The sequence below is a fragment of the Danio rerio genome, chromosome 8 (assembly GCF_052040795.2).
Source record: "Danio rerio strain M-AB ecotype USA chromosome 8, GRCz13ab, whole genome shotgun sequence".
Lineage (NCBI taxonomy): Eukaryota > Metazoa > Chordata > Actinopteri > Cypriniformes > Danionidae > Danio > Danio rerio.
The window spans coordinates 29870060-29942148 of NC_141028.1; the positions used below are offsets into that span (position 1 = coordinate 29870060).

The following is a 72089-nucleotide window of genomic DNA, read 5'->3' on the forward strand; positions in this document are numbered from 1 at the left end:
TTGTGTTGATTTGGTCAAATATAGAGTATTAGTAATTTAAACAGTCCAGTTATCAAATCGGTATTGATTCAGAGTTCAGTTATTAGAACAAAAAAATAATTCATAGCTCCGGTTTAAGTTCTGCTTAATATAATCAGTTTGACTTTTCATTAAGTCAAAGTAACTTTTTAAAAATTATAAGCTAAACCAACTTGTTTTATTTAGTGATTTTTCACTGTTAGGTTTTACAGTGTAGAGCTATGTAGAGTGATTACAAATTTTACATCTCCACTAGAGTTAAGTTGAATTGGTCTGATGGAAGCATTTTAGCTTAGCATAGATCATTTAATCTGATAAAACCATTAGCATCTTGCTCTAAAATGACCTAAGCATTTCAGTAATTTTCCTATTTAAAGCTTAAAGCTTGCCTCTTCTGTGATTACCTCATGTACTGAAAATAGTCCCATTAGCCACAAGATTGACGGAAGTAAGCCAAGTTTCAGGTGCTGTGTAAAATATTTGCGCCTGCTGCAGCTGTTGTATGCTGCAAAGTTTCTTGATTATTATGCTGGAATGAGAGGATTGAAAGTTTTAATTTTTCTGTTGGTCTTAGTACATGATCAAACTGTAAAAGACTCAAGCATTAAATAAGAAAATTATCAACTCTGGTCATTTCTGAGAGAGATGCGAGTAGTTTAACTTTAATCCGAATCAGTGATCTATATGCTAACCCAGAGATTGGTTGAATGGATTGTAAAAAGGTTAAATCCAACACTATCTCACAGCAAGTCGTTATTTTTGATTTAGTGGCTAATTTGTATGAATTGGTACAATATCATTTGTACAGTTTTGTACAATTTGCTCATCCCCCAATAAAGATTGGGTTTGGTGCCACGCCTCCTTGGTAAAATTGTACATTTTCATATGCTGAACTAAATTAACCACTGACATGGCAAAATGTAAAACAGTTACATTTCCCTTTAGAGATCAAGATGAGTAAATCCTAGGGGAGTGTAAAATGAGCCTTTATTTATTTATTTTTTATTATTATTAAAGTAGAGCTTTCTTTTAACACAAATAATATACATGTTTTATAGAAATAAATGGCTCAATTCAAATCTTAATGTTAAGCATAACAAAATTCGGGGGCGACATCATGATTCAGTAATTAGCACTGTCGCTTCACAGCAAGAAGGTCACTGTTGTCCCAGCTGTTGTTTTTTTCTGCTGTGCCAACACCTACTGAATAAAGGAACTAAATCAAATCGAAGGAAACTAAATCAAAATTCTCTTGAAAAAAAAAATATTCATATATATATATATATATATATATATTTATATATATATATATATATATATATATATATATATATATATATATATATATATATATATATATATATAATTTTGAAATTAACATTTCCATTTTGAATATGAACAACACAGGTGACTCCTGTATGGAACATGACTTTATAATTGTAGCAAATTATGATAAGTATATTCAATGATACAATATAACTGCATAAGAAAATGTCAAGAACAAGTTTTAAACTTATAAACAAAATTTTATTAGCTTAGGGGAAAATACAGTTGGTCTTAAATTCATTTAAGGTCATTAACTTGCTGTAAAAATAATCTAGGGAAAAATGCAACTAGTTTAACAAATGTATTTTTATACAACTAGATAAAACTTTAAAAACTGGTCTGATCAAGTCCCTGGTAAGAATATAAAAATTAAAAAATAATAAGCCTGCCAGTAGTAAAAATCTAAACTGCTACTTAAAGAGGTTTCAATTCAGTAGGAAAAATGGTGAGGTATTGAAATGCAGAAATAAATGACAGTACAGCAGCTGAAATCTATGTAGGAAAAGGACAGATACATGCATCACATTCACTCATACAAACTAACGTCCTTGATTCTTGCATAAGCAAGGTAAGACTATGCTGCTGGATTCAACTGAGCCAATACCTTCATGCCAGGAAGATGTTTACACAAACATAAATTTTGAACCTCAAAAGACTGTTAAAAAAGGACACAGGTAAGACAAGAAAAAGTTCCAAGGTATCCATTAAATTATGACATTTGTGCTTAATCATGGTTGTGAATCATGTAAACTGGTATTATAGGTTCTACCTAATATTTAGGGTTAATATTATATTTTAAATATAAGGCTGTCCAGTATAAACATATATAATACATGTGATACAACCAGATGTTGTTATTAAATGCATTCTCAGAGCATAAAATGTCAACTTGATTCTGAATATCGTTTACATTCATTAAAACAAGCATTTTCAATCTTCATTTACAGAGAAGGTTTTCAGGTTGTTTAATGCTTCCCGACCACCAGGTGGCAGCTTTCTGAGCAGACTGACACTAGATGATGTGGACGGTGCAATACAGTAGAACGCAGAGATTTTCCATGACAGCTTCATTTCAGTTCCTCAGAAAATATCTCCAGTAGTTTGTTTCGACGTGGACTCAAAAGACATGTACAGCAATCGAACATCTTATATGACTGCTCCACAAAAAAGGTAACCATGAGTTTAATATAGAACACACTTTCACCAGACTGATTGAGAAGTTACTCATTAGTAGGTTGGTCAAAGCTGATAAGCATTCCATCTCATAAAAGTAAAGTTTTTACTTTACATATTTAAATTTCTATGTGTGCAGGTCATCAGGAACTGACATCAATATAATTGTAGGATAAATAAAAATATTGTTTTATAATAAAAACAGTAACAAAAAATAAAGTAGTATTTTACACAATTGGGATGAGATGGACTCAGACTAGAGTTTGTTCAGGGATATCAAAACATTTCAAAAAGCTATCAGCTCTAGGTGTACTTTTCCCGACCAGTCCAGTATGGATAAGGCAGGGATGGTCCAGTCTTGTTCCTGGAGAACCACCTTCTAAAAATGTTTACCCATACATGGATATTTCTTGGAATCCTGTGGACTTTGATTAGCTCGTCTTGTTATGTTTAATTACTGTTGGAACTAAACTCTGCATTCGAGAGTAGTGTTGGAAACCCGTTGGGTGGGTTAGGGTTGGGGGTAAATGGTTCGCAAATCCAGTTCTGAAGGATCCCCAAATGTACACATTATGGATTTCTGACACAACCATTTCAATTCCTGAAGTCTTAACAAGCTGCTGAGTTGAATCAGGTGTAAGGCATAAAAATATGCAGAGTTGGAGGTGCTCCAGGTCTTGGATTGGGAACCACTGCCAAGCCTAATCCTAGAGATCTACCTTCCTGCAGAGTTCAGTTCCAACCCTGTCCAACACAACCTGCCTTTCATCTTCAACTAATCCTTATCACCTTGGTCCAGGTGTATTTGTTTAAACTGAAAAGCAAATTCTGAAGCAAGTAACCAAGTTTGCCAGCAACAACATTGGCTATCTCTACTAGACCAGTAGGGGGGGCACTCTGGTGCTGAAGGGGCACTGTCCTCCTTCATACAGACATGAAAAAGATAACCAATACTGTTTATTTTGGCACATCTGCTGAAATATTTTAATTCCAATTAGTAGCCTTTTGGTAATTAATGAAGAAAATTATGCCACCATGTCATACCCAAATTCCTTTATAAACACTTTACTAATTGATTACAGTTGAACAGAATTCACACATATTGGCATGTGGCTTAGGGAAATGTAGATAAGGTTATTTGAAAAATAACAGGGAAGTGTGTTTGATTAGGTATGGTGCTAAACCTTGAACAAACAGTGGCATTCCTGGATTTGAGCTGCACACTCCAGGCATAAGACTAATGGTTCTCCATCGTAAAGCATCACAGCACTTCATAACCTGGGTGTCTTTTTGTTAATCATTTTCAAAGACCTGGGGCCTCATTTATGAACTGTGTGTATGCTTAGATTTAATCTCTATTAAATCTTTAATCTGTAATGTCATTTATAAAAACTGGAAAAGTACTTATTGAACCACCATGTCCCGGTCTGAGCAGGTGCATGCACTTTTCCTTGTGGCAACATCATACTCATTCATTCATTTTCTTTTCGGCTTAGTCCCTTTATTAATCAGGGGTCGCCATAGCGGAATGAACCACCAATTTATCCTGCATATGTTTCATGCAGTAAATGCCCTTCCAGCCGCAACCCAACACTGGGAAACCAACACCATATTACTTAAGCTATACTGGATATCTAATAAAAAGGTGTGTATGTGCACCAAATTCAAACTGAAACAACAAAGATGCAGTGTGGGAGATCAATTGTGCAGTGTTGTCAGATTTGTTTAGAAGATTAAGCTGAACTTTTAATAGCCTAATGTTGAGAGTGATTTACTTGGATGTTGTAGGTTTTACAGTTTATTCCATGTCAGGGTTTTTTCTATTTTATTTTATAAGCGAATTGGCAACGTCTTGATTTAACGATGCGTAAAATCCACAATAAATAATCAAAATTTGTCATTAGTCATTAGGATAAACTTTATAAAGATAAAGTCATTATTTAACTTCATGTCAATCTAAGACTTTGGTTAGTCTTTAAAACCGTTACTTAAACGTTTTAATGAAACCTGAAAGGTTTCACTTCCACCACTGTGTGTTTGTAGTTAGGTCTCCAAAGGTTTAAATGGGATTTTGAATAAGTGCCCCCCAATGACCTTTTTGGATCTCCTAAGTTTTGATTCTAAGTTTGGACCTTCAAGTTTGGACTGATAGAAACCAATTTAATTTGTGTCCCAAAGATTATTCAGGGTAAGGATAGGAAAACAAATTTTAGGTTTTGCGGCAGCTATACCTTTAAAGATAAGAACCAGCAGCTATGACACTAGACCAGGGCTTTCCAAACTCAGTCCTGGAGGGCTGGTGTCCTGCTGAATTAAGCTCCAACTTGCTTCGGCACACCTGCCAGGAAGTTTCTAGTATATCTATCAAGAGTTTGATTCGCTGGTTCAGGTGTGTTTGATTTGGGTTGGAGCTAAACGTTTTTTCAGGACTTCTTTAGCATCTTCCTGACCACTGGTGAGACCACAGCTCCCAGTGAGTTAGGAGACTGATTGACCCCTTGTTTTTTGGGTAAGGATAGTAAAACACATTTTCAGTTTTGGGGCAGCTATCCCTTTAAAGACAATAACCAGCAACTATGACACTAGAACATCACAGTAAAATAATAAAAGAATAAGATAACCTTGAGTTTGACCCACATACTAAACCCAGAGTGCTTTACATGCCATTAGAGGGAATGGAGTGAAGAACGCTAAGAATTGGCCGTGGACTCTAGGGTGGTTAACTAGATGAAGATACTACCAAGTCAAGCTCTTTAGCATCTTCCTGACTACTGGTCAGACCACAGCTCCCAGTGAGCTCAGGGAAGTGGCTGGCCCTGCTAGAAGGAACCGGTGAGTTAGGAGACTGGTTGACCCCTTGTTTTTTGGCAGGAACCGGTGGGGAATGAAATTTTTCTGCTCTAGGAATGATTGGCGAGCGGATCCCTGGTGAAAGAATCCCTGGACTCTTCCCTGTTGGTGAAGAGGCAGCAGCCAGGTTGCGGTAATCAGTGCCAAAGGGTGAACTGTTGGACTGAGGGAGTTTACTTGAGACTGGGTTTGTGAACCGTGAAAGCACCTGAGTGACAGTGTTGCGGGCAATCTGCTTTGCAGTAGAATTGTCTGGAGGGGGTGGAGTGCAGGCAGTTGGTGAGAGGTCTCGAGGCGAGTGGACAACAGTTCCTCCGTGTTGCTGCTCTGCCTCAGCTTGCTGTTGAAACTTGTGGCGTGCTGCTTGGAATCGCTGGTTAATGCTAGCCTGGTAAGAAGAAGGATAGGTCGGACTAGAGCAACCTAGAGAGGCCAAACGCTTGGTCAGTACAGGAGAAGAGCAAGGAGATGAGCTAAGGGAGGAAGAGGCAGGACTGCTGGGGGAGAGACACTGAAAGCCTCCGCTTCCACCAGGGAGTACTACCCCATTGTCTGCCAATCCCTCTTCCTTACACCTTTCTTCTGCAGGAAATTCTGGTTCTCGGGGAGTGTGGTGACCATTTTGTTTATGTTGTGGAGATGCTTTAGGTGTAGCGATTTTGCCATCAGCTTCTACTTGACTAACAGGAGGTGTGATACCTGAAGTTGCTTTATGTGGGATTTTTAGCTTCTCTTCATTGTCCAACCCAGCCTTTTCTCTTTCTTTCATTTCATCCAACTCTTTCTTTAGACTATTGAACTGCTCCAAAAGCTCCTGGTATCGTTTTTCCTCCTTCAGTAGTTTCCCTCTCATTTGCTCACGCTCTGTATCAAATTCAGCCAGCTTTCGCTCAGTTCTCGCCTCTATCTGCTGAGCCCGAGTGCGTTCGCTCTCTAGCTCCCCCTTTAGGCTTTCCATAGCTCTGCTTTCTTGTTCCAGCTGGCGGCTGAGCTCTGCCACACGCTGGCTCTCCTCCTCAGCGCGGGCTGTAGCCTTCTGACATTCTTTAGCTAGGGTTGAGGATAACTGCTGTTGCTCTGCTAAATCTTCCACAGCTTGACTCGACAGGACTGACCGCTCACGTTCCAGTCGCTCAAGCTGAGCCCTCTCAGACTCCAACTGGTGAGAAAAGCAAGAGATGTCCAAATTCAAGCAAGCAAGTAGAGTCAGATGGAAAAACATTACGCTTTATGAGAACATTGAAGATGAGTATACAACTGTTCTTGAGTGCATAAAGAGAGAGGGAGAATAAAGTGTGTGTGTAACCAAGGACCGGACAGGAAAGACCTTTTACATAATACTGCGGTCTGTACTTTGACCTTACCATTACCTTATCCTTGCCCTATAAAAACACAAGCAAACAATGGAATGCCTTAAATCACGCACACACACACACACTGAATCTCTCATGCACCACAGTTCATAAAAACAATGGAGGCTTTCCTTTGTAAAAGAGGGAACTGCCCCAACACTGTTACACAACAATCACACAAAATCCTGAGGCACAGTACACTATTGTTTTTTTGTTTGTAGTTTAAGATGCATTTATAGTGGTACAGTGTGTGTGTGTGTGTGTGTGTGTACAGTGTTCATATGTGATGTAGCAATGTTGCCAGGTTACCTGCTGCAATAGTCTGTCTCGTTCCCTTTCTAGCATGTCAGTTATGTCATCACCAGCAGCGGCGTCTTGAGCACGTCTTCGTTTCTCTTCTTCTAAGTCAGCTATTACCTGCAGCCATACACAAACACATTCAAACTTCAGGACAAGAAAGACAACTAATTATGATTTAATTGTCCCAATCAATAATAATTGATGTAATTAAAGGCATGAATAATATATTGAGTTAATCTTTTGGTTTAGTCATTTGTTAAAATGACAATGATCTCTTTACAAAAGGACACATTTTAATTGTGGCAGTATTGACTTGCATTCCGTAACCTGTATGACTTACTTTTTTCCATGAAACATACAATAATATATTATGATTTCTGCACAATACAAAGTTGTGACTTCAACAATGCATTTTACTTGCCTTTATGAAACGTATATAAAAAATGAGTTTCATCAAATTGGTTTGTGAATCAAACCCTGTAATTCAAACATCTGCACCCTTTCAAAATATGACTCACCCAATTCACTGAAAGAATAGTTGTGTTGAATTTAGGATTAATCTTCAATACAATAAGTTTCTTTTTATTTCACTATCAAACTGAATGGACCAATCCCATAAGCAAACAGGTCTTAAATACTTCTTCAAAGTTTTTTTCTCGAGTCTTTCCTACGGTAACATGCGATGCATAGTAGGAAACTGCTTTACTTACAAATGTTTTGTGATGTTCAAAACCTGTGCACTAATTCAATTCGCAACTTTAGATGGAAGTTGAGTTATAGTAAAAAAAAGATATATATACATATATACAGGGCTTTACATTAACTTTTTTAATCACCGGCCACTGTGGCTAGTAGTTTTCCAATGTTACTAGCCACTCTGCATTTTCACTAGCCATAATTTTGTTGTTGGGAAAATATATTTTATATGCATAAATTTGACTTTGACAAGCTAAAATTACTTGATTTAAATGATTTCCATGCCTCCTCATTCATTTCACTTTTTATGTGTCGAGTATGCGCTTGTTTAATGCGCATGAGCAAATGGGTTGTGGCTTCATGGTGTTATATTGCAATTATTTGTGTATTTTATGACTTTTCAGAGCTCAAAGGTAAGGATTTACCAAATTTATCTCTATAACCACACTAAACAATAATTATTTCTTAGCCACAAGTTTTAAATGTGTCAAAACAAGCTAAATATAGCTGTATACTATACTTTTTATTTAACAAAACATTTCTAAAAAAAGAAAGAAAAGCAATTGACTTTTAAAAAATAACTAATGTCATGTATCAAAAATATGCACATTTTCTGTCCTTGCTAAAGATCTCTGGGGTCACCAGTTAACTGCACATAAATGGAGAGTTTATCTCCCATTAAAGCAATATTGTAAAAAAAAAAAAAAAAAAAAAAGATCAATAAACCATTTTTACAAAAATAAAAGCAAATAAAACATAAGCAAATGAAAGCAGGTAAAAAAACATACCGTGTGTGATAATGAAAGGATGATCAAATGCTCACGGTTAACTTTAGGCCAATTAATAATCTGTTTATAGTGAAAGCAACCGGTGCTGCTTACAAAAAGACACATTTTGAGCTCTTGAAAGCAGCAGGACTGTGAGTACATGTTCATCACTTTTTGTCTGGTCTATTTGAAAAAGAACCGATCATAGTTGCTTTTCCAGACCCTGTTTGAGACACGGTTGCCTCACGAAAGGAAACGGGAGCGTGCACGCGTTTTAAGCAGTCGCTCGCATTACATCAGCTGTTAGCGCAAGTGATCATCATCCTCTCATTCAGTATTCACTTGCTTTTTTTTCTGCTCGCGTGATCACAATTATCCTACTTCTCGATTCTAAGTTTACATTTGCAAGCATATGAGTCATCCTTATATTGTCGAACCCTGCTTTTAAGAAAACTACAATTTAAAAATTATTTTCAACCAGCCAAAGTGGCTAGTGGGAGCGACTGTCTAACCCGCCAAAGCTAAAATCTACCCACATATATATATATATATATATATATATATATATATATATATATATATATATATATATATATACATACACATACACACACACACTGGTCACCTTATTAGGTACACCTCTCCAACTGCTTGTTAACACAAATTTCTCTGCTGCAACTGTAAATGTATTTAAGCATGTAGACATGTTCAAGACATGGCACAACACATCTAACCTTGAGGCGGATGAGCTACAGCAGCAGAAGACCAGTATGTATGAGTTTGTATATGGTATGCATGACCAAATATTAACTCTAAAAAGTATTATAAAAGCACAGCATTATAAAATGTAAAATCTCAAATAAAAAATCACCTCATTCTAGTAGAAACACATTTATTTAGCAGAGTATGAAAGGAAGTGATTGACATAAGTTGTTTATAGCTACTGGATTAGTAAATCTGCGTAGAGTGCTTGCTTCTCACCCGTCTGTGTCTCCTCTCTGCAGCAGCGAGCTGTTTTAACAGTTTCTCCTTCATGTTGGTGCAGTGGGCCATTACCAGCTTCAACACACCCAGCGGATTCAGACACACAGGACTCTGCCTTCCATCATCCTGAGCCTGCGACAGCTCGCTGTCCCTCAGCAGTGCTACAAACGGGTCGCTGAGGTCATACTGTCCATATCGCTCCTGTACAAATGTGTTTCTCTGTTGTGCCTGAAAGAAAAGTAGAATAAATGTCAATATTTGACCTCACTATGACGTTGGTTTAAGATGTTGGATTTTGGTCACTTTCCAACACAACCTAAAATCAACCACATATCAACGTCATTTGACATCAATATTGGACATCAAAATATCGACATCATCATTGGACGTCAAAATATTGTTGTCCTTGGACGCTGGCTAGACATTGAATTTTGGTCACCTGACAACCTAAATCTATTCTAATATCAATGTCTTATAACATTGTGTGCCTGCTGCGATACCTTTAAGATTTGTCAGTGCCATTATTTCAATTTAGGTTTATTTTTATAGCGCTTTTCACTATAATTACTGTTTCGAAGCAGCGCTACAAACGGTGCACATTATTGCATTACAATCAAATTAAGATAAGTTAAGGTTATTAGTTACCATAAATGTATTAGTTACTAAGAACTTTACTAATTAATTTGTAACCAATAGCTTTTAACAGTTCAAGTTATTATATATATTTAAACATAGTTAACCTGCAGTTATATATTATATAGTATATTTTTGTTTGTTTTTGCTTGTTTGTTTGGCAATCGATGATTTACTCCTCTGTGGCAACCCCTGACAAACACCATTACAAGAGGATGATAGAAAATACAGGTTTAAACTACCAAGACATTTTTTATCAGTCACAACATTCATGAGAAAGTGCAGACATGGCAAGTTACTGCATGACAGACTGTGACTTAGAAGTAATGACGTCAGGCTTATAACTTTTTTCTGAAGATATATTTACAGTGAAATGTACTGTGCACTCCATCATTTTAAAATATCTTTTAAAAGGGCAGGACATGCAGTAAGTCAGGAGAAGTGTCATATTTTGCCACAGAAGGCAAATAGGGTCATATTTCCACAAGAAATCTGAAATTTGAAGCTGGTTTGTGGCATAACAAGAACAGGTGATTTCTGGCTGCAAATTGGCTAACTTTACAGCTAATAAAAACATGTTTACAGCCTGGTACAAAAGATGGCTTTGGTGCATATAACTAATATTAGCCATCATGACAACTGAGGGGGGAGAATTTTTTTACAACTCATCCGTTTCGGTTTTATTAAGTTTTATTAAGTCTGCATAATTAAGGGTGTGGCCACTTGAGAGACAGTCAAGTCTCGCTGTTCTGTCACCTCAACTTATTCCAGCTGATTAGCTGCTGAACTCGCCATATACATCGTATTTTTGATTTGTTTAATGTTTATTTACAGTCAGTTGCCGTTTGGAATTATTTCCTGCAATTATCAGATACTACACCATGCTGTGTGCACTTAATTGTGTTCACAAACCGTTCAAGTTGCCTCCATTTCCCAGGTAAGTGAAATCATATACTTATATACTATATCTAAATGTATTTGTTTTATTTAAGATAATTTATGGAATGACGTCAGGCTTATAACTTTTTTCTGAAGATATATTTACAGTGAAATGTACTGCACATTCCATCATTTTAAAATATCTTTTAAAAGGGCAGGACATGCAATAAGTCAGGAGAAGTGTCATATTTTGCCACAGAAGGCAAATAGGGTCATATTTCCACAAAAAATCTAAAATTTGAAGCTGTTTTGTGGCATAACAAGAACAGCAAACTACCTTGCTGCTACCAGTACTGCAAATGTTATTCATGTTAAATTATTATAGTTGGTTTAGATGATTAAGGTTTTAGGCCCAAGCATTTTTTGTTTTTAATAGATGTCTAATAGACATCTAAACATAGCTGTCTTGGCTAAAACAAGGCTAAATTTGGGCAGGCAGTGAAAAATTAATAGATGTCTAAGAATAAGCCAAAACTACACTAGTCATCAAATAAACAGTAAAGAGCGACTACGTATATAATGTCTGTATAATCTGTCTATTTTGGTCTGTTCTTAAATGTCTATTAGATTGTCACTGACAGCCCAAGTTTAACCTTATTTTAGCCAAGCTTTCTACGCTTAGATGTCGACTAAACACAACATTGTTTGCTGGGTACTGTTTTAAAAATAATCAATTTGGCACCAGTATTGTACAAAAACCAAAATCATACCCAACCCTATTTGATCCTGAGGTAGTTGAAAAAGAATTAAAGAAAACACCCAAAAAGTATCGCAGAGGATTATATTTTGAAGAAAGCTAGAAACTTGTTACCATTGACATCCATAGTATTTGTTTTTTTTACTATGGGAGTCAATGGATACATGTCATAAATGTTAATAACCACTTGAGGGTTAGTAAATATTGGGTACATTTTCATTTGTGGGTGAACTATTCTTTATTATCAATGAAAACAGTAGCATGTCTTGACCGACCACTTATGTAGAAATCAAATGAATGTTAATAAGTGGAAATGGGTAACAGATTTTTAAACACACATTGACGCAAATACAGCTGGCCTCTATCAGATTCATTTTCTCAATCTAATAGCAGCCCTGACCCCTCCTCTGCAGGCAGGTGTTAAACCTCCCCTGGGCCGTAGCGATGGAGAGAGGGGGCTCATGCCACAAAAGGCCCAGCTGTGGGGGGTGTTGTTCGCTACTCATTGTGCATGTTTGTGCTTGTGTGAGGGCTGGAATTGGGGGCAGTGTGACTAATTTAGAAGGGATGGGGTGGTCTCACTAAATAGATCAGCAGATGGGAGGCGCACACGCACACACTAACACATACTAAACGAAGGACTGGAATAGACATGTGGTTTATGTTCTGGGCGATAGACATGCTGTATCCTGCAGTATTTCTTATTCCTCTCAGTCTCTTCATGCTGTTCTTGAGGTCACTACATTCTTCTGTCTTTGAATCGTACTTCATTTGTGTGTGTGTGTGTGTGTGTGTGTGTGTGTTTGTGTGTGAAATTTGTTGATTGGATGAACAATTGGATTGGATTTAGATATGATTGGACTGAATGTTTGGAGCCAGCACGGTAGCACAGTAGGTAGCACAATTGCCTCACAGCAAGAAGGTCACTGGTTTGAGCCCCGGCTGGGTCAGTTGACATTTCTGTGTAGAGTTTGCATGTTCTCCCCATGTTGCGGCTGGAAGAGCATCCAATACGTAAAACAAATGCTGGATAAGTTGGCTGTTCATTCCGCTGTGGCAACCCCTGGTTAATAAATGGACTAAGCCAAAAATAAAATGAATGGAAAAGTTGTCATATATCACTACAGACAAGAATATTTAACTTTAATATTATTTTTATTTAATATATTTAATATTAAGTTATTAGGAATTGAACACATTTTTTTTAAGTGGTCGGAAACTTGTAAATAACTCATGAAAGTTGCATTAAAACCAAACCATTGTTTTTCTTGTGAAATTCCCAGTAAGTTTGTGTCAAATGACCCTCTTCCTATTGAAAAAACTAAAGTTGGATCCAAGATGGCCGTCTTCAAAAGGGCCACTATGGTCACCACCCATCTTGAAAAGTTTGCCCCCTCACATATACTAATGTGCCATAAACAGGACCTTAATATCGCCAACCATTCCCATTTTATTAGGGTGTATCCTTATAAATGGCCCAACCTATATTACTTTAACACAAAAAATATAATATGCGATATAGTTCTAATACATTATCCTTCCCTGAACAATAGTCAAAAATAATCTTCTCATCAGCTAACATGTAAATGATGAATGCATAACTGGAATTTTTCTGAGCACGCCTTTGTGTCCTCCTTAACACAAACACAACACAAAAATAGATTTTTTATCTTTTAGATCAGTTTTTAACCAAGCAGACTTCGAGAGTCTCCACCTTTTGAAGGTTATTATTGTCTAATCATTAGATCTGGAACTCAAAGTGTTTCAGTAACAGAGAATGACAGAAGGTGTGGATGTATTGGGTGTGAGCACAATCAGCACAATCCTGATTTTGTAACCACGATAAAACATCCACAATGTATAGTACATATAATGAAGCCTTGTGAGTGTACGTTTGTCTCAGAGCACCAGGCTGAATAGTTTATTTTTTCAACATTAGCCTTAAGTAGCACTGCATACAGTCCTACTTAACATCATTACAGTAAATTACAGTCAATTTCCAGCCCTAGAGGCCTCAATCTGTGGCCTCTGAATGACCTGCTCTGGAGATGAGAGAGACACAAAGAAGAAAACTGATCAGACAGCGGAAAGGCAAACGTTATTACTATTGCCAGTGTTAGGTGTAAAGTATTAAAAAGTAATGCATTACAGTAACTAATTACTTTTTACAGTAACACTGTAGTTTAAGGCATTACTGATACATTTTCTGTAATATTTTACTGTATAAATGTAATTAATTATTATGGGTGTTGTAGTCTCCATATCGCACAGGACTCAGGCAGAAATGATTTTTCATCATGGATGGTGAGCTGATTTATTTCTTAGAATAGATTAGATTCTGCTCTTCTTCAGTGGCTATGTGGCTGTTAATCAAGACAACGACAAGGTTTGTTTGAGCTCCGGTCAACCATGGCTCATTATTATATGTATATATTGTAACGGTGTAATGTCTTGGCTGTGTATTTAAAAATGGCAGTTCAATTGTTGTCATTCTCCTGTCTTGTCGCACATGCTAGTGATGCTTCTCTGTAAACCATTGGCTTTCAGCTGCGCACCTAGCTCCGCCATTTGGTACCCTTTTGTCGTTCTTGGTACACGTTGCAAAGGGTACCCAGAAAGTGGTACTGCATGGTACAGTTCGCTTTTTGTTTCCTTTTGACAGTGGAGACAATCTGCTGGGTCTTAAAAAATCTTAAAATTTCCTAAATTTAAAAAAAACTAATTTTAGGCCTTTAAAAGTCTGAAATTTTGAGGTGTAGGTCTTGCATCTTTTTGTAACAGGTCTTAAGTTTCCTTTGTTCATGTATGATTACCCAATTTGGCCAACACTCATCCAATAAATACTGTACATAATAAAACTTTTAACTTATTTATTTAAGAATGCACTTTTCAGCTCTATTTATCATAATGGTTTAATTGTTTTCCTTACAGTATTATTTGTTTAAAAAGTTCTCCATGTGTTTACTACTGAGGAAGCTGACCTGGACAGACTTTTGTGCATACATTTAGTTTATTTTCGTTTTTAAAACCTTTATAACATTTTTTGTTCATTTTAAAGAAAGGATATGTTGAAAAAAAGTTTGTGTACAACTAGAGCTTGCTTGTTTTGACACAATATTTAAAATATTTTGCTCAATTAACTAAAATATATATTTTTTGAATGATTAAATTATCATTATAGTATTATTAAATATATATATAAAGTTTTATAGGGCAAATAAAAATCTTTAATGGTCTTCATAATCATAATAGTCTTGAAAACGTCTTTAAAAGTTCTTACATTTAACTTGCTGGAACCTGCAGAAACCCTGATTAAAGCATACTGACCTGTACCGTTCTGTACCACTCTGTGAAAACGGGCCATAAGGTTCTTGGAGAGTGTACCTATGAAAAGTGAGTGTAAGTGAACCATGCTAAAGTCTGAAAAATTGGCTTGACAGTTTTTCTCGTATAAATATGATTTTATCCTATGTGTGTGTCAAATGTAAAGAATAAACAACAACTTTGAATTATTAGAACATAATGTACACTGGATTGTACTATTCTCTTATAATTCAGTGGATCTGAATCGATTATTCAGAGAGCTACAGTCGGTTACCACACCTAAAGACATGTTTTTTGTCCTCAAACCACTGCTGTGTCTAGGACTAGTTTATTACGTAAACAATACAAAGTCTTGTTTTGATTTGACCTGCCTTAAACTACTTCAGCAGTGCGTTTGCCTCAAAATAATGGCACACCTTAGCTAATTATCAGCAAATCAGAATCAAGCAAGTTGTAATGAATGTGCATGACAGAACAGGACGTGGTTTGTGCTGTTGCTGTTTTTAATCAAGCTCTTGCTGATCTGAGGCTCTCTGTCGGAGACATAGAAGAATCAGGAGACTTCCTGGAAGGAAGTTCACACAGAAGGAATCCTCCATCCCTCTAATCAACACACAGACACACACTGCAGGAGCTCAGAAGTGTGAGGAACCGCATTGCTTTTCTCTGTGATTGTGTGTAGAAACGAGTCCGCTTTATAAAGTAAAACAGCTCTCTATTAGGACAGAACAAACTGGCTTGTTCAGTTAGTGATTTAACATGGAATTCCCTATTCATCAAATTCCCCGTTCAGAGACCTGTGAACAGGCCTGATTTTTTCTTTATAAGGCCTAGATGATGAAACAGCGAGTGAGTCATATTAACGGACTCATTCCCGTTTTAACCGCCAGCCCTCAGGATATTGGTTCCTCCATTACATCACAATGAGCCATGGGAAAATAACTCAAAAAGGAGGAGCATAAAGTGAGCTGCTGTTTCTGGAGCTCATCTGGAGGCTTCCTGAACATCTAATGTAACTGACACTGTTCTCCCAGCATGCACTGCCTCACCACTTCCAGGATATACAGGAGTTTCTGAAGGCATTAAAATAAAAGACGCACACAAACACACACACACACACACACACACACACAAACACACACACACACACACGCACACAGACTACTTATGATCAAAGACTCAGAAGCTCCCTCTGTGAATAAAGGCTTTACTGGTCAGGAAGAAGTCAAATGAAGCTGTAAAGACACTATTACATACACACACACACACACACACACACACACAAGACACAAACTCACACACTTACTTAGCATCCTGCCTGGGGCTGAGCAGTAAAAGAAAAAGAAGTGTAAGCCTAAAAGAAAGAGACTGAGTCACAAATACACAAACACACTGAGGCTTTGTTCAGACAGGAAGCAAAAATCTGATTTAAAAAATGTGCCTCAAATCCATTCTATAAGTAGCCTGAGCACCAAAACAAGAAGAAATCTGCTGTTTATGAACACATTTCAAACCCCACCCATGTGTTGTTTGAAATCTGACAATCAGGTATTTCCATGAGGCGTTCAGTTAGAGCTGGGCAATATTATCACGATATCATGTTTCATATCATTCGGTATCAAAAATTATTGAATATTTTTTAACAATACAATTAAGAATATTCCGATTTCTTTTTTATTTAACCACTTTATTTTAATTTACCAACCTTACTAGGGCAAATAGTTTCAATAGTCAAAAACAAAAATATTTCAAATATCTTTTCTCTTTATAATGAAATAAACATAAGAGACTCTTAAACTTGATAAGTGAAGTTTATTTATTAACTAATTTCAAGAGGATCATGTGCTTATGATTGCTTGCAGTCCACCTCGCATCATTCAATTTATGATTCGCCAATCAAACAATTCAAAGTTCGATATAACAGCCATCTTCGTTATCAAGATTGCTCCGCTCTGCATCAGCTGCTACTGCTACAAAAGTACTACTTCAAAAACAACAACTACATCTCCAACTATAACTCCAGCAACAACGTCAATGGCAACATTAAAACCTTCCACTTCAAAGTGCCTCACAACTCATCGTCACGGCAGTTGAACACTGCTACAGGAGCACACATAGCATTTGCAACATCAGCTGCTAATACACCACTTCACTTGTAGCGATTACTCTTACCTAAACATTTCACACTCTGCAGAGGTTTCATCTTTACTCCTGCAAACCCTCTCCTGGTACCATCTTTATAACTTTTTCCGGTTATGGCTTTGATCTTTATTGCTTTTTGGGGGGGTTCTTCAATACGCAGCTGCTGTACCAAGCTTATTAAGGCATCTTAGGGAGTTCTCGAGATCTACCTGAGCTCAAACTCCCCTCTCGCCTTGCAAACGGGAAGGGAGCCCCAGGCTCAAGGATCTTTTAAACTCAGGGTTCTCTTTCATGACAGCATGGCAAACAAGCTTTATAATCAATCATCAGCTAAGTGTGAACTCTTGAAATTAAATGTTACAGAGTGTGTGCATTGGTAAATGAAAATCAACATCTGTAAGGTGTGAATACTAATGATACAGTAAACCTCAAACTCTGAAAACAAAACAAATTAGGACAGTCAAATCTAAGCTTTTAAGGTAAAGGAACTAAACATTATCATTCAAATATATATTGCAACATGAAAATAGTGAAGTTGAATGACTACATTAAAAAAAATCATTCATATGAAGAGTTAGCGACTGGGATGCGGGAAAAAAGAAAGCAAAAAGCCAGTCTGGTGACATCCTTACATCCTTTTTTATTTACAATCTTCAACTGCTGCAATACGGCACCCATTTTCGCATGTGTTCGCATACAAAGTGTAAAGCAGATTAGTTAGTGAATCGTGCTGTGCTTAGGGCATTCGGAAAAGTTCAGATGTTTTTCAATAAGGTGCACCTGGAAAATGCACGCACATCGCTCCCATATGCGCGTCATGTTCTTGGCATTCCAAGGCGCATGCTAAGCAGCCATATTTTAATAAAACTATAGCCTTCATACCAAACTTTTTTTATTGTTATTGACAATGGTGTTCGGTCAATATACATACCGATACGGATTAGTAGTTTATTAATAGTTTCAGTAGTTTATGCATCAATAAGTGTTCGACTTTAAGATCTGTTTTCACTGGAAGTAAATTCACACTACCCTTCAAGAAATGTATACTTTTACAGATAAAAAATGACAGAGTTTAAACTGTGACAAAATGTTTTTTTAAAGGATTATTAATTGTATTTTAAATACATTTCTTTTGAATCATGGCTTCCATTAAAAAAAGACCAAAATCTTCAAATAGTAGTCTATGCAAAAACTAATTAAATGCAAACTTCAAACTACTTATTTAAAATGAGCTGAAACAACTAAATTCTTGATTTTTTTTTTTTTTTTTTTTTGTGGCAGCTTAATTGTTTTTTGTTCAATCCACTTGAATTTGTAACAAAACAAAAACTAATAAGTCAACTTAATTCATGTTGTCCCAATACAAATCAGCATTTGGAAATTATACAACTGTATTATTTAAGTGATGCAGAAAACACAAAAATAATAGCAAAATAAAATCTTTAAAAAATATTATAATGTATTATAACTTAAAAATTATTACTCAGAATATCATTAAGCAAATTTTAAACCGATGAATCAAAATCAGAGCTAATGTTTGAGAATATTAAAACAGTCACACATAAAAAACTATGTAAATATGAAATGTCAGTCATCCTGACAACAACCTTGAAAATCAACTCAGATTTGAGTGCTAGAGTAAACGAATCCTATTTCACATCTATGTAACAGATACAGCAACATTCAAATAAAAGTAAAAACTATGCAATGTGAATGGACACCCACACACACATCACTCGGGGTAACTTTTTTCTCCCTGTTGTTTTTCTATGTGGCACAAACTAATCCAGTCCAGTGAAAAGAGTCAGCAGTTGATCAGCAGGTCACAGTGAGACACCGGAGCAGCTTTAAAGGCTGAGCCCCTCGTCTCATGTTTCCATCTTTCTCACACACGCCCCTCAACTTCTGCTCTCTGTTATTAACACCATTTAACTCTTTAACTACAGTGTCAGACTGAATAATTACAGGCCTAATAAAACACACATACTATACTATATATATATATATCTCCAGAGGGAACGACTGTTGGCTTCTGTTGTGTGTCAGGACGCCAAAATGAACTACATTTGTTCTAGTTTTGAAGAGGAAAGACTCAATTGAGCGAAGCTGATTTAATTTGTGTGCTTATCAAAGCATAAAATGAAATGGAAGACAGAGAATTAACTGAGAAATCACAGAGAAAGCTTTAAGGCAGGGCTCTATGCCAACATTTTTTCTTCACGGGCACTTGGATTAAGTAGATTTTAATCATTTAAGGTCAATGTGTCATAATAAAACAGATGGCTTGAACAAGCAGCTGCTGAAAGGAAATGAATGAATTGAAAGTGATTTAAAAAAGTGATTTTGATATGTATTTTGAGGTTTTTGAGATGCATTTAGAGCAGAGGTGCAAAAACTTTTTCTTATGAACTTGATAAATATAGTTGGATACAGTATTTTTTAATACAGTCAAAACAAAACAATCTCATTTATAACAGAATGACACTAGTTTTTGACCTGACTTGCTCACCAGTGTCTGCATAGTCCTCTATCTGTTGAATGACAGTATTTATATTTTAAAGAAAATCTGATTTATTCACAGGATTATTTAATTCGAGTTTGCTTTTTTTTTTTTTTTTTTTTAAAAATTCAAGCTGCAAGCAGCAATGAAAGGGACCTCGTACTAACAAAAACATGTTTGAAAACTGAAGTGATGATCTCTGTGTTAAAAGCATTTGCCCAAACCCTTTCCATCATTCTTACTATACTATAAATTGGGATGGCAGGTCAAATCAAAGGTTACAGAGGGCCAACTTTGGCCTGTGAGACCTACTTTGGGCATCTCTGATTTAGAGACTTAAATTAAATTATATCTTCTAAAAAAAGCACATAATAGGCCCCTTTATCAATTTATTAGGTAATGAAAAACTCACCGTCTTGTATATGTGATCATGTTGTTATTGAGTATTTAATTTAGATTTATTACAGAAAAAATATTTACAAGATACATTTGAAGTCAGAATTATTAGCCCCCTTTGAATTGGTTTTCTTTTTTAAATCTTTCCTAAATTATGTTAAACAGAGCAAGGAAATTTTCACAGTATGTCTGATAATATTTTTTCTTCTGGAGAAAGTCTTATTTGTTTTATTTTGGCTAGAATAAAAGCAGTTAATAATTGTTTAAACACCCTTTTTTTCATCACACATTTTTTATATCACATTTTTTTCTCGACTGTCTACAGAATGAACCATCGTTATACAATAACTTGCCTAATTACACTAACCTGCCTAGTTAACCTAATAACCTAGTTAAGCCTTTAAATGTCCCTTTAAGCTGTACAGAAGTGTCTTGAAAAAATATCTAGTCAAATATTATTTACTGTCATCATGGCAAAGATAAAATAATTTTCAGTCAGTTATTAGAAATGAGTTATTAAAACTATTATGATTAGAAATGTGTTTAAAAAAAAATCTTCTCTCCGTTAAACAGAAATTGGGGAAAAAATAAACAGGGGGGCTAATAATTCTGACTTCAACGTATGTTAACATACATGGTAAAATTCATCTTCATTGATATATTTTATTTTTGATGATTATTTTTTAAATGTAAAAAAAAACAACAACAAATATTTGAATAACTCACAATACAAATTATTACATATTAATAACAGTTCAGACCTATGTAGCCCTACTAAGATGAAGACTGGTCATGAATATTGATTATATTAACAGAAAGGAAGGTGGTTTCTGTACTGGGTTGCAGCTGGAGAGCATCCGCTGTGCAAAACATATGCTGGAATAATTGGCGGTTCATTCCGCTGTGGTGACCCCTGATAAATAAAGAGCTAAGCCGAAGGAAAATGAATAAAATGAAAATGTAGGTGCACTAATCCTGATAAATTAAACATACTGTTATTATGAGGAAGCCTTGCTCATTCGTTCTGATGAAGCAAGGAAAAATAATAATGACATATATAATCATTTAATAATCATTTAATTAAGATTAATGGTCTGCTTTGATCCAAGGTGTGTGTGCTTGTGTGTTTGTGTGATTTACAGGAATAGTATGCCTGTCATTGTTCTCCTCTCTGACTCTTTCCTGAGAACCTCCTCTCACACACTTCCTGTGGTTCCTGACCACCAGTACATACCAAACACACTGATCACATACTGCCCGTTATATAACTCAGGTCAATACAGGGCAGAGAACAACTACGCTAAACAAAATGTACCATGGTTTTACTACTAAATAAACAAACAAAAAAAGGTGTGAACAAAAAAAGGGAGTTAAACCATGTTACGTTATTGAACACTGTACACTGAACACTGTTACACATCGTAATAAATTTGCCAAAAAAAAAACTATAGCATGGTTACTATACCTTAACCATAACAACCACTGGTTATTTATTTATTTGTTTATTTATTTATTTATTTTTTGTAAATGACAAGTAAGCTATCGTAGGTTGTTTTTCCAACCAAGTAAAAATGGTCATTTTTCAATGTAAAAATCTGATGTTGACAAGCCCAATGCAGCAATATTAGTTCAACTATTAACATACAGTAAGTCTCTAGGCTTGTTTCAAGCAACTAAACAATAAAAAGCTAAATCATACTAGCATTGTGCTAAAATGTTAGCAATACCTAGCAAAATGTAAAAATGAGAGTTTTGGACAAAAAGGCATTTATCAAGAAAACAAAACAAAGATCAGTATATCCTTGATAAAAAATTAACAAAAGTTTTATTGTAACAAATACAGGTGTGGTAACCATGTTTTGGACAAATTGATTTGTCATTCTTGTAACCACAGTTTTGCTACAACCCTCATGGTTAAACTGTGGTTATTGTAGCAAAACCTTGGTTACTTGGTGGTTACCACAGTTTAACTACAAAAAAGAATGATTTTTTGAGAAATAAGTCAATGCACATTATTCATTTTATTGATTGATTATATAGTTTGTACAATATAAAAATAATGTAAATGGAAATTCATGAAGTTAGCTGTACAAATGTATGTGTGCAGTGGAAAGCTAAATTATGTGAAATTATGTGAGTCCTTCTGTGAAATTTGAATTCTTTGTCAAAATCTCCCAACTGCTGTTTAACATAAAGATTTTTTCAAACATTTTCTTTAACATGATGGTTTTAATATAGAATTTTCAATAGATTTTTTTTTTCTTTAACTAAATTATATGCTATTTTACTGGTTATTTTGCTTTACAGGCTTACAGTAACTAGGTTAACTAATAAGTTATTAAGTCTTTGGACAGCTGTGGTTTGTTCTTTAGCCAATTGAAGAAAAGAATTTCTTAAGTTGGCAAATAATTGTAACAATTTATTTATAATGATTTAATTTCTGTCTATTTATCATACAGTGAAAGTCAGAATTATTAGCCTCCCCTTGAATTTCTTTCTCTTTTTTTAATATTTCCCAAATGATGTTTAACAGAGCAAGGAAATTTTCACAGCATGTCTGATAATATTTTTTTTTTCTGGAGAAAGTCTTATTTGTTTTATTTTCGACTAGATTAAAAGTAGTTTTTACCTTTTAAATAACATTTTAAGGACAAAATTATTAGCCCCTTTAAGCAATTTTTTTTCGATAATCTACAGAAAAACCATCTTTATACAATAACTTGCCTAATTACCCTAACCTACCTAGTTAACCTAATTACCCTAGTTAATCCTTTAAATGTAACTTTAAGCTGTATAGAAGTGTGTCGAAAAATATCTAGTCAAATATTATTTACTGTCATCATGGCAAACATAATGGTGGGAGGGTGAATAATTCAGAGGGGCTAATAATTCTGACTTCAACATTTTATATATATATATATATATATATATATATATATATATATATATATATATATGTGTGTGTGTGTGTGTGTGTGTGTATATATATATATATATATATATATATATATATATATATATATATATATATATATATATATATATATATATATATATATATATATATTGGCAGAAATAAAATCAATAACTTATTATATATGCATAGTTCTGTCTGGTTGTCAGATATGATTGGCTGATAGCCGTGCGATATTTTGCAATAACAGCACTTGTAAAGCCTCTTCACCCTTCTGTATTACTCTGCCCACTTAGACAGCAGATCAATAAACTCTCTACAGTTTGACAAGTGTTGGACAACATAATGTACTTTTGAGGCTTTTTTTAGACAAGAATGTAGTTGTTTAGATTGCATCTCTGCAGTTTATTTATCGGGATAGTGCCTATTTTAAATATTTATCATTTCAGAGATTCAGCACGTTGGCGGTCATCAGCCTGTTATGGAGTAGAGCGAAGAAATTGATAGTTGATGCTCCGCCACAAGATGGGGACAGAGACCACATAATAAGACCTTAGAGAGAAAAACTCAGCATGAACTTCAAACTACAGGTGATCAAATCATTATAAAACAATTAAGTGACATTTTAAGTCAGTGTTTCTCTGGTATGTTGTATTGCTAGTGTTTGCTCTGCTTTGGCTTTTTCAGGGTTAATTATTGTGATAAACCGATTGCAAGAGAGAAATACTGAGTAATCTCTGCAGCCCTAAAATCTTAAAATGTGAGTAAAATCACCTGTTTTGTCAACATTTTAGACATTACGCTAGAGAATCATTCAAACACAAACTCTAAAGGGATATTGGTGAATTAGCAAAGGTTTCTGCTGTTCTGACATCAAATGCAGATGTGAATGAATGGCGGAAAAAAAGTAGCTCCTCATAGAAAAGGGTTTTTAGACTCTCTGTGTTGGATGTCTTTTGATATACACGATTATGTCATCAAACTGTTGTATAAACGCAATATCACATGAGTAACAGTGCGATATTGCTGTATATCGTCACTGGTGGGAAACTACGACACTGCCTGTGGCCTTGGAAAATGTTCAAAAATGGAAAATAACTTGGAAAATGTTCGAAAAAGAATTTAAATTTCAAATAAGGGTTGTCACGATACTGAAATTCGATACCAATAGGTACTGAGATTTTAAAAACATATTTCCTGGGAAAATTTAAGCGTTGTCAGCTTATATACTAACCAGCTGATTGATGCTGTGTCTTTGAAACGCTCCAGTGTCCCTGTGACTGTGGTTATACTCAGTAAACAGCGGTGAGTTCAGTGAACCAATGACCTTTCACGGCCAATCACGGTAATTTTTGTTGAGCACATGAACACAATGGCAAATCTGCACTTTTTAGGAACATGCTCCACAGCGCTTAAATGTTTGCGGGAAATGGATGTTTTTAAAATTCCAGTATCGATTGGTATCGAATTCCAGTATCGTGACAACCCTATCTCATGTACTTCAACTGTATGTGTAAACACTCTTACCCTGAGTGTGTGTATGACCACATCCTGCGCTTCCAGTTCTCCTTCCAGAATGCTGAGCAGCATCAGAAGTTCAGCTTTACTGAGAGTCTCCACATTCATCCTGCTGCCCTAAAACACACACACAGAAAAATTCAATATCAGGATCCTGAAGCAAAACCACTGATTTACAAGAGCCACAGGCCTGACAACGCACACACATACACACACAATGCTTAAGCAGGTCATGTATAACATAACTGTACCCAGACCAATGAAACAGGATCATACCACACACAGATCAATTTCACTGGCCTAGAAATGCAATAAAATTCCACACGTTGCATCAGTGATTTTCCCTTGATCTGACATGACATTTACGCGAGTCTGGCATTCGTGAGGATTAAAACACACACAGCAGTGTTCAGCGTCTCTGCATTATGGTCTGGCTCTCCTTCAGACCACATAAACACAGGAAGCTATTAGCATATCAGCACAGAGGTCTCTAGTGAACCAGTTCAACTTCCCTTCTGTAATGGATTCCCTCAGTCTATTAACACACATAAGCACACACACAAGCAGTTGTGAATAATATCTCTGTTTACTGCAAGCGACATGGAGGGATTTGCATGCAGCTGCAGTGTAATGGATGGTTATTAAGGTTTGGCTTGTTGTGTCTGAGTTTATATTTTCATTCATGATGGCGCAAAGGGACAGGAAGAAACCTGCCAAACATCTTAACACAATCTCTAAATATATAAAACGCTGCTAATTATGTTCATTCTCTATAATTATTCTCTAACCAACAGCTGAACAGCAGCATTTTCATCATCATCATATAGCCAGTTCATACAAAGTCATTGCTGCCTGCTTGATTCTGATTGGTCAACACAATCTCACGGCAATTCGTAACTTTTTCATTTAGTGGCTAATTCGTATGAATTCGTACGATCTAATTCGTACAATTTAGTACGATTTGCTTATCCCCCAATGACGGTTGGGGTTAGGGGTGGGGTCAGGTGCCACGCCTCCTTTTTAAAATCGTACCATTTTGTACGACTGAACTCGTACGAATTCGTACGAATTAGCCACTAAACTGGCAAAACGTAAAATACTTACGTTTTCTCGTGAGATCAGGCTGGATTGGTTGCAGGAGTGATTACTTTTCATAACGCCCCTGCAAAGAAGTAGTTCCAGCTTTGACAACTGCATATAATTTTGCCACATTCCTATCTTATTTGGGTGCAAAAGTACTCAGGAATAAAAACAAGAAAAGATAATTTAATGTGGTACTATAATTGATGATAAATGAATAATTGAGAATTATTGCACATCGGAGGTATAAAATTGACTGTGTCACCAACGTTTGATTACAAGTAATAAGTATATAATAAAATTATATATACATACAGTTCTGTCTGTTTCTCGAATCTGATTGGCTGATAGCCCCGTGATATTGTGCAATAACTGCACTCGTACAGCCTCTTCACCCTTGTGTATTACTCCACCCACATAGTGACAGCAGATCAATAAACTCTCTACAGTTTGACGAATTTTGCTGCTGTTGGACAACATAATGTACTTTCAGGATTTTTTTAGTCGAGATTGTAGATGTTTAGATTGCAGCTCTGCAGTTTACTTATTGGGATAGTGACTATTTTAAATATTTGTAACTTCAGAGATTTAGCACGTCGGTGGCCATCAGACGTCATCAGTCATTAGCTATGTTTCCATCCAAAAATGTGAATTAACTTTATGCGCAAAACTGGATTATCACATAAAAGGTGTTCGGATAATGCAGTGTTTCAATCCGAGTCAAAGAGAACAAAATCGTCACTTCCTGGTTAACTGGCACCAAAAATCAACAGTAAAACTGAATTTGCTGCAGTAAGCTGCATGAATCTTTTCTTTATTTATTAAATGACATGGAGTGAACGTGCGATTGCATTTGAAGGTGTGAGACGCAGACGCTCTTGACTATTCTGGAGGTAATTAATAATATAATAACACTAATACTGAAGCAATGAAGTTGTTATAAAAGGGCCAAAACAACATTTGCGATGTTTTACAATGTGCTCAGCAGCTGTTTTGTCCATTCACACAAGTTTTTATTATCACATGATCTCTTAATACAAAATCACTTTTTTTAAGCACATACAAGGTTACGCGGTATTCTGAAATGTTTTCAACTCAGTGCACCTGGAAAATCTGGAAAAAGTAACGTGCATGATGCTTGCGTTGCGTCGTGAAAATAACCTCAAGCATATTGGCCATAGGCTTATTCCTTCAAGATGAGCGCTCAACAGCCACATTTTAATAAAGCTATAGTGCTTCATACCAAACTTTTTTCAGCATTATTGACAATGGTGTTGGGTCAACAAATATCGATACGGTTTTATCGGGCCAGCTCATTATTTCTCAAGTTTTCTCATTATTTTGTACACATGTATGAAAAGAAGATAGTGTCACTTGACAGTGATTGTACTTCACTAATAAGACAAAAATACAAAAGTAGCAAACACGTTGCTTTTAACTTTCATTAATCTGTAATACGGCATGTATATCGTCTCAGAAGGTACCTTTATTCTAATTTTTTATTTGTTTTTTGAAGGTAAATAAAGGTGTAGGTTATACAGTGTGTTGTTAAACGCAGAGCTTTATTAAAAAAATACCCTGCAAGTTCTGAAAGAGATCAAGCCTTATGCAGGTACTGTATAAGTAACTCCAAAGTAATGTAACGCATTACTTACTATAAAAAGTATTTAAGTAACACAACTAGTTACTTGTTTGGGGAGTACCTCAACATTGTAATGCAATATCTTCATAAGTTACTTTCCACAACACTGTCACACTTAGGCATGGGCCGGTATGAGTTTCTGAGGGTGTGATAACCTTGGATAAAAATATCAGTTTCACAGTATTGTGATTACTGCTCTAAAATAAGTTCTTTTTTTATTTGTAACAACATTTTTCCCCTTATTGAAGACAATATATGTTATTTTAAGAAACATTTAAAATATTTTGTAACTGTAAACATGTATTATTAAAATACAGTATTTTTAATTTGCTGCAAATCGAAACACAGTAAAACAAATGAGCGCGAAACATGACCAATCAAAACTAGAGATTTTTAAATTTTTTTTGTCTGGAGATAAAAACACAAAAACAAGCAGCTGGTAGCTACAAGGTGTGTGCAAATGTTTCTTATGTTTCTAAAATGCTTTATATTCTTGGTTTAATTATTAAAATAATTAGTTACTTTTATTATTAAATGTAAATAAAACTAAACTTGTGTCTGTGCATCACTTAATGACGTGTGGTTAAAAGGCTAAAAAACAAAAATTAAAAACAAAACTTGCATATACTGTAGGATTGATATGACAGAACATTTTGGCGGTTTTAATACCTTGACTTTTCCAAACCGCTGTAAACCTTGAAACCGGATATCATCCCATGCCTAGTCACACTGTGTCTTTATTAGCAGTAATCTTCAAAAACGCAATGTCCATGGCATTAAAAAAATACATTTGTTGTACACCGAGTGCCATTTCAGTACGTGGAGTAAGTAAGATTTTAAAATGTTTTTCAAAGTCACTTATATTCATATAATTGGTAAAAAAAAATACAGTATTTTTTGATAGAGTAAAAAGTATTACAATTAAATACAGCTGAAACAACAACATACATTATTTTATTATTATATTTGTTGTTGTATTGAAAATAAACTTTCTTTTTCAAATTTATGCAATATTCCTTCTTATTCCTTCAGCTTAGTCCCTGTATCAGGGGTCACTAAAGCGGAATGAACCACCAACTATCCTGGCATTATGCAGCGGATGCCCTTCCAGCTGCAACCCAGTGGTGGAAAACCTTCATACACTCATTCACACACATACACCACAGCCAATTTAGTTAATTCAAATCACTTATACCACAGGTCTTTGGTCTGTGGGGGAAACTGGGGCACCCAGAGGAAACCCACACAAACACGGGGAAAACATGCACACTCTACACAGAAATGCCAACTGGCCCAGCCGGGACTCAAACTCAAACTCCTTGCTGCGAAGCGACAGAGCCAACCACTGCGCCATCGTGCCACCCCATTTCAAAAAATTTTTTTTTCATAAATTAACTATAATATGTTATCATTTTCAATGAAAAATACATATTATCTTTGAGTGAAAACTCTAATGAGCAGTAAGATCAGCATTTAATTTAAATACAAATCATTTTTATTATTTTTTTTTTATTTTAATTAATACATCTTTGCTTAAATATTACTTTAAAAAAAAAAAAAAAAAAAAAAACATACTGATCCCAAACTTCCAAATGGGACTCTCTAAAAAATACTTTAACATGGACAGATTTCTTCACAACCTGTCATAACTCACCAATATATGTTCGAATAAAGATCTAAATGTGGCTTTCGTACATGGTTTCTCCCTAAAATGAGCTCACTTCCTGTCATGGCTTAATCTGGCCTCACATCAATGTTACTAGGATGACTGCAACAAGTATGTTTTCCCCCCTTCTATTGAATAGAAAGTCAGCTCGACCAGACTTAATATAATCTCAGGGCAATGAGGTCACCCAGACATTACTAACACATTACAGCGGATGAGGGCCATTTGTAGAGCCAGAATGTGTGTGTGCTAAATCAGGAATGTACTTTTATGACTCTTGCAGTATTGCCAGTGGAGTCTGTGTGTGTTTTCGTCTGCTTACACACTGATTGGACACAGCTATATTCGCATTAAACTACAGTCACTGGTGTGACTTGATCTCACGCCATTAAATCTTGCCATTTATGGCTGTAAAATACATGATTTGTTTCCTTCTCATAAAACAAATATCATCTTGTCTCATGAGTGTCTCGTCACGCCCGTATTAGTTACAGAAACTTAGTTGTTTGCTTAAGAGTTACACGTTTATTTTCATGACATCATTGACTGATGCTTCTCTCTGGTATTAGTGGTGTGGCGACAAGTTATCAACAAACAACCATAAATAACTGTAATTAAAAAGGCTGTAAACACACAAAATCACATCATCTTTTCCATTTAATCTACTGAGTTTTGGCATTTCGGTTAACTCTTTATTTAATAAATCTAAATAGGAAACAGACTGCATCATTATTCCCGATCCTCATCCTGCTGGGTCCGCTAAAAACACTATCTGTGCTCATCACAAGTGCATCCTGCCTTCATTTCCTCTCAAGAGAACCTGTATAAACCACTCACTTACATTGTTTGCTTGAGAGTTTGACAAACACAGGTATGACAAGAGAGGAATAAAACACAGAGATTAAAAGGCTTCCGACAACAAAACCAAACAGATCTGGAAAGTATTTTGAGTAAAATATGCTGCTGTCAGCATTTAAATAAGGAAATGTTTTAATGGAGTGGTTTCAAATGCAACTTCCTTCCCTGTTTAAAAAAAAAGTTTTTATTATTATTATTATAAAGTGCCTTTTTATGGTCATCTTAGGTTAGGTTGAGAATGCAACCTCTTGCGTCCAAAATGAAACACGTACCACCAGACTGTTATATTTTATGTTCATCATAGCTAATCAGTTATTTTAAAATATTTAGTTGAGATTAAGGAATTAAGTCTGAACTGCTAGCAAGCATAATGCTTGCAGATATAAGAAATAACGGCACAATTCTAAGAATAAGAATTGTGAGATATATACTTGGAATTGAGAGAAACAATGTCTAATTTAAGAAAGTCTATAAACTCTCAATTGCAAGAAATAAAGTCACTATTAAAAAAAGAACATCAAAAAGAGGAAATAGAAGAAAACGTGTTTGAAAATATATGATGTTTGACCGGAATTGTGAAAAATAAATAAATAAGTAAATAAAAAAAAAATATATATATATATATATATAAATTTTTTTCCCCCAATTTCTGTTTAACGGAGAGAAGATTTTTTTTAACACATTTAAAAAAAAAAAAATTTTGATAACTTATCTCTAATTACTGATTTATTTTATCGCTGTCATAATGACAGAAAATAATATTTTAGCTGTTTTTAAAGACACTTCTATACAGCTTAAAGTGACATTTAAAGGCTTGACTTGGTTAAGCAGGTTAACTACGCAGGTTAGGGTAATTAGGCAAGTTATTGTATAACAATGATTTGTTCTGCAGACTATTGAAACAAATATAGCTAAAAAGGACTAATAATTTTGACCTTAAAAGTGTTTTATTTTAGCTTAAATAAAACAAATAAGACTTTATCCAGAAGAATGTTATAACAAATACAAAATTTCCTTGCTCTGTTAAACATCATTTGGGAAATATAAAAAAAAAATTAAAGGGGTTTTAATAACTTTGACTTCAACTGTATATTGTGATACTAACACAATTTCTTTAGAAGAGTTGAATAACTATTTGGAAAGAATTTATCATTTTAGATTAATTGGGTTGATTGATTCTGTAGGGGAGTGCATACAATATAATAATCTACAAGCATACATAATTTCAATAAAGAAAAGTGTTTTATTGTTTTCTGAGGAGTCTAACTGTATTCAGGTATACAGTAATTGAAAAATCAAATGTAATAAAAATAATACTGCATAGTCTTCATTCTATAAACGATTTAACACAATTCATCATTATTAATTTTTCAAAGTTACAAATTGTTCAATTTCTTATGCCGATATGCTTTTAAAACCCCCACACAAAACACTTGCAAAATGATCAATTATAATCCAGACTCGACATTGGATATACTCGCGATGTGACAATTGTGAATGATTACATTGCAATATAGATGCTGAAACTATATATTCTGCAGCACTAATATATATAAAAGGCATACTGTAAAAGATTTGAATATCTCTATTCAGACTTTATTACCTTCAGAATGACTAGCAGAGTGTTTAGTGAATGACTGAACAAAAGTTAAATCAGAATATGAAGTTAAAAAACAGTGACCTTTTTAAACAGCTTCCTTATGACTCCCATTGGTGTGCATTCAAAAAAAAAAAAAAAAAAAAAAACATTCACTGACTGCAGGTCAGAGAGAAGAATCTGGTTTTAAAGAATACCATCTAAAATGAACCTCAACCTCCTACACCAGGCTGTAAATAACAATTACACAGATATGACATCTGACCAAGAACTGCATTCCTCAAAAATGGATACATGCCTTTCTTTTCTATCATAACAACACACAGCTATCACAAAAATAATTTCAGCAATCTAATCTTCACAGTCCCGAGATCTGACAGGCTGAAAGAATACTGAAATTTAAGCCATTACTTAAAGAACCAAATGAGTCTGATCTGTGATTATGTGAAGTATAGCTCAGCTGATTCACTGAGAAGATTCTGTGCACAACAGTGATGTGCCACTGACTGACTGACCTTCATTTTTAGTTACAAAGTGTAAGTTCACAACCATGATGATGTGAAACCAGCAACAGCTGCAGTGAAGAACAAGGCTACTTAACAGTATAACGTTTCAGTTTCACTGCTTCATATAATAAAGCAAGTGAGACAGTGTGAAAACTATAAGATAAGGTTACTAGCTTTGCAGAAAAAGTACACTTGTTTGATGATATCAAATTCCTTCACACAAAAAGTGAAAAATGACAAATATAGTCTTTTGACATATTGTAATTAAACTTTTGTGTAACTTATTCGCAGGTGTATAATCTCATATTTAAAAGTCTCCTGACTTTTCAAACCTTTGCAAGTGTCTCATAGGGTGCATGGTTATGTTGACTCTTGAACTGTTCTCATGCACGATTGTCTCCCCTCACCCGCTCTAGCATTTTTTTTTGCTGTCCGAGTCTGAGCACACTTACATCAATGATTTGACTCTTTAGTTTGACAGAAGAGAAGCGCTCTCACTCTGTCTCGATCTGTGAAGATTGCTTTGTTTTTATTGTTTTGTATTATATTTAGTCTTTTGATATGCAGAGACAAGCAGACAAATGTTTTGCTGAACAGGTCCCTCACTTTTGACGCTCATAAATGTTCATCGTGCTGCACATATTAGGAGGTTTGCTGAAGGTGCAGCTGTCGTGTTGGCATATTTGATAAACTATGATCATGTTCATTGAAAAGTAAGAATGATTAATAAATCCCTGTGAAACAGTCCCCTAAAAGTGATGTCAGGTCTTCAGTTTCGGGTTTAGGCGCGCTTTGCACTTACACTACGTACTGCACCAAACCCCAACTAAACCGCACTCTGGTACACCTCTGCCAACCAGGCCATGGCCGACCAACTGAACCATACCTGGGCCTGATTCAGATCACTCACACTTGTCAAACAAACTGGTAAATGGAGTCAAACTACCTGGGATAGCCTAGTGTGAGTACACCCATAGTCTATATTACATGCCCTTTTTAGGACCAATAAGGTTTTACTTCTCATATGGTGACCAAATTTATGAGAAGCAAACTGGGGACATTTTCTAGTTCAGTGATCAAAATAGCAATGAAACTGAATATCTGTGTATTTTCATTTTTAATCACAACATCACCAGTCAGGGACAAAAAAAAAAAAAAATAGTAACTGTCCCTTGAATATATGGGCATGTCACCCTACCTTACATTATTTTTACTGTTTTGCAGGTTTACAATTTTACAGGGCTTGAGAGCTAATAACTTTCCTGACAAAAAGAAAGTATGCAATTGGCATCTTGATGGAAAACCAACCATCTCATCACATTCCACCATTTTTTTTTTTTTTTATCACTGTCAATGTTTGACCTTGTTGTCTCTTTTTCTGTATTTCGGCAAGTCTTCAGATTTTGTCCTGCATTTCTGTCAAATCTGATTTTTTTTATCCAATGTAATGTGTCAGTCTTTTTCCCACAACGAAAATACAAAAAGACCCTCTGGCTCAGCCACCTTGCTATAAGCCATGCCTCAAACTCTCACTATTGGCCGAGCTGGAAAGTGATTGACAGATTTGAATCGAGAGTTATCCTTGTATTGACAGTGCCATGAGGCTCAAAGTTTACACTTTTAAAAGAGATCATAAAGTCATTATATAAAAAACTGAGTTAAAAGAATTCTCACATTAAAAACAAGACAAACATACCAATTGTGTGAATATTTATTGAAAAGATCTAACTCAAAAGTATGGAATATTTTTATGGTGTGCTTATAAACTTCAATTTCTTTGTTAAAAATGAATAAAAAAAAAACTCACACATCCTTAGAAAATCTCGCTTTGAGTTTCACACAAGAAAGAAAAATCACATAGGATTGAAATAACATTATTAAGAGTAAAAAATGGCAGAATAATCTTATTAATTATTATTAATTGATTATATTTATTAATAATATGCTATTCCTTTAAAGCACATTCTTATGTACTGTAAAAACAGACTTTTCCTCTTCATCATCGCACTGAAAACTAACTAAACCTCAGACTTATGCCTAGTTCAGACTGCGTGATTTTAGCCCCAATTTTGGCTCGCCGACAGGTTTTGAGAAATTGCCGACAAATGCCTCAAATCACAGGCAAATCACTGCTCGTGCACGTGAGTGACAATCACACAGTATGAACTTTCAAGAGTTGCTGATGCCTGTGAGATTTTTGGCGTGCTAAATATCTGGAGCTGTCGGCGATTCAAATCATGCCGTGTGAATTGAGTTTTGACTGAAAATAACATCAGCCATCGCCTACAGCGAATGAGAGAGCAGCATTCACTTGCGTGTGCGTGTGTGTATACCTGCTGCAGGCCAGCGGGAGGCTGGGGGAGAAGTTAAAAGCGCTCTTTTTTGGTTTTTTTGGACCCAAGAAATGGAGGAAAAACTAGTGGAGGTTTGACAGGACTCAGGAGCATTAGTCTGTTTGACGTTTAATACAGAAAGAAATTAGTTTATTATCAACTTAAGTTAAGGAAATGGCTAATTCCCTTTAAACCCAGGTGAGCAAACATGTACATGTTCTACCCCATTAAAGGCTTCTTTCTCGTTATCTAGTTAATAACAAAAGATATACGATGTGTTTTTGGCTGTGAGATGTAGTTTGGACGAAGTTGTCGGCGATTCTTCCTATAGTAAAGTCATGCAATGTGAATGTCCCTGTCGCCGATCCATCTTGCAGTGTAAACAAAGCAGCGACGAAACGCTAGCCCAGATAGTCATGCAGTGTGAAAACATCTCTGACACGACTACTTTGAAAATCATGCAGTCTGAACTCGGCATTACCCTACAGCTGCTGGGGGGGAAGCCGTAAAAGAAACACCAGACCACAACCTAATGTCAGCTTTCTTAATGAATCATTAGCTGTAATGAGACAGCGGGACATGTGTCAGATGGGTTTGTGGTTCCCGGCACTACTGTGATGCTGTAACCTCATGTTAAACCTGCTCAAGCCCAATAAAACCCTTATTCAACAACAAAACACAACCTCTACACAGCCACCGACAGAGTGAGAGCGGGAAAAAACGAAACACTATATGGATTACACAGCCGAAAGGAATTCCAGGAATTCACACCCCACACACACATTAATCAAACATTAACAGCAAGAGACCTCAGACCAGACTATGAATACTAATATGTTTTCACTATATTAACAGCTGATCCAGCATCTGCCCCTGTCACCACCACATCTTATTAACGACGTGCAAATTCACGACTAAAGCTGTTCATTAACAACAAAATGCTGGTTTTAGAAACCGAATTAGAATTGACCCTCGGACTTGAGCTCAATAATGACACTATTGTATTTCGTATAGCTGATTTAAACTCATTTCATAACAGATTGTACTGAGCAATATTAACATGGAATTGATTTGACTTGAGAAATGACAAGTTTACAACTTCTGTTTGTTGTTATTCTTATTCCTAAATGAGAGTGATTGTACAATCATGGTCCACTTTTGAAACAGAGATAGCAGGTGATATGTACAGTTATTAAATATCTCCAGTCTAAACCACACACAGTGTTGCATTGTCATCTGTTGAAAAGTTTCAAATGATCACAGAAATCACCTTTTAACTTGATGCTTTGAATGATTATATTTATTGTTAGATTTTTTTAGATTTGTTATGCCAATCAAAATGCATATCGCTGAATCATTCGTTGAAGTGATTTGTTTAAAAATGCAATTTAATTCATAAATTAAACAAATGAATATTTATAAGAGGGCAACTAATCATTAATTTAATCTGAGATAAAACAAAAAATTAAAAAAACAATTTTATTCTGAGTTTATCGAGAATTGTGACATGGTGGCTCAGTGGTTTGCACTGTCACCTCACAGCAAGAAGTTCACTGGTTCGAGTTTGCATGTTCTCCCCATGTTTGTGTGGGTTTTCTCTGGGTGCTTCGGTTTCCCCCACAGTCCAAACACATACATTGTATGAATGAGTGTGTATGGGTGTTTCCCAGTACTGGGTGGTGGCTGGAAGGGCATTCGCTGCGTAAAACATATGCCGGAACAGTTGGCAGTTAGGTGGCAACCTCTAAAATAGAGACTAAGCTGAAAGAAAAAGAATGAATTCTGAATTTATCCAGAGGAATATCAATTAATTTAATATTTGATGCTTCGTTGATTGTCATTTTCATGTTTATTACAGTAAAGCTACATTAAAACATTGTTTTGTATAAAGCACTATTTAAATAATGGTGGCCTGACTTCAAAATAGGGTGTGGATAAGTAAGTATGTCAGTAAATAAATAAATAATTTGAAAGTACTATTAGTTGGTGACAAGTCTGACCTATTAAGTGATTAAAAAATATTTACATAATGTGATCGAATAGCACACTCAAAATCATGAAGATCGCTGGTTCGAGCCCTGGCTGGGTCAGTTGGCATTTCTGTTTGGAGTTTACATGTTCTCCCCATGGGTTTCCTCCAGGTCCTCGGGTTTCCCCCACAGTCTAAAAACATGTGGTCCAGGTAATTTGGGTGAGCTCAAATTGGCCGTAGTGTATGTGTGTGAATGAGTGTGTATGGGTGTTTCCAAGTTATGGGTTGCAGCTGAAAGGGCATCTGCTGCATAAAACATATGCTGCATAAGTTGGCGGTTCATTCTGCTTTGGCGATCCCAGATAAAAAAAGAGACTAAGCTGAAAAGAAAATGAATGAAATTAACATGATTTAATCGTAGCACCCATTGTGCATCTAAACAAATGCATCTAAACAAATGCTTTAAACGTGTTATATGAACACAATATAAACTTGTAATTTCAACAGGGTTTTAATAGGTCTATGTAACATTTGCAGCTAACTGAATTAAAATGTTTGTGTTGGGTTTAACTGACTGAATTTATTAATATATACTCAAAGATTTTTCCTTGTTACATCAACAAGTTTTGATCTTATCCATGTATGGTTTTTAAAATGTTTGTATGAACTTAGTTTGGACATTCTTTTGTTTTTGGCAAAGTACCTAACATTGATCATGTTGGCTTGTGCATTGTTAAAACAACAAATGCCATATTAATCTAGACAATAAACAACACACACCCATAAAAACAATACCTACATAAAGTCACTTGCTGCAGTGATTTGGCATGCTACTGTAAACCTAAACTATTCACCAAGTTCTAATGAGGTCACTATAGACTAAACCCTAAATGCAGCCTTTTTACCAGTTAACTTTAGTCTACTGAAGTACTATGGTTTTCAGTAAGCCTTGCTACCTCAGAGCTGCAACTGAACTAAATGTGTTTATAGTGGAACTCAAACAAACCAGTGGTTTCTAATGTGACAACCCATTTTCAGACCTCTCATATGTCAGTGACATCCTTACTTTTTGCAGCTTCTTCTTATTTGCAGAGACATTTGTTTTTCAGAGCATGGCTTTACTTATTGCTACTAAAAAACAAAATACTCAATTTAGAATATTATGGGCAGCATCCTAAAACAAGGAAAATTGGACATTAAATGGGCACATTTGACCTACAGCAGCCACAGCAGAATCTGCAGAACAGAAAGAGCTCTTCTTTGGTGTAATTACGTCTTGACCCGAGAGAATGTCTTCAACCCAGTTCTCAAGTGACTGATTCTGGCATGCCAGTCAAAACAGAACATTTCACCGCATACAGGCTAGACCGCATTTTTGCCCTTCAACCACTGACAAACACTTACAGCTTTGCTCTTTTAAATCACTACTTGTTTATTTCAAGATAATACACAAAATGAACTAAGAAAACGGTCAAAATAATACTCAAATCTCTGACAAGTCAATTTGATGGCCACAATTCATTACAGATACCCAAGTGTAGGACTGTAGATTATTCTTAAAGAGAAACCAGTTAACAAAACATGAAGAATACATGTAAGTGTCGAGAAAAAAACATGAAATATATAACGTGTAATTTTTACAGAACCCAACCAATTATGCTTTTTATAAAGGTTTCCAATTGTGTTTAGCTTTGGTCTCCTATTTGAGGTTTGCATACATCCAAGGTCAAAAAATTTCATTTACTTAAAATATAAATTTTTACATTTCACACCACCTCCTTCTCAAAGTCTAAACAATTAGTTTGAAGATCTGTTCATTATATAGGCCTATCCTTTCTGTAAACCTACAAAAGGCCAATGGTTTGTGTTTCCTCAACATCCGCATGAACAAGTGTATGTCTATCACAATGTTCAGAAATTAACAAGGGTTAGTGGTAAAAAAATAACAACAAAATAAACCAAAATTCCATGCAAATGTACAAGCTCCACCAAAAAAAGTGGTCCCCTTCTGCTGTTATAATGAATGCCAATGTGATGTGAAATGTGAAAATTATGTAAACATTTTTATTGCATCAGACCAATCACACGTTTCTATTAAGCTACTGAACACAATAGCCAATCAGACATGTTTGGATTAGTAATCTCTGGAGTGTGTGCACTTACTGACTGAATTCTGTGCTTTCGCAAGAAAAAGCAGATATGAAGAGATTAATTTTGCAGCTTTGATTATTATAATGAGAGTGCTGAAGTAACACTAATACTTTGTCCTGACAATAAACACTGCTTCTCTGCATGATTTTGCAATGTAATCTCACAGCAATTCCTAACTATTTGATTTATTGGCTAATTTTTATAAATTTCTATCATCTGATTCATACATTTTAGTACAATTTGCTCATACTCCAATGAGAATTTTGGAATGGGGTTTGTGTGCATGCCTCCTTTTAAAAATCGTATGTTTTGTACATATAACATCTACAAAACTTAATTTATACTTACTTAATAACACGTTTCACATTGGTGAACTGCTACTTAAGAGGCACCTATGATGAAAATCAACTTTTGGAAGCTGTTTGGACAGAACTGTGTGTAGGTATAGTGTGTTCACTGTCATGATGAAGCAATGTAAACCCAACAAGTCTCTTTTTTTTTAAATTATCTGATATTAAAATCTGTAAATTCGCTATGTAATTCTTAACTGCTATAATTACCACCGAACGGTGTCAGCAAATGCATATGTTTGTGTGTGTACCGCAAACGGCGTTTGTGTGAGACTCACCATTTCAGAAAGGCTTGAATAAACTCCACCACAAATATAATAAATAAACTTAACTTACTTATTTTTGACTAATGAGCTGTATATTAGCTTCATCCGAGTCTGTCTCTATCACTGACTGCTGTTTAACCGTTGTAATGCATGAAAAGCAGGCATGCATGTTACAGGGGGCGGGGAGAAGCAGCTCATTTGCATTTAAAGCCATATGCTACAAAAACAGCTTAATTGTACTCAAATTCTGCAAATGAAGATGTAAGGTCATATATATATATATATATATATATATATATATATATATATATATATATATATATATATATATATATATATATAAACATTATGGGGACTTAAAAACAACCTTTAAGTGACTTGTGAGGTTGCTGAATTCATAGCAGGCGTTAAATGTTAAAGAGTCATATTAAAGTAAACCCAAATCATGCAATTACAAGTTTATAAATGTCTTAGTAAATATTTAATGGAGATCAGTAAGAGTAGATGACAGCTGTCAAACCTTAAAAAATTGCTTCTAAAATCATGTAATTGTTTATCTGTTTTAAATTTTATAACGAGTTAAGTTATGCTTAAAGGGCACAAGTACTCAAATATCAACATAACATAACTTATTAATTAGAAAAGGTTGAAAGTGCAAAGTGGAAATGTTCCTCATTTAGTAACTAAATAGCAGGTGAAGTTTTGTCCCACGCCTCAAGAATCAGAGGACGGTTAATCTTTTATAAGCTATGTGATTAGGAATAAGAGCCATAAATTCAAGCACTGTTCAGCAAAAAAACACTGCTGTGGAGATCAGATTTCCTGCTGGACACAAAGCTTTCCTTTCAGGGTGTAAAAAAATCACCTGAACATATGGACAATTTCACATACTGCTAAACAAGCAATCAGTGCACTTCTCTAACATGTTAAGCATCAACGGTCAGACATCTGACATCAGCTCGGGACAAATAGAAATAAGTTCCAAATGCTGTTACTAGCACTGTGTTTCATAACATTCAATAAACAGACAATACAGATCATATACCCAACAATTCTCTTATTATAGCCAATTTTATTAAACTAAGTGCAGTGTAGTACGATTAAGTGATAAATATAAAATAAATTTTTTTAAAAGCCGTGTTTATTTTTTGAAACCGATGTGAAGATATCATAATAATAGCGAGATAATACAGAAATCCATCCTGGAATCTGAGATTGACTCTTCAACAGCAGCATGCTCTCCAGATCCCATTCGCACCCTCTATCTATTGTTTCCGTAAGAAGTCCTATTTTCGTAAAATATTAAAACAATTACCTTCATATATGATTTTGTTCGCTCATCGGCCCTCGCAATCACAAATATCCCAGTTTACGGAGTTATTTCTCACTTTCTCTGCTGCCCGAGCTGCTGCTGTCCTGTCCCGGCCGAAAATATATGGACTGTTGCCACTGACAGATCGTGCAGCCAATAGGCGGAGACCACAATCCGGAAGAGTCAGTTCTGATTGGATGTTGGACTCAAGGGGAGGACTTAAATAAGCATCGGTTTTGTGTCTTTGTCTATGTTGTTTGTTTTGCATGCGTGTAGAATATTGTGGTGATTTGAGCACCTTACGGTTCAAATCGTGTTTCATTAATAACGATAAAAAATTTTTTTTCATTTTTTGAACGGATGCTTAGGAACACATCTCTTCTTTATAAAGGTAATTTTAAAGTAAATGTTTAAATATTAATGACAGGATTTTAGACTTCAAAATGTCAAACATTTTCGTTCTTTATACACAACTAAATATCGACAATAACTTTATTATTTTATTTTGCAGGGGTGTTACAGTTTTAATGTACATGTCATGTTATTCTAACGTGACTGTGTTTTTTCTAATGCTGACATGGTAAAGGTGAGCTGATAAATGCGCCTTTATTTGAGTTTCAGTGGCGTTAATGAGCCCCTCTTAACCTTATCTCTGGCGCCCCTTTATGGACACACGGGCAAATACCAATTTTACATATATGTGGCAACAAAGAACAGATCCTGAGATTAACCAAACTACATTTCAGGATTACACTTTTAAAATAGGGTGTCTTCACAGTGATGCCACAGAAGAACCATTTCTGATTTCATTTTATATTTAATAAGATTTTCTTTTTTTTTTTTAAATAGTGTGAACTTAACATAAATATTGAAAATAAATGCAAACTAAATGCATGTTAAGAAATCTAAATGTGCTAAATTCAGAGTTGTAAAATCTTGATTTTTTAACCTCTGAAATTTTTGTATGCAACTTGTAAAACACACAGTGTACACATTTCTATGAACTTTGTAGTTTATTATTACATTGTATTTTCAGAAGATATTGGAATATTTTCCCCACTTTAAAATTGTCAATACTGAAACACAACAATATATGCTTCGATGAAATGTGTTTTAACTTGATTTTCTGGATGTCCCAATATTTTACTTATTTTTTAGTTATTACAACTTAATTTTGTAGCTACCCCAACATATTTTTTTCTAGTTACACCAACTTATTTGTTTAGTTACTACAACCTATTTTTCGTAGTTAGCCCAATATTTTATTCTAATTACCCCAATTTAATTTCTCCATTTAATGCAGCTTATTTATTTATTTTTAATGCAAAGTAATTTTCTATTTAATAAAGCTTAATTTTTAAAAGCTACATTTTCCGGTACTTTACAGTTTTTTGTGTAACTCACACCATCAAAAAAAAAAAAAAAAAACTAATGAAAAATGCATTTTAATCCTTCATTTTCCATTTCTTCAGAATACCTCAGCAAATAATATTTTTTTAAAAACTAAATTTACATTAAAAAGATGAAATTAGGCTGAACAAAGTTGTTGTTCACCTTTAGTTGTGTTGTTCATTGCAAATTATGTAAGATTGACACTTAATGGTGGAACTAGGTATTGCACTGCTAATTCAAAACACTTTACCTGGCCACTTCAATGACTCCACGCAAGTGCAAGTTGCCAGATTGACATCACCAACACGAGCATGCATGCTTGACTATCAAGTCTACACTACAAGTGACAACACTTAAGTGACGTGACAAAAAGAATCTTTACCATGTTAACAGAGTTTTTGTTCAAACCATCACCTAAAACTTCTATTTTATTGTTTTTATTTGTCATGGCTGGCATGAACTATTGAGACAACGATCACCTCGGGTACTGATCATGTGCTTCTTCTGTGCTAAATGCTACTAATATGAGTTTGAATCTCATTGTACTTGACATTTGTTGCCATATTGAAAACAGCTGCAGAGTTTACCTCCGATTTTGGAAATAAAATAAACATATTTGAAAATGAATGTTAGATCTAACTTGAATAATCTTAAAGAGGTTTAATATGTATTAATTAGATTTTAAACCTTACCGTTTAGTTAAAGTTCAGCAAGTGCTCTATTTTGTCCTCCTGAAAGGCTAATATTTAAATATTTCGGTTGTGTTGCGTTTGGTGCAGACAGTCAAATTGCTTGTTGGGACAGGGTGGTATCAGGGGCATAATGGACATTTTAAAAGTGTGTGTGTGTGTGTGTGTGTGTGTGTGTGTGTGTGTGTGTGTGTGTGTGTGTGTGTGTGTGTTTGTGTGTGTTGGGGGGTGCGTTTGTGCAGCTGAATAAGATTAAAATGTTTACTATTAATCACCTGTTTCTAAATGGCCTATCTCTAAAAGTGTTGGAGACATATCCCCCTGTTCCTTCCCTTGGTGGTACAATATATGCTGCTCAGCTAATGTTTACAATTTTTATATGTAGATTAATTTCTAATTAAAAACCATCTTACGTATATTCTTATAACTCTGAATTTCTGTCTCATTTCAGAGGCTGCTGCTGTCTTGCAGGGGTCAACTTTTTTGGCTGCAGCTGCATACATTGAAGCAGTCGTCAAGACTAAAATGAAAAATGGTGCATTTTCCAGCAAGGAAACAGAAATATAATTGGGTAAACTGGCAGTGGGTGGGTTATAGAGACCAAAACAAAGACGCAGAACCTGACACAGATTCTGACACAGAACGCACATTTTCAAAGGAGAATAACTGACTTTAGTTTGTATTAGATTGTTTTTGACACTTCTAAAGCACGACAATGGTATAAAAAGAAGCATTATACGTGAACATACTTGTTTATCTAAAAACAATGCTATTTTATTCATTAATTCCCACCAATGAACCGCCAACTTGTCCAGCATATGTTTTACGCAGCGGATGCCCTTCCAGGTTCAACCCTTCACTGGGAAACACCCATACAACTCTCATTCACACAAATACACTACAGCCAATTTAGCTTACCCAATTCACTTATAGCGCATGTCTTTGGACTGTGGGGGGAAACCGGAGCACCCGGAGGAAACCCACACAAACACAGGGAGGACATGCAAACTCCACACAGAAACGCCAACTGACTCAGCTGGGGCTCAAACCAGTGACCTTGCTGTGAGGCGATTGTGCTACCCACTGCCCCACCGTGACGCCAGTACAAACTAATAATAAATCTTTATACTTTGCCACTGCCCTTCAATTCACTAGATTTTACTCATTTACTAGCAATAAATGTTTAATCATTTAGTATCATCACTTGTTTTGGTGGCGCAGGGTATGGCTGTCGCAAGCAAGAAGGCTCCTGGTTCCAGCTCTGGGCTGGGTCAGTTGACATTTCTGTGTTGCAATTCTGTGTAAAATTAGCGTGGGTTTCCTTCAGGTGCTCCAATTTCCCCCACAAGTCCATAGAAATGATCTAAAGATTAGTTGGGTTAGCTAAATTGTCTGTAGTGTATGTGTAAGTGTATGTCCTGGTCCTCCAGGTCGGGGGTTGGATGTTAAGAAACACCAACATGGTGCGGCTAAATATCAACTTTGACATAATCAGCCCTGGGAACAGTATTTCACACATGCTTTGAAATTAAATTTTCAAAAAAGTACAGAAATTTGTCATTTCTTCATTGAAAAAATAAATAAATAAATAAAAATCAACCAATCACTAGTAATTACAGTGGTTAACATTGCTAAATGAACACTGTTGTAACATATACAACTGCTGTAATAAATAAATAAATAAATAAATAAACTGTGACATAGCATTAATTTTACCCCTGATTAAACTTAAAATAGATAAAAAGATAAAATATTATATACTATTAAATGTATATGTAAAATATTCTGGGGAAAACTACAAAAAAAAGTTACAGAGGTTATATCATTTTGAATAACTTTGTATCGGGCTTCCATTAAGTTTCACTATTCATCTTTTTTTTAAATATGTCTTTATATATTACGATTGCAAAAGTATTTCCACATTATTTAAGTTGGACTGAATGAGGGCTTGTGGTTTGTGTGTGTAGGCTTGTCTGGCTCTTGTGGTCACCATGCTGCTCTCCTCATGCATGAAATTGTTTTGAATTGAGGTTCAATTGAGACGCACTGAAATGGATAAAAAGATGCATTTATGAATGCAAATGAGATGTGTTTATGTGCATATTTCCCCCCTGCACCCTGGCCTCTGGATGTGTGTAAAGCAAAAAGAGATCTGAAATCAACATCAAATGCTTTTCTATAGGCTATTCAGGATTCTGTTGAATGTCAAAATAGGTTTAGTCCATCGGTAATGATAATATCTGGAAAGCACTTCTCTCAGTAACTGAATTATGTTCAAGTGTGTGTCTCGCATCACACTCCTTTACATGTCTTTTTGCTTTTTTTAATGACTTTTTACCACTTTCCTTTGGGACAGAGATGGTGTGAGAGAGAAGGACCGAAAAGAGATATTCCATAAAACAAATGAGTCGCCCTTGTGGTCGTGAACTCAATATGAGGAGGAATAAAAACAGACAGGAGACACTGCTGCTGCCAGTATCGACCAACCAGGCCATTTGTCTGTCATCCTCAGAGCTTTTACATTAATAGATTCCACTCAGGATCTTTAGACCTTTGTTTTCACTCTCACACTGTCTCCCTTTCCATCTCTCTACTCTCTCACTGTGTGAAGCTGTTTTTCTTCTCTTTCTCCCATATTCACTGTCATGACATCATTATTGCACACCAGCTGAAAACACACACACACACACACACACACACACACATTTACATCCAAACTTAAAGGGATAGTTCACTCAAAAATGAAAATTTACTCAGTGTGTACTAGTCCTCAACTTGTTCCAAACCTTTATTTATTCTAACACCAAAGAAGATGTTTTTAAAAAAGCTGAAAACCTGTAAACATTGACTTCCATAATAGGAAAAACTAATTTAATAGACATGCTTTTAGTTGAGGCGACACAGTGGCTCAGTGGTCAGCACTGTTGCCTCACAGCAAGAAGGTTGCTGTTTCGAGTCAGGGTCAGTTGGCATTTCTGTGTGGAGTTTGTATGTTCTCCCCGTGTTCATGTAGGTTTCCTCCGGGTGCTCCGGTTTCCCCCACAGTCCAAAGACATGCAGTAAAGGTGAGTTGAATAAACTAAATGGGCTGTTGTATGTGTGTGACTAAGTGTGTATGGATGTTTCCCAGTACTGGGTTGCAGCTGGAAGGTCATCTGCTGTGTAAAACATATGTTGGATAAGTTGGTGGTTCATTCCGCTGTGGCAACCCCTGATGAATAAGGGGACTAAGCGAAAGGAAAATGAATGAATGAATGAATAAATAATCGAATGAAAGATTTCAGGTGAATAAATTCAATTTCAATATATTTTCAAACTCAAATATTTAGAATAAATAATTTAATTTTGGTTTAAACAAAAGTTTATTAGACATATATAGTTAAAATCAATTTAAAACCTCCATACACTTTAAAATCTTCCTTCAAGAACTGTACTCTTCCAGAGTGAACAAAAGGCCTTGCAAAATCACTCTGGACGCCTCGCAGCCAGCACACTTCCTATTTGAACTGTTACCATCTAGTCGGCACTACAGAGCACCAAGCACAAAAACAGCCAGACACAGGAAAAGTTTCTTACCTCAGGCCATCTACCTCTTGAACTGTTAATATTCCCCTACTGTGCAATAAACATGTGCAATACCTTGTCACACGCACTTGTACGCAGCACCTTGTATCAATATACAATGCAATACTTTCTCATACGCATTTGCACACAGCACCTTGTAGCATGTATATTTATAACAAATCTGTACATACAATTCAACATTCAGATCTTTTTCGCAACTCTAATGTTTAAAGCCTTTTTTTCACATTTATTTTGTGTTGGCACTTGTCCCTTTATGTACACTGGAAGCTTCTGTAGCCAAAACAAATTCTTGTGTGTGAAGCACACTTGGCAATACAACTGATTCTGAGTCTGAATAAAATTGTCATTTACAGCTATTTGTTTTTTCCAGAAAAAATAAAACAACCTAAAAATCATAATTAGTCAACCAATTATTGATTTCATAGCTTAAGTTAACATTTCAAGCTCATTTAAAGTAAAAATGCTATATACTTCTAAACATGTATGAAAACATGACTTTTAATGAAATTAAATAAATAAATGTTTACAAATAAATGTTATTAACACTAACAATCAACATTTGTATCTTTTTTACATTTGTAAGAAATGTCATCCATTTAGTTTACAGAAATATTAAACATATTTCTTCTATGACGATTACTATAGTGAACTATCATAGTGTAAAGGACATTTTATGGCCCTTTTCTACTGAGAATATGCTTTCTACCCTTTTGGTGGGCATGGTGTACGACAGAAAGTTTTAGACGGCGTGATTTTTACTCGAAGAAATGTCACAGTAAAGCCGTACGGGTCATCACATTTATACGCATAAATACTAGTGTAAATGTTCATTAAGAACCTTTCTATGAACATAATTTGATTCTAACTGCAGATCAATGATAGTGCGAAAGAGCCCACTGTCACGTCTGCAGATATATAAATGAAATAAATAAATAAATGCAACATATATGAACACATACAGACCCTTACAGTGTCCGATACACACAACATACATTTAGTCCTTATTTGGGTTCAAAAACAACATGAAATATAGCCAACAGTCAGTGCAAACACCACATATGTGTCTTTAATCTTCAGCAGCACAGTGGAAACGGCAATAAAAGTGTACCGAACCATACCGTATTATACCACTCAGTGAAATCAGCCCATTAGAATGATATTAAATTGTTCTGCACAGTAAGAACTGTTTAGTTTTTTTTCTGTCACTGCAAAAAAAAAAAAAAAAAAACCTTTATTTTTAGGAGTCTGGGACTTTTTCTCTTTTGGAAAAGGAGAGTTAAAAATATTGTAATCATTGATTTAGGTTCCTGAGTTTAAGCAGAGCATATTTCTAGACATAACTTGAATCACAACATTCATGTAACAGTTTAAGTGCAAGAATGGTCAACAAGCAGATCCTCGATTACAGAACAAGAAAAACATCCCTGTTACATCAGTGCAGTGTCCCAGTGCAGGGCTAAAAACACCAAACACCAAACCTCAAGCTAAAACACACCCTTGGCATAAGAACATGATCCAAATTAAACTAAATATTTTTGATTTTGGTTTGTATCTATCAATTTCAATGGCAGATTCCTTATGGGATTGACATGATGAAAATTGATGCAACGTATATGTGCTAACATTGGAATAAACCTTCAGTTAATAGACACTGAAATTCCTCTAAATGATGGTTACCGTATGTTTTGACTTTTAATATTACACTCATGGGCCACTTTATTAGGTACACCTTACTAGTACCGGGTTGGATCTTTTTTGCCTTCTGAACTGCCTTAATCCTTTATGACATAGATTCAACAAGGTACTGGAAATATTCCTCAGTGATTTTGGTCCATATTAACATAACAGCATCACACAGATAAAGCAGATTTGTCAGCTGCACATCTATGATGCGAATCTCCCATTCCACCACATCCCAAACGTGCTCTACTGGATTGAGATCTGGTGACTGGAGGCCATTTGAGTACAGTGAACTCATTGTCATGTTCAAGAAACCAGTCTGAGATGATTAGCGCTTTATAACATGGTGCACTATTCTGCTTGAAATAGCCATCAGAAGATGGGTACACTGTGGTCATAGAGGGATGAACATGGTCAGCAACAATACTCAAGTAGGCTGTGGAATTGACACGATGCTCAATTGGTACTAATGGGCCCAAAGTGTGCCAAGAAAATAACCCCACCCTATTACACCACCACCACCATTTCTGATCATTCTGAGATGGTTGTGCATGAAAATCGCAGTAGATCAACAGTTTCTGAAATACTCAGACCAGTCCGTCTGGCACCAACAACCATACCACATTCAAAATCACTTAAATCACCTATCTTTCCCTTTTTTATGCTCAGTTTGAACTGCAACAGATCGTCTTGACCATATTTACATGCCTAAATGCATTGAGTTGCTGCCATGTAGTTGGCTGATTACAAATTTGTGTTAAGGAGCAGTTGGACAGGTGTACTTAATAAAGTGGCCGGTGAGTGTACATTTCCAAGCAAAGACAGAAGTTGGTACACACTCATGCGTGCAAATATGTAATAACTCACGTTGCAGACATTGTGTGTGTCTGTGAGTCTTCAAAGCTCCATCAGTGCCACTTGACCTCCTTTGGAAAGACTGGCGATGAATGTTCCTCTTCTGCAGCGTCTCTTTTTCAGTGAGTCATGATGTGTGTGTGAGTGAGTGTATGTATATGAAGTGAGAGTTGTCTGCAGGTTTGATTTCCCTTTGATTCACACTTTGCTGCCTGAAGTGAAAATAGAAGCTTACAAGATTTCACACACACAAATTGAGACAGGCGCCTTCTAAAAACACATACAGTCACTTGCTACGACTGAATCCCAATTTAGTGCAAAATTATAGTACTCTCAGAATAGGCTTTAGTGTTGGTAGTGATTTTTTTGTGTGCTTCTGTTTTTGTTCTTGCACGCAGCTAAAAGATAGCTCGTTTAAATGTATGTCGATTATTTGCTTTCAAGCTTCATAAAAATAAAAAAAAGTTGTCCAAAAACGGTTCTTCTGCTTTCTATGAAGAGCATTTTGGAAATGTGCATGCTGTTCATCATTTTTCTTGGGATTCTTTCATATTTTACCATTATATCCTGCTGTAATACCATTTATTTTCTTGTATTTTACCTATATTTTTAATATTTCTTTGAAAGATTGCAGGAACATTTACACAGAGCCGATTATCCCTGTATGTATAATGCCGCCTAACCACCAGGGGGCCTCCTTAACCTCAAATGTGATATAATGCCTAGAGCTGCGTCCCAAATGGCACACTATAAACTATGCACTATGTACTTATGCACTTAGGGCGTACTCACACTATGCACAGTTGTTTTAAACTTGGCCGAAGCACACTTGTCCTGCCTCCCATCTCCTCCGACGGCCAGCTCTCATGTGCATTCGAGCAGGAGCACGCTTATGTCATCGATTATGCGCTGTTCAGCAACACAGTGTACATTTCTTTATATTATCATATTGTTTTAGTCGTTTGATATGCAGTGACACGCAGTCAAATATTTCGCCGAACTGATCAGCCAGTTTTGAAGCTCATAAACGTTCATAAAGTCCTCGTGCTGCAGTAATTAGGAGGTTTGCTGAAGGTGCAGCTGTTGTGCAGTGAGGGGTTTGTGCCTTTAATATTCTATGACAGTTTGCGTTCATTGAACAGTAAGAATGATTAATAAATCCTAATGAAACAATCCCTTAAATGTCAAGTCACGTCTCGTCTTCAGTTTCAGTTTTTGTGCCCAAGTGAACCGCGCTCTGGCACACCTCTTCCAACCGGACCAGGGTCGGCCAACTGAACCGCACCTAAGTCCAGGTCTGGGCACAGTTCAGATAGCATAGTGCAAGTGTGCCCTTAAACACTCAACAGCATAATATTTGTATTTAGTGTCATCCCAAATGGAACACTAACGTTTTTTAACAAGACGGATATTCAAACCATTTCTCTGATGATGTTTGACAGTTGCCGAATTAGTGACATAAATGACCAAACTACCAAATAATACCTGCCATGTATGACCACTTTCACCATCGGGAGGCGATATAATCCTATAGGATAATTTTGCTTTCACAATTTAAATTAAATTATGGCTGCGTCCGAAATCGCAAACTTCCATACTATATAGTATGCTAAAATCAGTATGTGAGCGAAGTAGTATGCCAAATTCAGAGAATTCAAAAATCAGTATGCGAGAAGTACCCAGATGATCTACTACTTTCGGCAAGATTCTGAAGTGCGCATTGTATAGACGCTGCACCATCCCATAATGCCCCGTTAGAAAATTCATGAATGGGAGTGAAACGACCAACTCACACGGGTAGGTCACGTGATTATGACAAAATGGCATGTGAATGCCTACACTGTAAGGATTCCTTGTTGTCTTAAATTTTTAAGCTGAATCAAATTAACACTATCCATTGATAGTTCATTGAACTTATATTATGTTAAACTGACTTAAAACAGCTTGCGTAACTAAAAATAAGCTTGAGTTAAATTAAGTTAGAACATGATTACCTTAGTTTAATAAGTTACAATGAATTAAAAACATATGTTGTCATTACTAATTGATCATAATGTTTTACAGTGTAGCATATACAAAAACACACCCCCTTTCAGTCTTTTTGCTTTACAAAAAAATAAAAAATAAATAAATAAATTTGAGTGTGTTACTTGCCATCTCTCTGTAATTATTTTACTTGCGATTTCTAAATGTGTAAATACATTCAAGTAATTCAAGATTTAAAAAAAAAAAAAAATAAACAAACAAATACATTTTAAAATGTTCTAAATGATTATCACAAAGGAATATCTTATCACAAACGTTAAAGTGGAGTTATTTCGATTCTAACAATTAAATTCAACACTTGAACACAAACCAAGACACAATATTATGAGGTGAAAATCTAGTCTCCTAATGCTTTTGTATTTTCTTTGCAAACACCAAGTTTTAGTATTTGAGTGAGTCTAAAATAAAGATCACTCTTTGACTCTTTCAGTAATTGGCAGCAGGGGGCAGCACAGAACTTCCAGTCTTGAGAATGTGAACCTGTTTTTAGGGGATAAAGACACCGTTTATGGCATCTACTGAATTCAAGAAGCATCACAGGTGTCAGCTTGTGTCTGTCAGTGAGCGCAGACCCTTTATTAACACTACCTTTATATTGTTTTTTTCTAGGTTTTTAAATGTGTAAAGGACAGCACTGTTTTTCCTACAATAATGTTAACATTTGGTGGAAATCGAACGATCTCTTATTAGAGCTGCTAAAACAGGAGTTTCACACTGAATCAGTAAAAAAGAAAAATAAACTAAATAAATAGCAATAAAAACATGTTTTGTAATAATAGTGTGCACAGTAAGTATAAATAGGAATAATATAAAATGTTTAGGTAAACCAGCACTACATTAATTTACAGTCTGCAAAAGTTTTAATTCCATATTTTTATCCCATAAAAAACAAGGGTATAACAGTTGACATTGCAACAATGTTTACACTAAAAAAACATGGAACAATATATCTGCAGTAATTACAGAGAAAAAGTTGTTTGCCCCTTTTTTACATTTTGCTTTCTCTAATTGCCTTGCCTATTTTTAATTTTGCTTAATGGCCAAAACCTCCTCTGTTTTCATTACGAAATCCAAATAACACAGTATATGAGCGCTGGAATACAAGTGTTGTGTTCTGTCACTTTGTGTTTTGTTTTGTAAAAAGTACTAAAAAGATGTAAGGATGTTTTTAGCTGCATTGCTATTAGATAGCTTGCCTTTGTTTTTCCTCAAACATATTATTCCATTACACTTACATACTGTGTGTACTGTATTTGGTTTAAATTTAGTTTATTTGGTATGTAGTTAATGGACCCCAGATTACTCTACATAAAAAATAAATAAATAAATAAATCAGTCATTTAGCGAATCTTTTAAATGCAAAGCCTTCAGCAGTGAATCTGTAAAAAACAAAAACCTACAGCCAGCAAACCTTTATGAAGCAAAAACCTTCAGCCAATTTATCTTTACAAAACAAACTAGCATTTGAATCTTAAAAACAACATCAGCCAGTGAGTCTTTCAAACAAAACAACAAAAATGTAGTCAGTAAATCTCCATTATCCAACTTTACAAAACAAGAATATTCAGCCAGTCAATTTTTACAAAACAAACATCTTCAGTCAGTAATCTTTTTTTGTGAAACAAAAAAGCCATTTGTACCTCTATAAAACAAAACCATCACCTAGTATATATTTACAAAACAAAATCCTTTAGCAGTGAATTGTTACAAAACAAAAACTTTCATAGTGACTACCCAGCAGGCACAGGACATGGCATCAGATTGACGTTGTAACCCAACATCGTGGAACATTGCAGTTTGGGTGGAAAAACAAGTCGTGTTGACATCAGAACCCAATGTCAAACTGACGTCAGTGTTCAACATCAGAAAGATGTTGAATGTTGGTTACTTTTCAACACAACCTAAAAACAACCAAATATCAATGTCTACAGCTTCATGTTGTGTGAACATTACCACTATGATGTCTATCAGACGTCGGATTTTGGTTGCCATACCCGACAAATAAATGTCAGTAATTGACATCAATATGACGTTGGTTTAAGGTGTTGGCTCAACAATGGATTTTAGCAGCTTTCCAACCAAAAATCAACCAAATATCAACATTATTTGACATCATTATTGGACATCAAAATAATGTTGTCCTCAGATGCAGGCTAGACATTGAATTTTGGTCACCTGACGTCATGACCAAAAGCAGCTTGCGAATCTTTACAAAACAAAACCATTGCAGTAAAAAAAAAAAAAAAAAAACTGTTACTAAATATCATCCATTGACTCTTTACATAAAACATACCTCTTCAGCCATTGATTTTTTTCATGAAACAAAACAGCAGTTTTCCTTCAGCCAGTGAATTGTTACAAAACAAAAACCTTTAGTGACTAGTGAATCTTTACGAACAAACATATTCAGGGAGTGATTTTTCATAAAAACAAAAAAGCAACTTGTTAATCTTTATAGAACAAAAGCATCAGCAAGTAAATATTTCCAATATTTCGAAAAATTACACCCTTTAGCCAAAGTTACAAAAAGAAAAAAAGAAGAAAAAAAAAACAGCCAGTGAATCTTCACAAAACAAAAACCTTTAGCTAGTACATTGCTATAAAATAAATAAAAATATTCTCCCGTCAATATTTACAAAACAAAAACCTTCAGCTACAACATTGTTACAAAATAAAAAAACATTCTCCAGTGAATCTTTACAAAACAAAAACCTTCAGCTAGTACATTGCTATAAAATAACTAAAAATATTCTCCTGTCAATATTTACAAAACAAAAACCTTCAGCTAGAACATTGTTACAAAAACAAAACATTCTCCAGTGAATCTTTACAAAACAAAAATCTTTAGCCAGTGAATCTTTACGAAACAAAGTCCATCGAATCCTTTCTGCCAGTCAATTGTTGTAAAACAAAAATCTTCATTTTGTGACTAGTGAATCTTTACAAAACAAACATTAAGGGAGTGATTATGATTTTTTTTCATGAAACAAAAAAGCAGCAAGTAAATATTTCCAATATTTCCAAAAGTACACCTCTCAGCCAGTGTTGCAAAAATAAAAAAACAGCCAGTGAATCTTTACAAAAACAAAAACCTTCAGCTAGTACATTGCTTTAAAATAAAAATAAAAACATTCTCCCCAGTGAATATTTACAAAACAAAAACTTTCAGCTAGTACATTTTTACAAAATAAAAACCCTTCTTCCCAATGATCCTTTACAAAAAAAAAAAACCTTCAGCTAGCAAATTGTTACAAAATAAAAAACATTCTCCAGTGAATCTTTACGAACCAAAAACCTTCAGCCAGTGAGCTTCCATCACCAATTTAATGACACTCACACAATGGATCTCATTCTGTCTCAGTTCTGTCCTGCTTTTCTTCCTCATACATTATAAGTGTACATGCTAATACCAGCGGGACTGAGGTCATGAGAACAAGGCTGAGAAATGACGCGTGTGTGCGTTAACATACAATCTGTATGTCCTTTAAATTGGACAAGGTGCTCTACTTGTTCACTGAGGCTGTAAATGTCTTGCATCGGGCACAAGGCAGCGGCGAGGAGCACGAGCGGCATCTTCAGCTCAGCGTTGGCTCTATTCCCTGTTCTCAGGCAGTGTGAGCTTGTGTGAGTAATTTAGTCGCATTTAATTTAATCCCTGGTGTCTTGGCATTGAGATCAGTGCAGTAATGGTGAAATGTGGGTCAGAGTTAAACCTTCTCTGAAGCCCCGAAATAAAAACGAAGTCGGGAAGGGAGAAGGGAGTCTAGCAGTATAATCTTTGACTGAGTTTCTGCCAGCCTGCTGCGCTGAGAGTTCAACAAAACACAGCAAAGCGAGAAAACCTTTCCATCCCAGAGTGCTTTGCTTCTGATGCTCGGATGTGTCAGGGTGAAGATACCTCTGGCTCAGGGAGATCCAATGGGCCCAGCATTGCAGATAGAGATGGACCTCCTCAGTCTTTCAAAGAAAACGCAGCATATTTGATGATATTGAGGGATCCTATATGAAGTATAACAAATTATTTACAGTATAAACCGTACACTCAAAGAATAATTGTGCTGCTTGTTCAAACTACTTATTCATAATGAGCTAAATCAACACAGTTCTAGATCTTTTTGGGGGGTGACCTAATTGTTTTATGTTCAATCAACTTAAATTCGTAAATACAATTCAGGGTAAAGCTGCGCTCACACTGGGCTGTCTCCCCAAAGACTTCCATTCATACTGCGTCAGACCGGAAGCGCAAGCTTGTGCGACAAGTTTCTCAGTTTGCCGCATTACAAAGTTCAAGCTTGGTAAACTCTGACCTGTGAAATGGCATCACTTGACTGCATTAGACCAATCGAGGATCAAAATATGACCTCTTGGACAGAATTTTCAAATATGGACCAATTGCTCACTTTTTAAAATGGATAATCATCTTGTTTAATCTAATTTAGCCTCTTTTCGCAGCGCTGTACTACAGAATTTTGCAAGCTCAAACATAGTGTGACCGCAGCTTAACACTTTAGTTCACAATCCACGGTAATAATAAACCATTAACTAACAAAAATTAGTAGTTTAATAAACTACTAATTAGCTGTTTATTTTTTGTTAGTAAGGTAGAAGTTGGGTTTAAGTATTTGGCAGGATTAAGGATGCAGAATAAGATCATACTGTATAACTATTTATGAACAGTTAATATATTAATAATAGGCAGGTAAAAAGTCAGTAGTTAAACAATTTGTGTTGGGACAACATTAAGGAATTGTGTGTAAACCTGCATTTTTACAGCATTGTTAATAAATGATGACAAAATATGCTACAGTTTGTTCACTTAACTTATTAAAACAAATCAAGCATGTTTCAACTTCTCTTTTTAAGTCATACAAGATGTTTTTAATTAGTTTAATGTATCTAAAACCTACAAGTTAATTTGATTGAATGTAAAAAAAATTTAAACATCCACTAAAATATTTTTTACAGGGTATATTTAAAAAAAAATGTTGGGTTGTTGTAACCCAATGTTAGGGCAATATGGTCAAACCCAACCATTTTATTTAAAATTAACCCAATGTTGTGTTTGTCTATATTTGACACAATGATAGTTAACAACAACCCATCATTTTCTGATTGCATTGCTCAAAAGAGGTTGATATTTAAATAAATCAGTCAAGCTTTGTTTATATAGTACCTTATTACAACCAGGAGGCTGCTCAAGATGCTTTACAGTATTAAAAACAAAATGATACATTAAAACACATAAGATGGTAAGAACACAAGTGAAGAGTTTAGATGCAAAAACCTCTAAATGTGATCTGAATTGTCCTCTAAAATGAGCATTTTTTCAGGCTCCTGTGTTTATGTTCAGTAATATCACTTTTATGGCAAAGAATAGGTCCTTTTCCTGGTCTTTAAAGTGAAATACCTCAACAAACAATGGAGGCAGAGAAAAAAAAATTCCGAAAGCACACTCTTCAAGTGTCAATAAAACAATAAAATAGCATTTTGTACAACCGAATATCTAAAGCAAGTTTAAATAAATAGGTTTTAAATTTTGCTTTAACAGTGCCACATTTGTGATGATGTAAAGTTATAAATGGAGGGTATTTCACAGTTTTGAACCTGCCACTGCAAATGAATGACCACCCCATTGTTACAGTAATACCTGGTTCTAGGGACCACCATCAACAACTGGCCTGCTGATCGTAGGGCCGTGATCTGACATAAATATGAAGGTGCAAGACCATTAATTGCATTAAAAACAAACAACAGTAGTTTAAAATCAACTCTGAGTCTAACAGGGAGCCAGTGAAGAGAGTAAAGGACATGTGTGATGTGCTCACACCTCCGACTATTCATTTTCATGCGAGCAGCAGCATTTTGCTCCAGTTGTAACCGAGGTTCCGATTCTGTTTTGTCTTCATTCAAAGAAAGTAAGTTCTGTGACGGCTAAAGTTTGGTCAACTAACGTGCAGAGATTCTAGTGTACCTGACAAGTCAGCATACTGATAAAAGGAGAAATTATGACTTATTATGGGTTACCCCAACGGCAGCATGTATAATGAAAATAAAAATTTTAAATATGTTTTATTTCTTTTATGATATACTATACATTGGTTTATTTTTTTATTTTATATTATTTTAAGCCTCAAAAAAAAAAAGAAGAAAAAGTAGAGAAGACTTGAGGGATATGGAAAAAGCACTGGGGCTCTACTGACCAAGCTAAAGTCATCAAAAGGCACCACATGATTATTATTATTTTTATTATTATTATTATTTTGATATTATTTTTATTATTATTATAATAATTTTTTATTATTATTTTTTTTTCTGCAGTGTGGCAGACCCGCGGGGGTTTTCCCCACAGCCCAAAGACATGCACTATAGACCATTTTGAGAGATGTAAACAAAACCAACGGCCCCAACATATTTCCTGTTTTACATTTTTAATTTCTATAGCTTCGGAGAATCCAAAAAGAGCCATATATTAATAAAAAATGGTATGATAGCTGTTTTAATATTAAGTTATGATTGAAATTCCTCGTTTCAGTTCTGAAATAGTTTGATAACAAGCAGAAGAATGACACGACCACATTGAAATGATCTATCCGCCCGTTAAGTGTGACGTCACACGAATCGGCTTCTGGGTCCTAGCGGTCTTTCAAACTGTACGGGGAGACTCATCAAATGGTAATATTAAATATTATTATTATTGTTTACAAAGCGCTGTAATACTTTCAAAAATTACAATCGCAATATATATATATATATATATATATATATATATATATATATATATATATATATATATATATATATATATATATATATATATATCCATGCCTAATATTCCATGGCCAGAAAGTTATTAATGTGTTATAAATTGTACAAGTTTTGGTATTTGTGATGCAGCAAGTGCAGAGACTGTTGTGTACACTATGGTTTCATTTAAAATTCACTTTAATGTGTGATAGGACTAAAAAGTGTCTTTAAACTAATATTTTCTCAAACTCAAATGAGTAGCGGCTTGGACCTGAAAACAAGAAGAGAGGATAAGTGAATTGTGTAAGCTAAATTGTCTAAAGTGTATGAGTGTGTGTGTGTGTGTGTGTGTGTGTGTGTGTGTGTGTGTGTGTGTGTGTGTGTGTGTGTGTGTGTGTGTGTGAGTGTGTGTGTGTGGGTGGGTGGGTGTTTCCCAATACTGGGTTGCAGATGGAAGGACATCCGCTGTGTAAAACATTTGCTGATATGGTCATTCTGCTGTGGCGACCTCTGAAATAGAGGTCTAAGCTGAAGGAAAATGAATGAATGAATTAATTTCTGCACGACAACGTTCAATCTGTTTACTTATTTAAATGTGTGTAAATAGATTTATGAAGTTTCATTATTGATTTTAATGACATTATTGATAATAATGAGCAAATGTTCAGATTTACATACAAAATAATTAGCAAAGAAATCGTCTATGATATGCATGTGTTTTAGTAGATTAATTACGAGAGACCTGCTAAAGCTTTGTTTACCAAACAAGTGGTGCTTCTAACCGGATTTGCATGGTAAATCTTAATTAAAAGTTAAGATTTATTATGGGTTACATCTTCAGATTCCATACACTCAAAATCATACTCCAATAAAAAAAGCACAGAAATAGAAAAAAAAAATATGTTCAGATTGTATCTGACCCTGGTCATGGCTAAACTAGAACAGTGGCCCACGAAGACCAATCCACTCCTGAATGAGGACAAGTAACAGCACAATTTCTTTCTCTCTTCCTGTAGAAGTAACATTGAGAAAATGACCTATGGTGATGAAGTCTACAACAGAACAACTGTGCCACTCACAGCCTCAACAAAAGTCCATTAAAATCCATAAATCATCTCATGTTCATTCATTTTTAATGCATTAATGACACATTTCAGCACTGAATGCTTCTGTAACAACACAGAAAAGGAGATTTATCTTCACTTGCTTCACTATGAATATGACTCTGCACTCTCAAAAAGAACACAGTCTAATTTCCATAATTAGTGTTCTTGAATACTATTATGTTTATACATTTATGGATAGCCAGCGGTGCTTTTCTCCTGGATGTCAGTTCTTTCGAGGAGAATGAGGCAGTATAATCTCAGCACAAATACTAACTCCCTTTCTCTTTAATGCTCTGCTGAAAAATGAGCAATCTAAATAAGGTGCATTCAAAAAAGAGAGAGAGAATAAGATGTGCATTCAACTAGCGTTCGCCAGCATACTGTTTTGTTGGTTTGAGACGCACTAATAACTATAAACTACCTGATGCAGGAATGCAGAGATGTATCCTAAACAGGGATTCTACAACTTTGATGTAAACATTTGTGCCTGTGAAATCAAAAGCTCTCCAATATTCATAATTTTCTGAAAGTAGACTACATCAAAGTGCACAGCCTGACAATGTCTTCAGGGCATTATAAAAGCTTTTATTTCTCTACAGTAATTTAAGCTTTCTATAACTGCGCTTGGCACTGCGATTACTATTCTGAAAAATGGTTCTATAATGTTGCCGGATGAAGGAGATGCATTACAACAACACAAGAAGTCAAGGATATTATTAACATTCCAGTCGACTGAAAACAGAATTGGCCCTATTTACTTTTCTTTAATGCATGCTCCAGATCTCGTTGTACACGATTAATCGGCGCATGTTGTTACAAATGCACACAAATGTAATCTGTCGAAGATCTTTTATCAAAATGAAATACCCTGTTTTCTTTTTTTCTCTCCGAAATGACTTTGCATTTTGGCTGATGTCCTGAATGCCTCTTACTATATCAGCCCATTTCATTTTATCACCTGTGTGGCTGGTAACTATTTACTATCTAAAAGGAAAAGAATTAGAAAAAAACATTACCTATTTTAAAAAATCCTATTGCATTTGGAAATCCATCAGACTGCAATAGTTTCTTGGCCATTTTAGCAGTCTATATTGCTTGTCCTATCTATGTAGGGTTGTCTTCAAAGTTTAGATCTGTGTTATCAAGCTAAAACCTAATGCAATGTAGTATACACTCATCGGCCACTTTTTTAGGTACAACTTACTAGTACCCATTGTGGCCACAGATTCAACAAGTTACTGGAAATATTCCTCTGAGATTTTGGTCTATTTTGACACGCAGAGTCTGCAGATTTGTCGGCTGCACATCCAGGATGCGAATCTCCCCTTCCACCACATCCTAAAAGTGCTCTATTGGATTGAGATCCGGTGATTGTGGAGGCCATTTTAGTACAGTGGACTCATTTGCCATGTTCAAGAAACCTTTATGACATGCTGGAAGTAGCCATCAGAAGATTGTTACACTGTCATAAAGGGATGGATATGGTCAGCAAGGCAGGATGGATCCATGCTTTCATGTTGTTGGTGTCAAATTTTAACTATTTTAATTTTAACCATCCAAATGTAGAAACTCATCAGACCAGGCAACATTTTACCAATCTTCTATTGTCCAATTTTGGCTAGCCTGTGTGAATTGTAGTCTTAGTTTCATGTTCTTAGCTGACAGGAGTGGCACACGATTTGGTCTTCTGCTGCTGTAGGCCATCCCCCTCATGGTTAGACATGTTGTGCATTCAGAGATGCTCTTCTGCATCCCTCAGTTGTAACAAGTGGTTATTTGAGTAACTGTTGCCTTTCTATCAGCTCGAACCAGTCAGGCCATTCTCCTCTGACCTCTGGCATCAACAAAGCATTTGCGCCCACTGAACTGCCACTCACTAGATATTTTCTCTTTTTCTGACCATTTTCTGTGAAACCCTATAGATGGTTGTGCGTGAAAATTCCAGTAGATCAGCAGATTCTGAAATACTCGGACCAGCCCGACTGGTGCCAACAATCAGGCCATGTGTAGCTAATAAAGTGGCCGGTGAGAGTATGTTAAAATATGTTTAAATTAATATGAATCTATTTTTAAAAATTACATGAACTTTTGGAATGCAGCATTCATTAGTTAGTTATGTTATGTAGTCATGTTAGTTTAGAAAAAAAATCATCCTATTTTAATTCCTATAATGATACACTGAACAAAATTAGACTTGGCTTTATTGCCAGGTATGCTTACACATGAAAAAAAAAAATTGTGACAAAACTGTCCACAGTCCAACAGAATAGTCACAGGGTCAAAAATATACATAAGTATGAAATAAAATATATAGAAAGTGACAAATAATATAACATTTAATGCAAATAATAATATTAACAATAGTTACAACAAAAAGAGTGTGCTGACATAAAAACATGTACATGTACATGTGTGCTGACATGTACAAAAATAACACAAAAGTACAAAACTTTTGTCTTTTTCTTCCCTCAAATGCATTTGGTTTCAAGGTCGGATAGGCACATTAGATTATGTGACATTGAAGACTGAAGAAATTTAGCAAAAACATTTTTAAATGTAATATATTATCTTAAATATAGAATCACAATGAAAACATGTATTCTAAATATAAATTATATTTCATAATGTTTCTGTTTTTATAGCATTTTAATCAAATGCAGGCTGCCTTAGTGTTTCCAAACCTTTGACTTTGATCATGTAAATTAAAGTACAAAGTTAACACAGGCTCATTCTAAAAATGTAGCCCTATGTGCGATTCTGGATATCACGATTTTTTGTAGCCAGAGCAACGTATAGCTGCATTTCATCTTTGAAACAAACGCTACAGAGCAGTATGATGCAATTCCTTCTCTCGCTTACCTGCATGTGGACAGCTTTTCCACTGTTACTAGTTTGTTGGTTAGCTCGATGCATACAACGGTAGACTTGAGATGCAGAGTGGAGTTGACCACAACGACAGGGTTTGAATTTGGCGGAGAAAGGTTTCAGAAATAAATAACGGTGAGAATGTGGTAAAATCTTTTCTGGATTGCTTTTCAAAACACTGTGGTTGGGTTTAGGAAAGGGGCTTGGTCGGTCAATCTGTGCTTTTTAAAATACTATTTTTGAAATACTTATTAAAATACAAGCTCCTGGCTCTCTCCAGAAATGTATATAGGGGTACGTAATCGTAATGAGCCTGGGGCTTGCACAAGACACTTATTTTAAATTGTAATTATAATATTCTAGCATTGACTGATGCAGGACTGATAAGCAAATGAGGCCTCTCTAAAAAATGTAAAAATTTCACAACAAAGGAAGAAAAACTGTAAACAACAATGTGCAACCCAAGACTTACAGCAAATCTACAAATGTTGTTCAGCTTGAATGGATTTAGGCCTTGTACATGTACCTGATGCCCTTGAATACTGTATGTCAGACAGCACATTGATTCTCGGCTAGACCCAGTTTTTCTCTAATAACTGAAGCTCTTATGTTCACTTATTCACAAATCAAGAGAGAAAAATCATAAAATATTAATCCGTCCCAGACCTTCCAGAACCATTGTACTCATCTCCACCATATTTCATAGGAGATAGAAAGACAGATGCGATGTTCCGGCAATTACAGTGCACTATATGTTAAGTGCCATATTCAAAGCATTTAAGCAAAGAAAACAGAGAAGGAAAGATGATTTCCCACTTTTTTGTGCTCTCAAAGTGTCTTCATTTTGAGAAGGGTCCTCTATGGACATTGGTGTGAGGCGGTGAAAGCCCACGTGAGAGAGAGAGAACACGGTTTCTCCATTAGGGACGTCCATTCCGTTCATTCATCCCGTAGTGAGAGGAAGAATGTGACAGTCCAATCTGTCAGGTGTGAATGAAGGACAGATCTTGGCTGCTGGTTCTGGATAGGCCCGGCTAGATTGCCTAAAAGCTTAATAAACAGGTTTTGGGTCAGGACCGGAGGAGTGTGAGTTTTAGACATAATGACTGGCTGTCAGAGAGAATGAAGAGCTGTGTGTGATGTGAACGCTGGATCCCATTGACTGCCATGCTGATTGGTCAAGTCCAGGCCTCATAGTGAAGGACATGCTGTGGTAAAAATGTGCTTTGCTAGAAGGTCAGTTAGCAATCAAATCGCATTGTAGGTCTCATTTGCAGCTGGTGTTGAAGGGATATTTCACACACACATACATGCATATTTGCATGCAGTCCTATATAAGTCAGTCGTATATTTATACACCCACTCTTATCTCCATCTTTAGTTTTTATTTTAGCATTGTTTCAATATGCTTCTAAAATGTAATGTCATACCATTTATTCATATGCAGATTTGCATGAATCTTTTGTAAGATCTGGTTTTGATGTCAGGAGGACGGTCTCCAACACATCCCAAGTAATCTCAATATGTTTAATGTCTGGATTCTGTGGTGGCCAATCCATGTGTAAATATTATGTCTCATGTTCCCTTAACCACTCTTTCACAGATTGAGTCTGATGAGTCCTGGCATTGTCATATTGGAATATGCCCATGCCATCAGGCGTATTTGGTAGACACTAGGCATGATGAGTGCAACACTTTATACGCTTGTCTCCTTACCCTGATGAGCCCATTACTCTGGAAGAGGATAAATCTGGACGGCACAGAGCAGTCTATTGCTTCTATTGCTCCAGAGTCCAATCTTTATGAACCCTAGCAAATTTAATTATTTTTTCTGATTAGCTTCACTGATAAGTGGTTTTCTTAAGACTGCACAGCTGTTAAGTCCAAATCCCTTGAGTTCACTTCACATTGTGCATGTGGAAATGCTCTTACTTTCACTGTTAAACATATACATGACTTCTACTGTTGTTGTTTTTTATTTTTTTATTTAATTTCACAAGATGTTTAGGTTATTGCAAAAGGTACTCAAGATTTTTTTCCAACCACATTTCTTTCCAAGATTGCATTGATTTCATGTTATCCTTCCAGTTTTTAATAATATGTTAGACATTTCTTTACCCAATTTAGATTTCCAGGATTTTCCTTAGATGTGTTCTTTGCTTGTTTTGCAGTATGTCAATAATGTGATGATTAACATCTTTTCCATGACCCCAGGATGTGTCTTCCCAACATGTTTAAGAAATCAAAAGCTACTCTTTGCATAGTTAGTGTTAAATGACTTGTTTCCAGCTGAACACAATCATTCATTCAATATTTATCCATCATAAATATAATAATTAGCTCAAAAATGTTAATATTAATGATTAATCATAACAAGTTATTATTAAATTATGAATATTTAGATTTAACTCACAGTGAGCAGCAGAGGTGGCACAGAGGGTAGCATGATCGCCTCACAGCAAGAAGGTTGCTGGGCCAGTTAGTATTTCTGTTTGGAGTTTGCATGTTCTCCTCGTGTTATCATGGGTTTCCTCTGGGTGCTCCGGTTTCCCCCACAGTCCAAAGACATGCTGTCCAGGTAAATTGAATAAGCTAAATTGTCCGTAGTGTATGTGTGTGAATGCAAGAGTGTATGGGTGTTTCCAAGTATTGGGTTGCAGCTGGAAGGGCATCCGCTGCGTAAAACATATGCTAACAGAATTTTAATAAAGCTGGTAGCAAAAATTTTTTTTTTTAAAACGGAAGTTGTTTTCTGTGAGGCAAAACAATCCACATTGTATAAAATGATTTAATGAATGACAAATAACTAACCAAAACATACAATACTATACATAAAAACAGGTTAAAGTAAGTAAATAAAGAATTTAGGTAAAGAATGGCAACATTCACTCAGTTTAAACACAATTAATGAGAACCTCCAAGAATCAACAAACACATTTTTGATAAAAAAGGGTATAGCTTAGCAGTCCTCTGCTATACTTGCATTTTGATCTTTCTCCTGGTGAGGCAGGTGTCCTAATTTGCATGAAAAAAAAATTCTGTGGGTGCATTCCTGTTCCGTGCATGTGGGGTTTGAGGCACAGATCGGAGGATCCAGCAAGACAGAAAACTATACTAAGTTTAAAATCCCAGAAAGAAAAACAGACTCAGAGGAGTCACAAGTACAGAAATGGTTTTCTCTGGAAAAGGTCTGTGCTGATATCAGAGAAAAGTATGAATTTAGGCCATCAGTCAGGTCACACCAACTCTATCCTGACTGACCAATGGTTAGAAGGGAAAGTTTGAGCGGTATTTTTTTTTGTCTCCTTGATTGTTGCATGATGAAGGCTGTCCCAACATGGACAGATACACTTTTAACTCACAGTATAAAATACAAGTTTTCAATAAATGTTCTAAATCATGGGTTTTAGAATCACAGGAGAAGCACAATGATACTAAACATGACCATTTTAGGAGAACATTGAACATGATATGTGCGTTCCTCCAATATGTAATACCCTGAAGGGGCAGATTCATTCAAAGACTGTAAGTCAGAACATATAAATTGCACACATACATTATTCTTACTGCTGACTGTAATTTTTTTGTTTTTTATTTTATATATTTATTTATTTTTGGGCGCAGGTGGGGGGGGGGGTTACAGTGGGGTTGGGGGGTGCAGTATATATACATATATTTTGAAGAATACTTGTAACCTTTAGCTTCTAGAGTAATTAAAAAAAACATAAGTACAGATGCAACTTGCGGCAGTGCAAATTGTTCTTCTGATGTTGAAACAGAACTATCGATGTCTATGTAACTGGTGCAGAGAAAAAGTAGCAATAAAAAGGCGTGGACACGACTATTGGTTATGCATTTGAACTGAATGAATATTTGTAAAAGCTCCCAATCAATACTTAAATTAATCACTTCATTTGTGCAATTTGGAATTGTGCTCCTGGGAGAACCAGTGCCACCAATTCAAAAAAGTCTATCCCTGAAAGCTAAAATCTGTTTGTCATGTCTTGATTGTCTTACAGTCTGACATAATGACAACTGAGATCTTACAACAACCATATTTGTACAGTCAAGCTATAATCGTAAAGAACTATTAACAATTGTACAGCACAAGCTTGACTTAAGACTAATTAGATGATATAATGCAAATGATGTCTATCGCTGAAATAGGTAATCCACATTCTGACATGCTTGACATCAAATGGTTCACTCAATGAGCTACTGTTTCTGCCTGTTGCTATTTTTACATCAACACAACTGTAAACTACTAAATTCTGATACAACACCAAATGGTGCTGCTTCTGATTATATTTTAAGTTGAAGGGCAACAAGAAAACCAATGTCTGATGAATCTGAAGAAGACTCATAAAGGTCTGCAAAGGTCATGAGTAGAAAGCTGCACCCAAAAAGCAGCTGAAAAACACCTTGTCTCTGAATACTGAAGAAATAGAGGTTTCATTTGAAGAGAATCTCCCAACTGCTCCTCAGGCTTTACATGATCAGAAGTGATCTATGAGAGTGGTGAAATGTTCTGACATGATCTTGTTTTCAGGCAATAGTTGTTTTTTAATTGAGAATCAATAGAGCAGAAGCTGGAAAATTAGAGGCAAACCCTCGGGGAAACGCGATAACTCATAAACCCTCCGACATTACATATCAGCTCATACTTAAACAGTGTGAACTCACTAAACCCAGTAAGTGATAAAAAAAATGACATTAAAAACACATGTGCTGCAAACATTTTGTCATTTAAATGATCATGGCAAAACAGCATTTGCATAGTCGGCCATGTTAGCAAACACTAGTGTAGACTAATGCCTTTTATGCTGCTTTGTATATAGAAATACAAAGTGTTCTTGTTGTATATTTATAGATTTAAAGGGCACCTTTTCTTTACCCCTTTTTCAAGATTTAAGATAAGTCTTGTGTCTCCAGAATGTGTCTGTAAAGTTTCAGCTTAAAACACCCATCAGATTATTTATTATTTATTATATTATTGAACACCATGTAGCTGTTTTTGTTGCTTTTACCTTTAATGCTAGTTCTCCCCGCCCACCGTTCCCACATACCTGTCAGAGTCTGCCTTGGTCTCCACCTTGGCTGTGTCAGATAAACAGTACAGTGACAGACATGAAGGAAGCAGATGTCACGTAAGGTTTGTGAGAAATACTACTGTAAGAACTTTACCAATATTATTATTTGATGTATCTGTTAAGGAGTTATTTCAAGCCTTTCTGCAACGATGAGTCACACACAATGTTGTTCCAAAGTTTACACACACACACACACACACACACACACACACACACACACACACACACACACACACACACACACAGTTTAACTTTGCACTGTTTTTGCATGTAAATGGGACAGGATACATGGTAATATCCACTGTTGTATGGATATCCATTATGTTAATATACAAAATATGTCCTATTTGTGTCCACAAACTGGGATTGAAGCTTCTTCTTTTATAATTGTACCGACATGCAGCTGTGGTGATAAAGTAAAGATGGTAAAATTGCTGTAATTCATTTCAAACATGCACTGTTTTAAACTCATTCTTGACCACATTCGATGATGACTGATGATCACAGAGAGCTGAACAGATCTTTAATTCCCAGTTGCTTTGTGCACATCCTATCTTGTTGATATGATTATAAGCGTTACCACAAAGACACGTTTATACGCAGCTGTCAATCAATTAGGTGGGCTGGGAAACCACACTCCTATGTCTTGTTGCAGTGGGCTTCAAAATGGGAGGGATTTGGATCCTATTTTAACCTTAGAAAATTTAAAAAAGATTTATTATTTATTTAATTTATTAAGATTTATTGTCTTTAAATCTCCCCAATATGACTGTTCTGTCCAAACAGCTTAAAAAAATATCATTTTAATCATAGGTACCCTTTAAGATAATTTAAACCTTAAAAAAAAATCTAATTTAACGTGTCTCGTGATCAAATGCCAATTATGCAAACAAGGGCACATTTACAGTTTACTTGATTGTGTATTCATAAGACCATCATTACACCTTCATAATCAAAATGTTACACATGTAATAATATGAATGAGATTTCAGCCATACTTATGACAACTGTCATTAATTGTCATTCTTAAATATACAGAGTGGAAACAATTGGAAAGTATTTTGCCTTCAAATAATATTTGTTATTCTTCTATTTAGACAAGCCTAAAGAAGTTTCTAGACCTGGATAAAGGAAACATCCTTGACAATGGGGAGGAACAAGATGACTACTTGCAACTGATCGACTGCACTGAAGGCCAGAAAGATTGCCTAAAGGCAGATAACATCTGAAGGTACGAAAATCTTTGAGAAAAGCTGCAATGCAAGTCTTAAAGAAGGTTAAGTTCAAAACCAGGATCTGTACAGCTTTAAAAAAAAAAATGCCACCCCGAATCTCTAAGGCTCTCCCTTTGAGAACTGTGGAGGACAGGCTCATATTGCCTCATAATCAGATCTACCTGCACTGCATCTATTAGCACAGCCATTCAAACACCCAATGTCCTTGCGTAGAGGAGACACGGGTCAATCATATGCAGAGAGAATGAGAGTTTAATGGCATTTGTGTTTCATGCTGCTAGATAAACAGAATGAGTGTGTTCTAAATGCCAAATTCAACCAGAACAGCTGCAGAAAAACACACCAACTGGGTGATTGTTTGTGTGTCACTGGAGCCAGGTCCTCAATTTGTTTTTTAACACAGTGTGTGCTGGCTTGTTTAAAGTAAAACATCACCCAAAAATGCAAATTTGCTGTTAATTTACTCACCCTCAGTGCATTCAAATTGTAGAGTACAGTTGTCATCAGATATCATACTTTCAGGTTAGAGCCCTTTCATGATTTATTTTTATTCAAATATGGATCTACCTGCTGTCATGATGAGAGGAACTTCTTATTTGGTCACTTACACAACGACGAGAGTGCGAGCCCATCAACACGCTTCAGTTACATTAGGATGTCAAAGTCACTGCAGCACTAAACAGAAATTGCTGATAATTGACTCCAAAAATCAACCCAGGCTGATTCTGAGAACATACCTCTACAGTAATATACATTTCTGCAGAGTGCCAAATACTCTATGTTCCAAGAACTATGTTTTGTTTTGCAGTTTTTGTGTTCACTAATCTACCAGAGGTTGCTGTGTCTTTTACAGACCTCAAATTTCCCTCCCGCAATTTGCGCCTGCAGTTCTCATGCAAAACCACTAGAGGCTGCTGTCGACTGACTAACTGAATGACTGACTCATCGATCGATTGGACCCACCTTCTTCTTTCCCTAAATCCAAGCAATAGCATTGTCAAAATTACCGATTACGACCTACCCACCCACTTCCCTAAACCCAACTGTTTTAAAGAGAAATTCCTACTGATTTTAACCATGTTGTCAGATTTAAACAGGAAAAAGGAACGATGTCAATCCGCCCCGTAGCGTTAGATTTAATTACGAAATCCATATGTACCTCTGGCTACATAGTTCATGGTTTCCAGAAATGTATATAGGGCTGCCTTTTCAGAATGAGCCTATGTTGTCAAAAAAATTTAGTTTTTTATAGTAAAGGGAAGTTGGCCTGGTTCAGCCATAGTTAATTTAACTCTTTGAGGCAAATGTTTAAAATAAGGCCACAGCCCCATGCACTGTAGTGGGGAGATCAGAACTTCTGGATTTACAACACATAAATTCATCAGTTTCTCTCAAAATACATGAAGTGACTTTTTTACTTGAAGAAAACAGTAAACAGTGTGTCAAATTAAAGGATCATAACTGTCATCCACCATAGACATCAGCGTGCGTTTACAAAGCGCTAGGGATGTAACGGTATCAGAATTTCACGGTACGGTAATACCTCGGTATGAATGGCACGGTACGGTATTTATTGAGTAATTTACAGGAAAACAAAACTAATGAAAAGACTCTAAAAAAGTGCCAAAAGTACTTATTTACCTTAGCACTGAACATATCAATGACATACAAATTAGCCATCTATCTGTAAGTTTTGAAACAGGAACTTCAATTTTTCAATTTTAATAACAAAAACCAAAATACAAAACCATGTAAAAAAAAAAAATAAAGTTTAAATTTAGTATTGTTGAAAACTCATCACATTCAACATTTAATCACTCACTCACTTACATAGAGAGGGTTTTCTTTAAGAAAATTATCATATAAATATAATCTGGCAAAAGCTGGGATCTCTGGGCATTTACAATGTCCCCTGCAACAGAAAAAAACCCTCTCATTTGGGACTGAGGTTTTTGGGACAGAGATATATAATTTAGCCAAGGTTGACTGCAGTGGGTAACGCTGTGCATTGTCTTTCCACCACTTGAGAGGACAAGCCATGAGTGAGATAGAGGTCTCTTTGCGGTACAAGTCAACGTCTGCATCAATCTAACAAGTGTGCTGTGTTCTGCAGTCCCAATGACTGTTTTTAGTCGTATTCCCCGACTTATATTTCACCACAGTCTGGCAGTGCCTGCATATTGTTTTTTCTCTGTCTGTCACCTTTTCTCCTTTTTCGTATCTTTTTAGAAAGAAACCGAAATACTTCCACACATCCGATTTAAAACCCGCTTTAGGTTTGATAATTTCCACCTCTTTTTCTTCCCCGCTACTAGCAACACACTCCATTTCCCCATTACTGGACCTGTAGTAACAACAGACCGCAAAGGATGATGGCCACGTCTAGGCTGATAGGAATTGTAGTTCCCGCTACCTCCCGTTTGCTTCTTTCGCCTAAGCAAACTTTTCTCAGAAGTGTGATGGTATTTACAATATTGTTACATCCCTACAAAAAAATGTTTTGTTTTGACAGTAAGTATTAAATGTCTGCAACCTAACAAAGAGCTTAAAATGACCAAGATGCGACACTCCAGAGGTGTGGACTCGAGTCATGTGACTTGGACTCGAGTCAGACTCGAGTCATGAATTTGATGACTTCAGACTCGACTTGACAAAATATGAAAAGACTTGCAACTCGACTTGGACTTGAACATAAATGACTCGGACTTTCACTTGGACTTGCGCCTATTGACTTGTAAAGACTTGCTACTTTCTATAAAAAGCCCAAAGATAAAAAGTATGTTGACACAGAACGCCCTATCTCTGCGTGTGTGTGCGTGTGTGACAGAGAGCATGCACGCATACTTTCGACCACTAGCGCTTTGTGGCGCACTTCCGTGTTTTTGCACCAGCGGGAAATTGAAGATGCCATTTTCATTCTGACTCAGAGAGTGAAATAAACACATCCGCGATCTGCTCCTTTTGTTTTATTCAGCGGATTTACAACATCTGTCAAAGGTAAGAGACTTTACTACTCTCAATGTGTTACTGTTGTGCAAAAGCATTGTTTTGCTGTTGTGTATAAGTCAATGAACTTCAGTTTTTTTTTAAAACCAAATTTACCCTCTCTTGATTTATATCATATAATTATGAATGAACATGGCTGTAATTTATGTTTTTGCACTTGGTCGTTTGTGTCAATGAGCATATTATGTTTTATCTTTGTGTTTTGCCCATCCTCTGACAGTATTTTCTAACTATTTAATTAGTAGTAACATTAATTACATGCCATAATAACTAGATATAATTTATTTTTAAAGCTATTAAAACTGTAAAAAAAAAAGTTTTTTGTTATTTTCTGGTGACATTTTGCAATAAGGTTTCTTTAGTTAATCTATGTACTAACATGAACTAATAATGAACTATATTTCTAAACCTTTATTAATTACAGTTTAACATTTACTATTGCATTATTACAATTTAAAGTTATGCTTGTTAACATTAATGTTAATGCACTGTGAGTTAACAAGAATTAACCAATAATTTTATTTCCATTAATTAAAGCATAAAATAATGAATACTGTAATGAACTGCACTGCATTGTTTGTTCACATTAGTACATGCATAAACTTAATTAATTAATACAACCTTATTGTAAAGTGTTACCTTTTTCATATTTTGGATTAATACTATTAATTTTATTTAGTATTTAAAACCTTAAAGGTATTTTTATTATTGTTGATGTTATGCCTCTTAGCAATATTTTAGTCCTCTATATGGTTTTTAATTAAATTTTTATTGTGAGATTGTAATGTAATGCATCTATATTGTTGAATTTCTGTTTATTTGTTTTTCTGTATTTCCCCCTCTATATTTAAGGATTATCTACTATTTTTAAAGTACTTAAAACCAACCATCTAATAAAAAATACAATTAACAATCGCATTTTGTTTCATGAGTGTCTTTGTTCCTGTTTTGTAGGACTCTTATTTTAACAGATTTCATTTGGAAACACTTGACTGATCATTCAATTAAAGTTTTACCTTTATTATTCCATCACTCAATGAGATCATTTAATTGTGAGTTGAATTACTCCATTTGTAATTGTTTTTAAATAAACTAAAGACGAAGACTTGTTTTATTCAGTTTGTTGAATGTGAACTTCTCTACTTTACATATTAAAAGATATTTAAAACCACTATGAATGTATTTAAACTAATATTTAAATTTATATAACTGTTTCACTGTGGGTATTTCTATTTTAAAGAGCCCATATTATGGGTTTTTGAAAATTCCCCTCCATGTAGTGTGTAACACAGCTCTAAGTGAAGTGAAGTATCCAGCTAAGGCTTAAATCTGTAAGAATACAGTGTTTAAAACTGTTGATTCATCTATAAAAGAGTCGACTCATAGTGCTTCGAACGAGTCGCCTTGATACCGACTCATTAGGTGTTTCGCCATGACGTACAAACGAAACCAAGTTATTCACGTGCACGCGCAAACCCGGGAGATTTCAAACCTGAGGCCCCACCCTCTGACGCAGAAACCCAGACACACACAC

General features: G+C 35.5%; 1 protein-coding gene and 2 long non-coding RNA genes across 7 annotated transcripts; 1 reads left to right on the plus strand and 2 right to left on the minus strand.

Moving 5' to 3' along the window:
• Nucleotides 1-1430: 1430 nt before the first annotated feature.
• On the minus strand, nt 1431-40393 carry cttnbp2nlb (CTTNBP2 N-terminal like b). Of its 5 annotated transcripts, none has more exons than NM_001077371.2 (6): nt 40266-40382; nt 24539-24646; nt 15063-15119; nt 9464-9694; nt 7029-7136; nt 1431-6526 (listed from the first exon to the last, which is right to left on the minus strand). In NM_001077371.2, exons 1-6 carry the CDS (start codon nt 40269-40271, stop codon nt 5237-5239), a joined length of 1800 nt encoding a protein of 599 aa, NP_001070839.2. In that variant the 5' UTR covers nt 40272-40382; the 3' UTR covers nt 1431-5236. The 5 variants fall into 5 exon arrangements, 4 of the variants coding, with proteins under 4 accessions (NP_001070839.2, NP_001417911.1, XP_087119557.1 ...); XR_015497139.1 differs by lacking the exon at nt 15063-15119 and having other exon boundaries at nt 1524-2990; nt 3702-6526; nt 40266-40393; XM_087263431.1 differs by lacking the exon at nt 40266-40382 and adding an exon at nt 31457-31475 and having other exon boundaries at nt 1524-6526.
• On the minus strand, nt 19824-24156 carry LOC141375641 (uncharacterized). The gene is made up of 3 exons (XR_015498020.2): nt 23187-24156; nt 20839-22441; nt 19824-20213 (listed from the first exon to the last, which is right to left on the minus strand). It is a non-coding gene; the product is annotated as an uncharacterized LOC141375641 (long non-coding RNA).
• A 115-nt stretch (nt 40394-40508) lies between the features above and the next one.
• On the plus strand, nt 40509-44010 carry LOC141375643 (uncharacterized). The gene is made up of 3 exons (XR_015498021.1): nt 40509-40653; nt 40774-40848; nt 42795-44010. It is a non-coding gene; the product is annotated as an uncharacterized LOC141375643 (long non-coding RNA).
• Nucleotides 44011-72089: the final 28079 nt, after the last annotated feature.

Excerpts from the sequence above, each read along its gene's own strand:
- cttnbp2nlb (NM_001077371.2), bottom strand. Across the intron at positions 7,137-9,463 it reads CAGAGAGGAGACACAGACGG|GTAATAGCTGACTTAGAAGA; the intron begins GTGAGAAGCAAG and ends GTATGGCTGCAG. Across the intron at positions 6,527-7,028 it reads GAGACAGACTATTGCAGCAG|TTGGAGTCTGAGAGGGCTCA; the intron begins GTAACCTGGCAA and ends TTTTCTCACCAG.